General features: G+C 53.0%; 1 protein-coding gene across 1 annotated transcript; it reads left to right on the forward strand.

The window, feature by feature from the left end:
• Positions 1-14,194: 14,194 nt before the first annotated feature.
• Positions 14,195-56,465, forward strand: APOB (apolipoprotein B). The gene is made up of 29 exons (XM_020967429.2): positions 14,195-14,379; positions 14,989-15,027; positions 15,926-16,041; positions 18,359-18,504; positions 18,783-18,936; positions 19,695-19,850; positions 21,725-21,849; positions 22,371-22,456; positions 23,073-23,298; positions 25,438-25,665; positions 25,906-26,023; positions 26,117-26,263; positions 27,185-27,396; positions 28,217-28,454; positions 28,829-29,005; positions 29,679-29,870; positions 31,678-31,845; positions 32,321-32,532; positions 32,835-33,020; positions 33,592-33,713; positions 34,860-35,070; positions 35,481-35,656; positions 35,736-35,923; positions 36,784-36,914; positions 37,228-37,610; positions 43,383-50,864; positions 51,849-51,963; positions 52,279-52,462; positions 54,485-56,465. The coding sequence occupies exons 1-29, from the start codon at positions 14,322-14,324 to the stop codon at positions 56,036-56,038; spliced, it is 13,530 nt and encodes a 4,509-aa protein (XP_020823088.1). The 5' UTR covers positions 14,195-14,321; the 3' UTR covers positions 56,039-56,465.
• The last annotated feature ends 13,580 nt before the right edge of the window (positions 56,466-70,045 follow it).

The following is a 70,045-nucleotide window of genomic DNA, read 5'->3' on the forward strand; positions in this document are numbered from 1 at the left end:
ATTTTAACTTTGCAGTCTCTATATTTTGAGAGACATAAATAGATTATTTGTTATTAGAAACAACATTAATAGGCTCAGTAAAATCCTGTTATATCTGTATTTAACGCATCGGTGAATGCAGTGAGTACTGAAGGAATGGGGTTAAATTTAACAATTTGTTGAAATACCTTTGAGTAATTAGTTAAAAAAAAAGGTTAATATCTTAAGAGATGGTAAGTGATTATCAATATGACTAGAAAAAATAGTGATAGCATTTTGCCAATCCTCTGAAGAGGAAACAAGAGCGTCTATTTGGTTTTTATTATAAGGTTGATGAATAACAAAAAGTAAATTTCCTATAAATTGAAGATTGTAGGGGACACTGGAGTACTAAGAATAGCGCCTGGTACCTCTTCATTTAAAGAAATATGGGTGAGTTGAGTTTTAGGAATTTTTCTGTAGGACTAATTAAAGCTCCTTTTTTGCCTCAGGAGTTAATGTCCTAGGGGAATTTAGATTAGGATCTCCTCTAAGTGTGAAAAAGAGATTAGCCCATTGTTCTATAGTAATTAACTATCAAAGGGTAGGAGGTCATGAAGCGTCATCAATTTTATTGACCTCTTTTTAATAATAAAAACAGGTGAATTTTAAGAAACCCAAACAGGTTTATTCCACTTTATGGATAGGAGAAGCACAAACAGTGGGCGGGAGAAAATAATAGCTCTCATTAAATGTAAAATATTACACCCCACAGATTAAGGGGAATTAATTAAGTTTCAACTATCTTTTATTCTACTAATTTAAATTCATCTTAAAAGAATTGATTAGTGGTGATCTATTAGTCAGGCTAACACTAATTAATGTATTTTAAAAGTCTTTCTAAAATTATTAAAAGTTTTTAAGGAATCTTGACTAATTTGTAATATTTTGGGGGTCTAATTGTAGATTGTAGAACAATATGCCTAAAGTAAGCAAAGTCTCTTTTCAGGGGCAGTTATAAATTTATGAGACTGAAAGGCTTGTTAAAGCTCAGGCATTAATAAGGAGAGTTTCTAGTAGTAGAAAAACTACAAAGTTTATCATCCATATAATAAATTATTTTTGGCTGAGAATATTTCTGCCTAACAGGTTTGACAGTGTTAGGAACAAAATTTTGGCACATAGTGAGAACCATTCCTTCTTAAAGGAACATAATAGGAAAGCTTCAAATACTGATTTCATGGAGACAACTATACCCAAGTTCAAACTCAAAACAAAATTAATTATAGTCCTAAGAGTCTTTTACCTCAAACAGTAAATTTCACTAATTGCGGCTTAAAGCCAGATACAGTCAATTTTTATTCTCATGGAGTTGTAGTAAGTAATAAAGATTTACTAGGACTCACATACATAAGAGATTTCACTTAGCATCAATTTTTTCTCAAATTTAAACTTGTTCTAGTAAAAAAGCCAATTATTAGAAATCATTTCATAAAGTTGCAACTTCTCAACAAGCCAGATTAATTGTATAGGAACCCGATAACACAACCAAGTTCTCTCAGGGCAGATGACCTTGCCCACACAGCTGGTTGCTAGGAGCCTTGGCAAGCTTACAAAGTAAAGGGGATTGCCTTGTGCCCCTCCTTTTCATTCATAAGTAATTATAAATTCTAGGTTTTAACTTTAAAACAGTAACTTCAAATAACTTAGTTAACAGTTTGGTAATTTTCATAAGTGATAGTTAAATTGTTTTAGTTCTAAGCTGGTCTTTAATCAAAGGTAAAGATGGGAATACCTGATTTTCTAATTGACAGTTAGAAAATATTATAAAACCAGACTTGATAAAATAATTTAGATGGTTTTACACATCTTCCCACTATCTTTTAGTCTCTTTTAGTTCGCATTTTAATAACATCCAAATTATTAAAAATTGCTTGACATAACAATACTAGATGTTTAAAACTTGAAACAAACACATTACTAATTTGAATGAACTAAATTATCTTTTGGTTGTGTTCCAATCTATAAAAACTTTTTTCTTTTGATCTGAGGGGGAAAATTCACCCTCCTTTCTTTTTATTTTCTCGTTCTTTCTCCCACACCCCAACTTGGCCAAGGTTGGAATGCGAGAGAAAGGAAGAGAATATTTTCCAACAACTTATCTTTGATAATCTTTGAATTTTACATCCAAAGCTTTGGCCAGAGCTCAGAATGCAAAAAGAAAGAGAATTTCTTCCTAACAATTCTCCAAAAGTTTCCAAATCTCTTACTCTCAAAGCCTCTGTTCATGTTGTTTATACAAACAGATTATGCTTTTCTTACTACTTTTACTTCTGTCCTTCCTGTGTGCTTAAACTTTCTTGCCTTTTACCTAAATAATAAATTTTTTTTTCTCTCCTTCTCTCCCCCATCCACCCGCTCCCAGGAGGTGGCTCATATTAGGGAGGGGGGAAGGGGAGAAAGCTAGCTAGCTGCAAAAGGTTTCAGATTACACACATTAAATACAATCACAGACAATCATTCATACCCACACAGACAAACACAGAACAAAATGACAGGGAGAGTCCAAAAGCTCAGAGAGACTTGTCAGAAATCCCCTGCACAAATCACACAATTTATTTTTTCATGGTTCTCCTGATTTTTATGGAGACCAGGCAAGAATCTTTAAGGTTTTAAAGACTGAGTTTTCTTGAGATAGTTATAGTGTAGGAACATGCAGTAGGGAGATCAAGATCTGTACTACCTTTAGTAATGTGACACAATTCTTTTGTTGTGGCTGGGTTGGCCTTTGAACTGGAGGAATTACGGCTACCACTGCTCCCATTGTTTGTTGGGGCTACAGCAGACTTCGGGAGGCATTTCCCAAATGTGGCTTGCTATTTCTGTCTGTAGTAGAGTGACACTCATTTTCATCCTGTGTGGTGCCAGAAGAAGCTTCTACCTTAATTACTTTTGTGGCTAAAGTCACCTCTTCTGGTTTTTGAAGACATATTTTAAGTATGTTCCAAATTGAGAAAGTGGACAGTGGAAAAGCACCAGGTCCGCATTCTTGATAATATTCACTTAATTGTTTACCTACTGTTTCCCATTTTTCTATATCTATCATCCCTTCTTTGGGAAACCAAGGACAACATTGTTCCACTGTATCTAAAAATTCAACCAGTTGTCCAGAAGTGATCAATAAACCCCTGCCTTTTATTAATGATTTTAATACTTGTAAATAATATTCTCTATTTCTTTGCTCTGCTGATGAGCCTTGCCCCATCTCAACTGCTTATATTGTCTTTTAAATTATATTGTCTGTCTTTTCTGCTGGTTATATTTTCTTATATGCCTATTCAGCCCATATAACTTCACTTTCACTGTAAACCGAATCTAGCAAAGTATTTTGATTCAAAATGAAAATAAAACACACACACTGATCTATATCTACTATCCTGCTAATGAGGTGAAGTAAAACCACATAAGAAGAAATTATCACCCTGACCTCATTTGCTGTCTTTTTTCAAACGGCAGGAATTGTCTGCTTCCCGGAGACCTGTTTACCATCTTATTTCAGGCAGGTGGAGCGCTCCTTGTTAGGGCTGATGGCCAGACAGCCCACCTTGCTCCACGGCTACTCACCGGGGGAAACCACTGTTTCAGGCTCCCATGCCCCAAGTTGGGCGCCACCTGAGTCCGCGACTGTGTTTATTTTCCGGTCAAGTATGAGAGTGAGAAAGACACATGGGCCAGGTGGGTAACAGGTAGAGAAACGGTTCCATTTATTGATCTGAGGGCTAAGGGTTTTATACCTCATTCATGGGAAACAGAACCCAGCATAGCAAAGGCAAAAGTATCAACAATTGTGGGGCAGCTAGGTGGTGCAGTGGATAGAGCACTGACCCTGAAGTCAGGAGTACCTGACTTCAAATCCAGCCTCAGACCAAACACTTGACACTTACTAGCTGTGTGACCCTGGGCAAGTCACTTAACCCCAACTGCCTAAAAAAAAAGTATCAACAATTATTTTTCTTATGGGAACAGTAACTAGGGGGAGTCCCCCCTGAACAGTTTCCTTGCCTCCTGGTTATCTTCAAGGTCCTTCTCTTCTCAAGAGAGAGACATAGCAAGGGGGGAGGGAGGTTGGAGAGCCTATGTATCTGACTTAGGCAGCCCTGGGACAGAGGACAGGCAACAGGTAAAACCCGGCCTGGCCTAAATCCTCAAACTCATCAGACAAGCCCTCTACAGATGATGAGGGTCAAAGGAGAGCAAGGGAGGGAAGAGGGTTTGGGGAGACACAACAAAGGTGGAATTGACAGGCCTTGGCACCATATTGGATATGGGGGGGGCGAGAGAGAGGGAGGAGCCCAGGATGACTCCTACATTGGGAGCCTGGGAGGCTGGGGAGAGGGTGGTGCTCTCCCCAATCATAGGGCAGGTTCCAGGGCATAGGGGGAAAGATCATGAGTTCTGTTTTGCCCATATTGAGTCTAAGATGTCTACTGGACATCCAGTTTGAGATGTCTGAAAGAACATCAGAGATGAGAGATTGGAGGTCAGCAGAGAGATTGGGGCAGGAAAGGCAGAGAATCATCAGCCCAGAGAGGGTCGTTAAATCCATGGGAGCTGATTATATCACCAAGTGAAATGGTATAGAGGGAGAAGAGAAGAGGAGGATAGAAAGAAGAGAAGAGAAGAGAAGAGAAGAGAAGAGAAGAGAAGAGAGAGAGAAAGAGGAGAAGAGAGGAAGAGAGAGAGAGGAGAAGAGAGGAGAAGAGAGGAGAAGAGAGGAGAAGAGAGAAGAGAAGAGGAAAGAAGAGAGAGAGAAGAGAAGAGAAGAGAAGAGAAGAGAAGAGAAGAGAAGAGAAGAGAAGAGAAGAGAAGAGAAGAGAAGAGAAGAGAAGACAAAAGAGGAGGAGAGAAGAGAAAAGAATAGAGGAGAGGAGAGGAGAGGAGAGGAGAGGAGAGGAGAGGAGAGGAGAGGAGAGGAGAGGAGAGGAGAGGAGAGGGGAGGAGAGGTCCTGGGACAGGGTCCTGAGGGACATCTGAGGGTAAAGGGTGTGATCTGGAGGAAGATCCAGCAAAGGAATCAGAGAAGGAGTGGTCAGAGAGGGAGGAGGAGAACTGGGTGGGGGTGCGGGGGAAAAGCCCAGAGAAAAGAGAGCATAGAGGAAGAGAGAGTGACCAACAGTGTCAGAGACTGCAGAAAGGCCAGGGAAAATGAGGATGGAGAAAAGGCCAGTGGATTGGCCACTGAGGGTTCTCAGAGCTAGTAAATTACAGTCAGTATTCAAACTCTGGTGTGCTGACTCCAAATTCAGCACCCTTTCTAGACCAAGTGAAGAATAACCTGCCTAATACTCACGTCCCCAGTGACCCTCATGGAAAAGAGTCATCCTCAGAGTCCTGCCAGGAGAAGTCGGAAGAGAAGAATCGAAGATTTTCAGTTGGAGGGGACCTTAGACCATCTACTCCAAGCCTCTTCATCTGCAGAGAAGGAAAGAAGCCCAGAGGGCTGAAGCGACCCTTCAAAGTCATGCAGATCCTAACAGCAGAGTTAGGGATTGAGCCGTGTCTCCTGGCTCAGAAGCCATCACTTCCACTGAGCCTCCTGGCCTCTTGAAGGCTTCCAGGGAGCTTAGAAGGAGGAGGCACAGAGGGAAGCTCTGGAGAGGCAGCCTCTGACCTCAGAGAAGAGAAGTGGCTGACCAATTGGGTTTGTCCAAAGTGCACTGGACCACCCAGAACGTCCTGAGTTCCCTGTCCTTGGACCCCTCCAACCCCAATAGTCCACTTCTCAGGGAAATTGTGGTAGATTCATGCCCAGGCACAGCTGGGAGCAGGGCAGACACCAATAGGGGAAAGCACACGGGCCTTCAGACCTGGCATAGCAGGGACTTCTGTGCCCGATTAATTATTTGCAGTAGGATAGTTTTCTGCTTTTGTCCTGCTGACCTCAGGTCAGAACAACAAGCGTTGCTATAAAGATGCCCTTATCTTGATTTTAACCTTCCACCAAAATCCTGCTTGGCTGCCTCATCATCAGTTAGTAATCACTTATTAAGCTCCTACTGTGTGCTGGGTACTATGCTGGGCACTGGAGATATAAAACCCAAAGTATATGTGTATGTATGTGTGTGCATGCACAGGTATGTTGTGTGCGTGTGTGTGTGAATGTGAATGTTTCTGTGTGTGTGCATGTCTTATGTGAATGCATATTGTGTGCTATCTATGTATGTGTGTTGTACATGTACACATATGTGCTGTTGGTATGTACACATGTGTGTGAGTGTGTGAGTGCATATATGTGGCCCATCACCTCTCCCTCTGTCCTGTCTGAGCAGGGACTCTCCCTCATGTCTGTGTCCCCATCCTTGGCCACTCCCTGGGGTTTCCCAAATACTCACTGATGGCTCATAATAACAATCACTTTTTATTTCTGAAGAGGACCAGTGACCTTGTGGGTGATGTCTTCACTTGCCATGAATCAGACTGAAGCAAGGCAGAGCTGTGGGAAGTTGCCAGCCACTCTCTCTTCCAGAGTCACTGAAGTGCAGTGGCAGAACGAGAGTCAGAACAACTGGCGGTGATCTGGGATGCGGTGAGTGACCTTGGCGTCTTCAGTGTCTGACAGAGCTCTAAGCACTCCACAGCGCCTGCTTCCGCCTCTTTCTTAGCCAGTGGAACAAATCGTTCTCATCCACCCATTCTGGGGGATGTCTCCACATGCTTGGGGTAGGCACCCCCAAGCCACCAATGCATCTGAGGCCTGGTGATTGCCCTCAACGTGGTTTAGCCCATCTGCTGGGACAGTTTTACCGGGGTGTGGCCGCTGCACGTTACAGCTTCGTGGAGCCACAGGTGAGAGTCAGGCGGACACCACAGGTGGATGAGCAGCCCTCACCCCAGAGGTTCTGGTGCTCCCCAAACAACCCTGGGGGGGTGCAGTCATGTGTGTGGTGCTTTACGGCTTGCCAACCCTCTGCCAATATCATTTCATTTCTTTACTCTGTGGGCCCTAGGCTGCCTGTCCAGGGACAGGCCCTGGTTTGGGCAACACTAGGCTTTCCCTGGGCCAGTGAGAGGGAGGTTACAACATGTCTATGCTGGCCAGTGAGGTCCGCCAGGGCTGCTTTTGTGTGGGCCAGGTCTCCATTTCTTCCCCAGACATTTGTACAGGAAGTGTGGTGGGATGGAAAGAGTTCAGGGCTGACAGTCAGGAGTCCTGGGCTCTTGTCCTTGCTCTACTGTAGACTAGCTGGGTGGTCCTGGGCAATTCACAACATCTCAGGAAGGAGGGAAGGAGGAAGGGAGAGAAGGAAAGAAGAAGGGAAGGAAGGAAGAGAGGAAAGAAGGAAGGAGGGAGGGAAATGAGGGAAGAAAGGAGGAAGGGAGGGAGAGAAGGAAGGGAGGAAAGAAGGAGAGAAGGATGGAAGGAGGAAAGAAAGGAAGGAAGGAAGGAAGGAAGGAAGGAAGGAAGGAAGGAAGGAAGGGAGGGAGGAAGGGAGGGAGGGAGGGAGGAAGAAGGGAGGGAGGGAGGAAGGGAGGAAGAGAGGAAAGAAGGAAGGAGGGAGGGAAATGAGGGAAGAAAGGAGGGAGGGAGGGAGAGAAGGAAGGGAGGAAAGAAGGAGAGAAGGATGGGAGGAGGAAAGGAAGGAAGGAAGGAAGGAAGGAAGGGAGGAAGGAAGGAAGGAAGGAAGGAAGGGGGAGGAAGGAAGGAAGGAAGGGAGGGAGGGAGGGAGAGAGGGAGGAAGGAAGGAAGGAAGGAAGGAAAAGGAAGGAAGGAAGGAAGAAAGAGAGTGAGGAAACAAGGATTTATTAAGGTCCTTCTCTGTGCCAAGGGCTAAGCACTTTACAAACATCATCATCTCTGATTCTCACAACCCTGGAAGGGAGGTGCTGTTATTACCTCCATTTTGCAATTGGAAAAATGAGGAAGGCAGGGAGTCAGTGCCTTGCTAGCATCACCCAGCTAGGATGTACCTGAGGCCAGATTTGAACTGGGGCCTTCCTGACTGCAGACCCTGGCTCTAACCATCCCCAGGGCCCCTGAAGCACCTGTGCACCTCACTGGGCGTGTTCTATGTGCTAACTACTCAGTAATGTGGGAATGCTTCACAAACCTGTGAGGTAGCAGCTGAAGAGGCCAAGGCTCAGAGAGGGAAAATGACTCTCCCAAGGTGACACAGCATGCTAGGGGAGGGGCCAGGCCTGGATCTGAGGTCCTCTGCTTCTGTGCCCCCCAGGTCTGTCAGAGGCAGGGATTTTCCCCAGGAACAGAGGGAGTGGGCTGTTCTTTCTGCAGGATAACTGCCCTGGGGGACGTTCTAAGGTCTCTGGGCTTGTTTACGTGCTCTGTTATCAGACAGCTTTGATTCCCAGCGGCGAAACACTGAGTTGCGTGGAAATGTGGTTGCTGGGGTGACCGGGGTGCACCCCCAGAGGCCTACATCATTCTGGGGTCCTTATCCTTCCCTCCTCTCCTCTGCCAGGCCCCAGCGTCTCTGGCCTCCATCGCCGGCTCCCCACCACCAGCCCTCATGGGCCTGCCTGGACCGCCCCCGTCCCTCCTGTGCTCCCCTCCCCTGCTTCCACTCCCTTCTTTGGAGCCAGCCTGCACTCAGCCACGGGGGGATTTCCCCCATCCCCCAGACGCTCCCTTTGGGAGTTTCTTGGTGGCGATAGGGCCCTCCCTCACAGCCTCTCATTCCCAGTGGATTCCACACTCGTGTCGCCCCTCCCTCCCTCTCTCTTTTCCTTCCCTCCTCCCTCCCTCCCTTCTTCCCTCCCTTCCTCTGCTCTGCCTCTCAGCCACCCCGGCCTCTTTGGGGTCCCCTCCGGGACGGGCCTTGTCAGCTCCTGGGGGGTTGGCATAGGCCACCCCTAGCCCAGAGGACCCTCCCTCCTTACCCTGGCCTCTTCAACCCCCCCTCCATCATGGCTCAAGCCAAGTGTCACTTCCTAGAAGAGGCCATTCCTGATCCCCTCACTTTGAGGCTCTACCCAGCCGGCTAAAGTGATTTTGTATTTACTGCCTGGGCACCTACTGTTTGCCAGGCGTCCTTCCCTCATCCAGCCTGGCCTCTGAGGCCCCTGGCCACGTGTCCTCTCCTCAGTCACACGTCCACCCCTTGTCCAGCCTGGCCTCGGCCCCCACCACCACTCGTCCTCTCCTCCAGCTGCTGTCTCCATGCTATGCTTTTTATTCAGCTCCCCTCCTCCTCCCTGTCTGACACCCTCCACCCCAGTCCCCATGTCACATCCCCTAACTCTGCAGGTGCCCTCTTTCCTCTCTCACTTGTGTGCACTGTCTCCCCTGAAAGAATGCAAGTTCTTGGAGGTGCTTTATCCCCAGGCACTTGCACAGTGCCTGGCACACATTAGGCACTTAATACATGTTTCTGCCTTATGGCTCCATCGTGGGCAGGGACTTTTTTAAGTGTGTAGCTCCCCATCCCTGGCACGAGATAAACAAGCCTGAGGGTGTCTTGGTAATTGAATTGCTTTCTCCATCTCTGTCCTGTCTTTACATTGGGATGGGCTCACCGTTTTTCTCATAGCAGCCACAATGACAACAGCAGTGGCTGAGCCACAGCGTTTGGCACAGGTCTGTCACAAAAGCAGTTTAGTCAGTGGCACCGATGAGACCGTGGCTGGGTCAGGGAGGGGGAGGGAAGAGTCAGCCACAAACAGCGGGACTAAGAAAGGGGACGGTCCATGCCGAAAGCCTGTCTTCCACGGCCCCAAGGAAGAGCTGAATGTCTTCGTGGGCAAGCGCAGCACCCCAGGGAGGTTTTATGTTCCTGGCACCCAGACGAGAAGGGATTCAGCAGTGCTATTGGGGGCGACAACAATGATGGTGACTAGGGCCAGAGAGAGCCGGGAGCCAGAGCCCTCTCCCCCCCATATACTGTAGTGAGGCAGCCAGATCATTAAAGTGGGATCACATAAGTTAGCCTTGGAAGGACCTTTGGGAGCATCCCCAGCCCTCTCATCTGGCAGGTGACTAAGCCGAGGTCCCGAGAGAGAAAGGGACTTGCTCAGAGTCACAGAGCTGGGACCTCAGGCAGGGCTCTGTCCCCCACCCTCACCCTCACACCCCACAAGCTGCTGCTGCTTGGGAGCCAGGGTCACTTCTGCTACGGCCAAGCTGAGGACCAGAGTCCTTGGGATTCAGCAGCGCCATTCCAGAGGGATGCTGCTGAGCCCCAGAGGCTCCAAATGGCTGTGGATCACGTTAGTCTGGCGCATGACAACCTGATAAACCGTGGTACACAGACATCTGTTCTCAGTGCCCCCTCCTCCAGAATGCCCATCCTGACCAGTCAATAAAGCCTGCACCTGTAATTTGCTACTGACACAGACTTTGGGAGGTTTGGTGTTCAGCCCCTGCAGCGAGCTCCTTGAGATGAGGGCTGAGTCTTAGGCGTTTGTTCCTGCCATGGCTGAGCTGGCTCGCAGGACGTGGTCAGGACGTTCTTGTGGCTTGATCAAAGAGGAATATGATCTTTGGGACTGGAATCACCAGGCCAGAAGGGCTCCTGAAGGGGAGCTATTAAGAACTGGCTCTCGATCTGAGTCTCCCCATCTGTAAAATGGGGCTGCACATGAGGTGTTGGAAAGAGAGCTGGAGTTGAGCCAGAAGACTCGGCTTGAGACACCAGGGTGATGCTCATTCCCTCTCTGGGTAGAGGCTCGTGCAGCGTGGGCTGGGGCTGTGGACCTCAGAGAAGGGCTGCAAGAAACGCTGATTGGATTGGACCAAATGCATTTGGACAGAAGCTCCCATTCTCCTGGACCAAGGTTGGCCATGGTGCCTAGTGCCAGTGAAGTCCCAGTGAAGCTGGGTTCCACTCCTGCGCGGCATCGGGCTTAGCACCCATGGTTCCATTTTTTTTCATATTGGACATATTTTCACATTAGTCATGTTGTGAAGAAAAATTAGAACCAATAGCAGTAACCATGAGAAAGAAGAAACAGAGACAGAGAGAGAGAGCAAATAGTGTCCTTCCATCTGCATTCAGCCTCCAGAGTTCTTTCTCTGGATGTGGAGAGCATTTTCCATCATGAGTACTTTGGAGATGTCTTAGATCCTTGTATTGCTGACAAGGGCTAAGTCTATCAAAGTTGGTCATCACATAATGTTGCTGCCACTGTGTATAATGTTCTCCTGGTTCTGCTCACTTCACTCAGCATCAGATCACACAAGTCTTTCCAGGTTTTTTTAAAGTCCACCTGCTTATCATTTCCTATAGCACAATAGTATTCCATTACATTCATATACCACCACTTACTTGTTCAGCCATTCCCCACCACAAAAAAAAAGAGCTGCTATAAATATTTTTGTACACGTGGGTCCTTTTCCCATTTGTATGATCTCTTTGAGATACAGCCCTGGAAGTGCTATTGCTGGTCAAAGGGTATGCACAATTTTATAGCCCTTTGGGCATCATTCCAAATTGTTCTCCAGAATGGTTGCATCAGTTCATAACTCCACCAACAATGCATTAGTGTTCCAATTTTCCCACATCTTCTCCAACATTTATCATTTTCCTGTTGTGTCATGTTGGCTAGTCTGATAGGTGTAATGTGGTACCTCAGAGTCATTTTGATTTGCATTTCTCTAATCAATAGTGATTTAGAGCACTTTTTCATATGACTATAGATCACTTTAATTCTTCATCTGAATACTACCTGTTCATGTCCTTTGAGCATTTATCAATTGGGGAATGACTCATATTCTTATAAATTACACTCAGTTCTCTATATATTTTAGAAATGAGGCCTTTATCAGAGACACTGGTTGTAAAAATTGCTTCCCAGCTTTCTGCTTCTCTCCTAATCTTGTTTGCATTGGCTTTGTTTGTGCAAAAACCCAAGGTTCCATTCTTGTGTGGTGTTGGGCTTAGTGCCTGCATTCTTCCCCTGCTTCTGCTTTCTTTACAAAGGTCTTCCCACACTTCTGAATCCCCTTGTCTGGACATTCCCTGGTCAGGGCACCCACCTTGCTTCCAGTTTGTTGCTACCACAAAAGGTGCTGCTGTCACCGTGTGGACCCTTCTTGGCAACTTTGATCTCCTCCTTGGGGATATGTACCCATGGAAGGGGGCAGCTGGTGCAAAGGGATGTGAAGGACTTTCCAAGCAGAGCTCCAAGCTGTCTTCTGGTGGGTTTGACCAATTCCCTGCTGTGGGTGAGGGCACAAGCATGCTTGTCTGTTTACTGGCTGAAAGCCCTCACCACCCCAACTGTGGGCATCAGCTCCCACTGAGGCAGGATTCACCCCTCTCCCCGCCCCCTGCAGACTGGATCTAAGCTTCCTGTCAGCTCCCAGGGTAATGCCAGAGGCTTTTTCCCACTCACCGCCCACCATCACCTTGGTCACATTGGGCATAGGTCCCTCCCAAGACTGGGGTCCTGAAGCTTCTTAAGCAAGCAGCTTTGCTCATCTTTGCCAAATTGCCTCTGAGAGGTTCTGTTTTAAATTCCTCTTGTTATTAGTGAGTCAGGACATTTCTCCTAGGATCCTTGGTCATTTGAGAGTGCCTCATGTCTGAACCCCTGCCTCTCAAGGAACAGCTTGGGATGCCTGGGTGGGTGTCCTTCAGGGCCTGGCTTTGGAACAAAGCCCAGAGACATTCCCCACTGGGAAGTTCCTCTTGCTATTCTAGCTGCGAGGGAAATTTTTAAAAGAGCATAATGGTGCCCCCTTTCTCTGTCACTTTAGGTTTTCAGAGCACTTTCCCCACACAACTGGGTGAGAAAGACTGGGCAATGAAGGTCATCACCATTCTAAAGTTGGAGATGAAGACTCGATAAGGAAGTGACTTGCCCAGGGTCACACATCTCAGCAGTAAGTGTAGGTGCCAGGGTCCTGGGAGGAGCCATCTTTAATTGCTAGACTAGGCCTGCTTACCTCCCCTCCAGTACTCTTCCAAAATGCTTAGGACCCTGCTTCCTAGGGAACCAGAGAGAAAGCTCTGGAGCCTATTATCCCTTGTGGTCCGGGGCTTGGTTTCCACTTCTCCTTGAAGGGTTTGGGTCATGAGTGTCTAAGACCAGCAGGGATCATTAGCCGTGGCTTTCCATGATCCACCATGTCCTGGAGGGAGCCAACCTGGGCTCCAGGCTCCCTGACCTTGGTCTCCAGCTCCTGACCAGTTCCCTGGCCCTCTGCTTTTTCTTTTCTCCTCCAAAGGTCCAGGTAGTGCTTTTCCCAAGGAGGCTTCTAATGACTGGCCCACACACCTGTCTAGCCTCCCACACCCCACTGCCTCAGCATCCCAGAGCTGGAAGGGACCCCAGAAGCCAGCTGCTCTGACCCCTCCCTGGTCAGTGGTGATCAGGCTGCTGCCCGAAGACCTCCAAGGAGGGGGAGCTCCTTCCTAGGTGGCAGGCTTAGTCTGCTTTGGAGGAGCCCTGAAGGTGAGGGGGCTCTTCATCCCATGAAGCCTAGATCAGCCTCTTAGTGACTCCCACCCCCTGTTTCCTGTTCTACCCTCAACACCAAGCACAGGAAGATGAATGAATGCCTCTTTCCCAAGCCAGATCTTGAAGTCAGCGAGGGGATGCCCCCTCAGGCTTCTCTTGTCCAAGATAAACACCCCCAAGCTCCTCCAACCTGTCCTTGGATGGCAGGGTTTTAAGAGCCCTGAGCCCAGGGAGAGAGGAAGGGAAAGAGAGGGAGGGAGGGAGAGAGAGGTACAGAGAGGCAGAGAGAGACAGAGACAGAGACATGGAAGCTGTAGAGGGAGTATTTGGAGCTGCTTCCAGTAGGCAGTCAGAGTCATTCGAATAGAGATTGAAGGTTAATTTTTTTTTTATTCCAATGAGCTGTTCCTTTTCTCTAGAGGAAGGCAGCCCATTTCCCTGTCTGGACCTCAGTTTCCTTCTCTGCTTGTGACAAAGAGCTGTGGATTGGACCATCTCTAAAAGTCCCTTCCATAGCCCTGAAATCTCTGAGGCTGAGGCTCAGATCAGGGACTCATTCTCCAGGACTGAGTACTTTCAGAAAACCCTTTGAGGAGAGAAGTCACCTCGGAGAAATGCCTCCTAATCTGGCCTCAGGTGGCTCTCCTTTCTCCTCTGCCCTCCCTGCCTTTCCTGCTGGGGCCCTTAGCCCAGGCAAGCCTAATGTGGAAATGCAGGAGGACCCAGGACTCTGCCCTTTGGACCTTTTGCAATCTTCTGTAAACTTCTTATCCCGGTTAGCTCAGCGGCTGAGAGCTATATAAGGGCAGCTCCAAATAAGGGGGCTCACTTTCGCCAGCAAGGAGCCAGCAGGAGGAGAAGGCAGTGAATAGCCCACCAGCCAGCTGAAAGGGACTCGAGAGACGGGTACAGGAGCTCCCAGGAGGCCCCCTCCCCAGCGGGCTGCCATGGGTCCCTGGGGCACCCTTCTTCTCCTGCTGCTGCTCCTGGGCGGCTGCTCTTCTCGTAAGCGCTGGGCTCCTGGGCATGGGCGCTGGGCCATGGACTGAGCAGAAATCTATGGGATCTGATCTGGAGAAAGAAATAGGGCACAGGGAAACCCCTCCAGATGTTTGGCTTGCAGGCCAAAGAGCCCAGTCAAAGGCCTCAGTGTGCTGTTTCTAGGTGGGTGGGTTGGGGATGAACTGTTTTCTCTTCTCTATGGCCCCCCGGCACAACGATGATGCTGAAGGTGGGGAGCCTTTCTGCTAAGGCGTAGGGCCCCAGGAATAGGAGGGAACAATCCTCAGGGTGGCAGTGGGTGAGTGAGAAGGAGCCCCAGGGACTCCCCTGAAAGCTGGCAGGCAGCTTAGCTCCAAGCGCTGGAGGGGTGGGTGTCCAGGCAGGAGCCCTGCCTCAGTGGACATCGATGTCCAGGACCCACAGCAGAGCAGCACGTGCAGTTCAGCCAGAAAACAGACTGCTTCCAGAGGACATGCTGAAGAACCGGCAAGATGAGGGAGGCCAGCCTGGTGCACTTTGGGGGAAGTGCGGGGAGCCTGCAGGGAATGGAATTAGGGTCCTATTGTGGCAGCCACAGATTCCCCATAGCGCATTTCTCTTCTTTCCTTCCAGAAGAGGAGAGGGTAGAAAACCAGAGACCGACCTGTCCAAGTAAGTCACAGCAGAGCCTGGGTGCTGGGGGTGGAGACGTGGGATTTGGGCAGCCCTGGGTGGCAGCGGCTCAGGGCCCTAGTTCTTCCCTTGGGCTCCCGAAGTTGAGCCCCAGGGGCTCCCTCCCCCATCGGTCCTCAAAAGTCAACACTGTGTTGCTGCTGTGGGTGGGCTAATTAATCATTGATCAGCCTCACTCCTGAGGGAAGGCCAGACCACCACCCCCCAACCCCCACCCAGGCTATCCTGGGCTATTTGCTCATCCCATCCTGTCCCTCCTCCCACCCCTGGGGCTCCCAGGGACCTTTGGAGTGTGGCTTTGGACAGCCAGCCTTAGTCAAACAATGAGGGTCACCTTCCTTGGACAGGGCCCTGGCGCCACCTGCTGGCCAGACCGACCCTCTGCCCGCAGTCAGTCCCGCTTGGGCACTGGCAGATGTTGGCCAGGCTGTTTGCTAGGGCCCTGCCTAGGTCAGGCGGCTCCCCATAGCCTGCCACTGGCCCTGAGGCCAGGCCCTCCTGGGCTGCCCGACTCCAGCATGCTCAGCCACCCTGGAACTGAGGTCTGCAGGTTTGTGGGTCGAGGGGCTGCGTACCCACAGAGGAGCTGTGCTCACAAGGATTCCTGGGCCCAGGACTCTGCTGCTGGCCCAGCCAGGACAGGCACGCACCAGTCCTGGATCTCCCCCAAGCTCAGAAAGGCTCGTCGGGATATCATGTTCTGAGCATTCAGTCCTCTCTTCCCTCTTCTGTCAGCAGAAAGATTTAGTTTGGGAGACCAGGGTACCATTAGTGAGTGTGCAGAAGGAAGCCCAGTCTGGGTCCCCCGGCCCTCCCAGCTCCTCAGGGTCACTAGCCACCCTTCGGAGCCCTGCTAATACCTGTCTTCTCCTCTCAGGAGATACTACCCGCTTCAAGCACCTCCGAAAATATGTATACAGCTACGAAGCTGAGAGTGCCAACAGTGTAGCTGGCACTGCAGACTCTCGCAGCGCCACGAGAATCAACTGCAAGGTCCGTAGCCCCCAGGAGTGCCAGGGGAGAGGCCTCTGTGCCCCAGGGCCCTGTGCCCACACAGGAGGGAGGAGCATGCTCAGGGGCAGTGGGCACTCCCAGGCCAGGGTCCAGTGCAGGGCCCTGTGCCCACACAGGAGGGAGGTGCATCCTCAGGGGCAGTGGGCACTTCCAGGCCAGCATGCCCAGGCTGCTTCCCCACCTGGAGGGCCAGGCTTCTGTCAGTCAGTCATCAGCCAGTCTTTGTATCTGCAGCTCTTAGCACAGAGATAGGCACACAGGAGGTGCTGACTATCTGCCCGCCTGGAGGGTTACCTGTTTAGGAAAGCTTCTCCTGAATCCTTTTGTCTCATTGCAGTGGGGGTGAGGCAGGGGCAGACGGGGGAGATGCTCTGAGGCAGCCTATCTGGGGGCCATTTGGGGGGCGGACAGAGGAAGCATTTTGTATACTCTGCTCGAGGCCCCTTGCCAGCTCTGGGGGGTCTCAAGGGTCTGTTGAAGCTGGTGTTGTTGTCCCAGAGATTTTAGGGCAAATCTAGAGTCTGGAAGGCTTGGGTTAGGATTGTGAGGAAGGACACAGGCCAGAGACCTGGTCCTCTCCCCCTTCTTTTAAGCGGAGACTGTCCCTCACCTTTCTGGGGCCCTGGAGCCGGGAGCCTCCTCTGTCTGAGCTGGCTGCTTCCCCCCCTTCCCTCCCTGCTCCCCTGGGAGCTCTGGAAGGGCCAGCCTGGGCTTGGGTTATGTCTGCTTCCCTCCCAGCAAAGCCCGGCAGGAGCCCAGGGCAGGAGCTCCGTCCAGCTCTGCCAGTCACACTGAGGATATGGGTGGAGTCCGGCAGCATTCAGAATGTGCTGAGCTTTTTGTGGCTTTAAAAACCATTCAAACCATTGAAACTATTTGTTCATTAGCTACCATGATGGCTGTCCTACCGGGCTGGAGGAACACTGAGTTCCCTGTCTCTGGAAGTCTTCAAAAGAAAGCTGGGGGGTGGTAGGTTAGGGTAGGATGATTGATACTTTGGGCAGGGGGCAGGGAGGGGTGAAAGGCATGACCTTGAAATTCCCTCCCCCTCTGGGATGCCATTAGCCAACCCTGAGTGAGTGGTCTCCTGGACGATGAGGGAGGCAGAGACAAATATGAGATAGCCCTGCCCTCCCAAAGCTTCCAGTCTGGGAAGGAAGGAAAAGAAGGATAAATGAACAGGTAGCAAAGGCCCCTGGCAGGTGGGAGAATCTGGCTGAGGAAGGGTCACCTCTGGCCAGGGGCAATCAGGGAGGGCCTCCTACCTGAAGGCCTGCAAGGCTGCAGAGGAAGGCAGGGGAAAGAGGACACAGCCAGAGGTGTGCAGGAGGCTGCTGAGAGGCGTGGGCTAGTGGAGACCACGTGTGGGGGCGAGCTGAGCTCTCCAGCGGAGGAGCCGAGTACAGGGCGAGACGTTGTCTGGGGAATGTCAAGTCTTGGGGAGGAGGAGGCAGGTAGGGATGGAGGCGGAGTTTGTGTGAAGCCCACTCAGCAGGCCCCCTCACCTGCCCCGTCCCTGGCCCGGCCCCTGATTCCGGGCTTTGACAATGCTCAGCGGGGAGCAAACTGCAGGGTTTGTTACAGCCGGGGGGGAGGGGGGCAGGGAGCTCCCTCAGGAGATGTTTGGGGTTCTGCCTCCCTTTCCCACAGATGCCCCTGGCATCTTCCCGGGCTGGGCCAAACGGACCAACCGTCTCATGCTCATTCTTGGGGGTAACTGTCAGTCAATCAACAAACGTTTGAGGCTCCACCCACAATCCTTGGGGAGGCTTGGTGTGGCTCTAGCAGGGACCAAAGCTTGTAATTGGCTTGTGAGCCCCAACAAGGCAGGACAGGGAGGCATTTCCCCAGCACTTCGGCCCCTCTGGGAGGCAGGGATCTTCGTGGTGCAGATGAGGAAACCGAGGCCGCCGGGCCGGGGGCGCTCTCTGAGTCCCGAGCGGCCTCCGCCCGCCAGGTGCCCTGGGCGGGGGCGGGGCTCTCCCGAGACGCCACCTATCTGCCCTATCATGTGCCTAACACCATGCTGGGAGGATCCCTACTGCCCCAGCCAAATGGGGAATTTGAAAGAAAACCAGTGTCTGGTGGCTCCCAATCCACAGGCCACAGTGTCCTCTTGTCCTAATCCTGACCTACCCCCTCACTACCCTGACCCTGGAGAGAGAAGGAGCTGGGCGGCCTCCTGGCCTGCAGACAGCCCTGCCTCAAAGATCCTTCTGAGCAGAGGGATGGAGCATCCCCACCCTGCGAAGTCAGAGCAGAGAGGGGTCTGGGACTCAGGAGTCCCTGCTTTCAGGTGGAACTGGAGGTCCCCCAGCTGTGCAGCTTCATCCTGAAGATGAACCGATGCACGCTGAAGGAGGTGTACGGCTTCGACCCGGATGGCAAAGCCCTGCTGAGGAAGACGAAGAACTCGGACGAATTCGCCGCTGCCATGTCCAGGTGAGGGGCTGAGTCTGCGCTCCCTTCGGCCAGGCTGGGCCGGTCCTGGCAGTAGCTGGCAGCTTGGAGGGGTCCCCCCACGGGACTGGGGATGGACCGAGTGTCCAGAGTCTCCGCCTAGGAACCACGGAGGACCTGGAGGCCCAGGAGGCCCAGGGAGGGAAGGGGGGGGGCGCTGCTGGGAAAGACTGAAACTGGCAGGACTGGAACTAGTCTCCGAGTTCCGCTGGAGCGGAGGCAGAGCCCAGGAATGCAATGGCTGTCTCTCCTTGGGACAGGTATGAGCTCCGGCTCAGCATCCCCGATGGGAAGCAGGTGCTCCTGTACCCCGAGAAGGGGGAACCGACACACATTCTCAACATCAAGAGAGGCGTGGTCTCTGCACTGCTGGTGCCCATGGACACAGAGGAGGACCGGCGGCTGCTGGCCCTGGTGAGCATGCCAGCTGACAGAACGGTCACCTTGTGGACAGGGTTTGCCAAGCCCTTTACAGCTTACCTCATGGGAACCTCAAATTGACCCATTTTACAGTTGAGGAAACTGAGGCAGAGATGAAAATGACTTGCCCCAGGTCACACAACTGAACAGGATTTGAACTCGGGTCTTCCCGACTCTAGGCTCTCTGCTTGATGTGCCACCTATCTGCCCTATCATGTGCCTAACACCATGCTGGGAGGATCCCTACTGCCCCAGCCAAATGGGGAATTTGAAAGAAAACCAGTGTCTGGTGGCTCCCAATCCACAGGCCACAGTGTCCTCTTGTCCTAATCCTGACCTACCCCCTCACTACCCTGACCCTGGAGAGAGAAGGAGCTGGGCGGCCTCCTGGCCTGCAGACAGCCCTGCCTCAAAGATCCTTCTGAGCAGAGGGATGGAGCATCCCCACCCTGCGAAGTCAGAGCAGAGAGGGGTCTGGGACTCAGGAGGCAGCCTTCGCCCTTAAAATAGCACTCATTTCCAAAAAACTGAAATCATTTCAAAACCTGAGAATTTTCTGAAAATATTTATTGTGATGCTGACCCAGGTTGTGGCCCCTGGGCGCCTCCCAGCCTGGCCCCTCCCTCTCCCTCTTCCTGGGCAGGGAAAGGCTTCCCACCTCTTTGCTGCTCCCCTGCTGCCTACAGCCAGCCTCCTGCCCCAGGGGCCCCAAGGGCACTGACCCCCACTGTTCTTCCTCCTCTCCTGCCCAGGACACTGTGTACGGGAACTGCTCCAGTGATGTCACAGTCCGGGCAAGGAAAGGAAATGTTGCAACTGAAGTATTGATCAACAGAAACCTGGAAAAATGTGATGGATTCAAGCCCATCAGTAAGGCTGCTAGTCCAATTGCCCTCATCAAAGGCCTGGTGAGTGCCTGTCCTTGTAGGTCCTTGGGGTCCAGAGTCCTGGTCAATAAAGGGAGGGGTCTCACCAGGGCCCCTGAGGCCCAGAGAGGGGAAGACACTGGTCCAGGCACTGTGGGACTAAGGAAGCCCAGCTGCCAGCCCAGGGCTCTGGCATGGGGATCAGGGCCTTTGCAGGCATTGGATAGTGATGGCCACTGGCCCTGAGAGGAGGTGGGCAGCCATGTCTGGGTCTCAAGGAGGAGGCTGACCCCACCCTCCAGCAGAGAGGCTGTAACTGAGCCTCTCCTTCAGTGCCACACACACACACACACACACACACACACACACCCTCTCATGAGCCTGAGCCACTGACCCAGACCCAGCACCAGGGCCATTCTGTCTGCAGCCCAGAGTCCTCGGGACTTCATCAACCTGGTCTTGGGAATCGACTCTCCCCTTCTCGACCCATTTCTGAGCATTGATTCTCTATAAACATCTGTCTGGGCCTCAGGCAGCAGGAGCCTGGGTGTGCCCCCCTAGGGATGTTGTCCCTTGGCTGGGAAAGGGCAGCCAACCTTCACGCTGACCTCTTGGCCACGGGCTTATTCTCCTGCTGTTGAGTCTACCTGGGGTTCTATTGCTCTGTGTCTTTGTAGTTTCCCATAAAGAATGTAAATTCCCAGAGGGCAGAGGCTGCTTCATTCCTAGCTTTGTTTCCTATGGCCTAGCCATATCCAGCACGTAGTCTGAATGAGCAAATAAATGAGGAAGGAAGGAGTGAATGAATGAAGAAATGAATGAGTGAACAAAGGAATGAATGAAGTAGTAAGCATTGACTGCAATGTTTGCAGATAAAAATATAGAAATATTGAGAAGATCCCTTCTTGTAAGGAGGTAACTGGGGTAGACAACACAGAACAGGAAGGCCAAAGTCCTCAGGCTACAGCAGTGGGGCTGAGGCAAGGTGTGGTCCTCAGGCTAAGGCAGTGGCCAAGCTTCTTCTGTGTCCCAAGAAAGTGCAAAGGAGAAGGTCCTTGATCAAAGCATAGCGATTGATTGGCTGCCTGAAACAGGCTCATGAATTCAAGAAGCCTTTGTGGAGCAGTGGTCTGACTGTGCCCAACAGTGCATCCTGGGGCTGCTGAGCTGGCCTGGGCTAGGGGAATCCCAGAGGCTGGCCCTGCCAGTCTGGCTGGAAAGACAAGGTGCCCTGGCTTGAAATAGAAAATAACAATAATGATGATAATGATGATGAAGATAATGATGATGGTGATGATGATGATGGTGGTGATGATGATGGTGGTGATGATGATGATGATGATGGTGATGGTGATGATGATGATGGTGGTGATGATGAAGATGATAGTGATGGTGATGATGGTGATGATGATGAAGATGATGTGGTGATGATGATGAAGATGATGTGGTGATGATGGTGATGATGATGGTGGTGATGATGGTGATGATGATGATGGTGATGATGATGGTGGTGATGATGAAGATGATGATGATGTGGTGATGATGAAGATGATGGTGATGGTGGTGATGATGATGGTGATGGTGATGATGATGGTGATGAAGATGATGTGGTGATGATGGTGATGATGATGGTGGTGATGATGAAGATGATGATAGCAGGTGTGAGGCTGCTCAGGTCAGAAGAGTAGCAAGGATTCTTCAAAGTCAGAGAAGTCAGGAGATAAGGGTGCCAGCATCTGTCGGGGGAAATCTTCATCTACAGCAAGCAGGCATCCTGATCTGGCTGGGCTCAGATCTCTCCCCTTTGTCGGCCCCTGCACACATGGAAGGGAAGGGGCTGGTGCTGGAGCTGAGAAGGGTGGGTCAGGCCATGGCTCGGCCTCAGAGTGGATGTCCTTCCCGATTCTCATTTCCAGGGTGGCCCCTTGTCAAAGCTGCTCAGCAGCCAACAGGAGTGTGCGTACACTCTGGACCCTCGGAAGAAGCACGTGCTGGAAGCCGTCTGCAAGGAGCAGCACCTCTTTCTGCCCTTCTCCTACAAGTATGCTTCCCTGGCCAGCAGGCCAGCAGGTCCTACTGTCTCCTGGCTTTCACTGTGTGCCCAGCCCTGGCTTGGGCAGTGATGGGGCAGGAAGCCCAGGAGAACAAGACTGTCCAGACTATGCTAGGGCCTCACTGAGCCCAATGGGGCCTGAAGCAGAGACAGAGTTTGTCCTAGAGGAGAGGGTCCTGGGAGCTTGTAGAGGAGGAAGGAGGCCCTGCCTGAGCTGTGGGATTGGCTATCAGCAGGCATCCACGGGGAGGCCTGTGTTAGTCCCCTGCCTGGGTGGGTGGTGACCAGGCAAGGCCAAAGTCTGGCTGAGGGTACCAACCAGAGCCCTAAACACCGTAAGGCCCAGTGAAGGGGACAGACAGGCAGTGCTTAGAAACTGGGGTGGGTCAGGAGGTTGGGGCAGGCCTCCTGGAGGAAGCCTGACTGGAGCCGGCCAAGAAGGACAGACGGGCAGCATTTGGAGAGGTGGTGACAGAAGGCATACAGAGCTGCTGTGTTCTGCATTCCAGGAATCAGTATGGCATGATGGCCCATATCACACAGACCCTGAAACTTGAAGACACCCCCAAGATCAATAGCCGCTTCTTTGATGAAGGTGGGCTGTGTTTCCATGGAAGGCTGGCAGCGGCGGAGCAGGGCAGTGGGGAAAGCCCAGGTTCTGGAGTCAGGGCGTTGGGTTCTGGATGCCCCTCTTGCAGGTGCTTGGCATCCTTCTGGTCTGTGTGTCTCTGCTGGATCACGTCCAGTCATTGAAGGCTGTTCCCAGCAGCAAACTTTGTGGATGGGGTAGACTCTGGCAGCACTGAGAGTGGGCACAAGAGACTGAAAGGGGCGCTGGGTGTGAGTGACCCAGTCCTGGTCCCATCAGGGGCCTGCCCTCCCCCTCTGCTAGCCAGCATAAGTGATGATGGGGCCTCAGAGTTCAGAGCTGGGGGGTCTATAGAGATCCTCTTGTTATAGATTAGGAGTGTATGGATTAGGATCCCTAGAGTCAGGGACCTACCCAATGGGGAATGAGTGGCAGGGGGATTGAATTTCAGCCCAATCCACTGACAAAGCAGTGGATGGACCCTGGAGGCAGTGAACCCTCTGTGACCAGAAAGGGCCAACTGGTGACTCCATGCCGAAGCATTGGTGGAGGGAGGTGGGTCCTTAGCCTTGGGGGCTCCTTCCAGTCCTGAGATCCTGGACACGTCTCTTCCCCCTTCCAGGTGCTCTTGAGAAGAGAGGCCTTACCTTGGAGAGTGCAGAGGCTACAGCCCCCACCAAGGAGGGAGGGGAGGTGGTTCTGAAGACCCTTGAGGAGCTGCAGAAGCTGTCAGCCTTGGAGCAGAATGAGCATCGAGCCAAGCTCTTCAGCAGGCTGGTTACTGGCCTGAGGGCCCTCAATGAAGAGGCCTTCACTTCCCTGTGGCCCAAGCTTCTGGAAGTCTCGAGGTAACGTCACCAGGGGCACCAGGCCTGGGAGGCTGGAGCAGGTGAGGGACAGGCCTGGGAGGGGCCAGAGAGAAGGAGGGATGGGTCTGACTGTGAAATCCAGAGGGGACTCTGTACTGGCCAGCAGCAAGCCTTGCGAATGCCTTGGAGCTGGGCGCAGGACACAGATGGACAGCCCAAGGCCCCCATTTCATCTGAAGGGATAAGGGCTAGGTTACAGACAGCCAGATAGACTCAAAACCAGAGAGTGATTCTTCAGATAGCACGTAGTGGATGAGAAAGGCCATGGAGGGGCTGGGGAGCTGGAGGGGAACCAGGCTGGGGCAGGGCCTGGGGTTTACGCCAAGCGGGCACAGATGAAGGGAAGGGGTGGCTGGTATTTAGCCAGCAAAGGTGAAGACTGGGGGCCAGGGCAGGGACTGTTGAAGTATTTGTGCAAGAGGGATTTGCCTTGTGCGTGGCCCCAGGGGATAAGGCAGAGAGGGCTGGAGGACAGGAGGTTTTTTCTAACAATCTGAGCTGTCCTAGCATAGAAGGGGCAAGCTCCCTCTCAGGCTGGAGGACTGCTTGTCAGAGAGGTCAAAGAGGGGGCTCTTCAGCTGGGCATAGTTTATCATAGATGTCCTTTGAGATCCCTTCTGCTGCTGTGAGGACACAGCCTTGCCTTCAGGGAGCTTACAATGCTTAAGGAGACACCTACACATACACTGAGACCTGCCTACGATCTCAGAATTGGTACTCCAGAGGCGGCCATAGGGAGCATCGTCTGTGCCAACCTTGGCTTGGCCCTGCTAGAATGGGAAGCAGGCACAGCCCATGTCCTTGAGGGCATCCCTGGCACCAGACAGCCTAGACCTGAGCATGCAACAATGGCACATGAGCCAACGGGCCCTGGGGACTGAGGGGAGGGTGATCGCTGCACTGGGGTCAGGGAAGGCTTGGGTGTGGGGGGTGATTCCTGGATTGGGGGGTCAGGGAAGGCTTAGGTGTAGAGGTGATCAGTGCACTGGGGGGTCAGGGAAGGCTTAGGTATGGGGGTGATCCCTGGATTGGGGTCAGGGAAGGCTTAGGTGTGGGGGTGATTCCTTGATTGGGGGGTCAGGGAAGGCTTAGGTATGGGGGTAATCACTGGATTGGGGGGCCAAGGAAGGCTTAGGTATGGGGGTAATCACTGCACTGGGGTCAGGGAAGGCTTAGGTATGGGGGTGATCCCTGGATTGGGGTCAGGGAAGGCTTAGGTATGGGGGTGATCGCTATACTGGGGTCAGGGAAGGCTTGGGTATGGGGGTGATCACTGGATTGGGGGGTCAGGGACGGCTTAGGTATGGGGGTGATCAGTGTACTGGGGGGTCAGCAAAGGCTTAGGTATGGGGATGATTACTGCACTGGGGTCAGGGAAGTCTTGGGTATGGGGGTGATCACTGGATTTGGGGGTCAGGGAAGGCTTAGGTATGGGGGTGATCAGTGTACTGGGGGGTCAGCAAAGGCTTAGGTATGGGGGTGATCCTAGATTGGGGGGTCAGGGAAATCTTAGGCATGGGGGCGATCACTGCACTGGGTGGTCAGGGAGAGTTCCATGAAGGAAGCAGGATTTGAGCAGGACCTGTAAGGGGTGGGAAGGATTTGGCTGACAGGCCAGAAAGGACTTCCCAGGGAGGAAGAGCTGGGCAAAGAGGCCAAAATGTCCAGAGGAAGGAATGAGATTTTCAGTGGCCATGGCCCAAGGAGCCAGGTGCATCTGCCCAGCAGGGCCAAGATACAGAACTGTGGGCTAAGCCCTGAGGAACTTCCAGAGTTTAGCTCAGATGAAGCCTCTGACTTCAGGGGGCTTCCAGTCTTCTGGGGGACAAGACCCCAGTTCAGAGAGCTCAGGCATACAGCATTCCATGTTATGTGCATGAGAGAGGGGTCAAGAGGGAAGGGCCTCCCTGGGAGGAGGCACTGGGGAGACAGCCCAGGCCAGCAGGCATCCAGGCTGGGCTGTAGAGGGGTGGACGGAGAGGGAGATGAAGGTTTTCCAGGCCCACCGACGGGCAAAGGCTGGACGTGTCTGGAGGCCCTGTAGGTACATGATCCTGTCGGGCCAGAGGGGTCACAGAGGATGGATGAGTCAGACCCTGTGTCCTCTTGTCTCCCCAGCCCCCTTGCCCTGCAGGCCCTGGTGCAGTGTGGACAGCCCCAGTGCTACTCACACATCCTGCACTGGCTGAAAACTGAGAAAGTCAACCCTTTGGTGATTGAGGCAGCCTCCTACATCATGGCGCTGATTCCCAACCCCTCCGCCCAGAGGCTGCGGGAGATCTTCAGAGTGGCCCAGGAACGGCCAAGCCGCATCACTCTCTATGCCCTGAGCCATGTGGTGAACAAGTGAGTGCCCCCTGTTCCTGGGGGTGGGTCAGGGGCTTGAGAACGGCCCCTGGGCTCACACAGCTCAGCTTTGCAAGGTATTCGGAGACGTGTAAAGCCTCCTCTTCCCAACACCCTGTGAGGTGGGCACCATGGCTGGCATTGAGCCACGTGACAAGGGAGGAAACTGAGTCTCAGAGAAATGCAGCGCTCGTGACCAGGGTCTTCAAGTCCCTGCTAACTCTGCTCTCTGCCCCCCAGATTCCACCGACAGACGGAGACGGTGTCACAGCAGCTGAAGGAGGTCGCTGACTACCTAATCTCCCAGCTTGGGAATGAGTGTTCGGGCAGTGAGGAAGCTACCTACCTCACCCTCAGGGTACTGGAGACCCGCTAAGCAGTGCCCCGTTGGCCGGCCTCATTCTCTCCTGCCTTCCTCTAATGGGAGGCCCTCTCCTTCTTCTCCGGGCAGGTCATCGGCAACATGGGCAGAACCTTGGAGGAGGTGAGTCCACAGCTGAAGGCTTCCCTTCTGAAATGCATCCAGAGTCCCACGCCCTCCCTCTCCGTGCAGAAAGCTGCGATCCAGGCCCTCCGGAAGATGGAGCTGACCGAGGAGGTGAGTCCTCGGCAGATGGCTGGCCTGGGGGTCTGAGGGCCCCAGGGGCTGCTCCTAGGCCTGCCGTCCCCACTCAGTGGGCATTTCTGCAGCGCAGTCCAGCCCGGGGCTTCCTCCATCCCATGATGGGGGAGGCCTGGAGTGGCCCCCTGGCCCAGCCCAGACCCTGGGCAGGCTCCCCAGCATGTGGAGGCCAGGTGCCCGCTGTGCCCAAGAAGCCCCTGACCCTCCCCATCTATTCTCTATTCTCACCGTGTCGTTCATAGCAAAGCAGACTTGAAACAAAGGCTATTTTCTTGATGACCAAAGGGGAAATGCAGTGAGTGACCTTTGGGTCCTCTCAGTTCCACAGCACAAGAATTTCCTGAGTGCCCCCTGTGGGCTTGGGCCTGGGCTGGACTCTGGGCAGAGCATTGGGGGAGGGTGGGGTGCTAGGCCCAGCTGCCTGAACTTGGGCCTAGATACAGGAAACCTGAATTCAAATCCAGCCCTAGACTTCCTAGCTGTGTTTGATCCTGGGCAAGTCACTTAACCTCTGATTGCCTCGGTTTCCTCCCCTATGAAGTAGGGGTGATAACAGCACCTGCCCCCTGGACTGTTGGGAGGCTCAAACGAGATAACACTGTAAAGTGCTTAGCAGAGGGCCCGGCACATAGTAGGGCCTCATAAAGGTTAGCGCTTATCATTCTCCCCCTGGTGTAAGGAGCACAACCCATCTTTGTGGCAGTCTGCTTCAAACAATGCTCTCCTCACACCCACCTGAGGAGGCTAAGGGCTCCTGTCTGATTGGGCTCATTTGACAGAGGGGGAAATTGAGGCCCGGGACTTGGGGTGAGCCCAGGCCATCTGGCTGGCCAGCCTGGGACAAGACAAGCACCCCGCAATGACACCAGCGCTCTGTGCCTTCTCTTTGGCCTGCAGGTGCACAGCGTCCTTCTCCAGACCTTCCTGGACAGCGCCTCCCCCGAAGAGAAGCGGCTGGCCGCCTACCTCCTGCTGATGAGGCAGCCCACCCGCCACGCCGTCCACCACGTGATCCCCACCCTGCAGACTGAGAAGAACGAGCAAGTGAGGAGCTTCGTGGCATCTCACATCGCCAACATCCTGGTCTCTGAGGACCCGAGTGTACAAGAGTAAGGAAGAGGAAACAGCCACCACCCCCGTGGGGACACCCTGGTCACTGCCACACCGGCTCCACCCTCCATCCCCTCTGCGGGCCTTGGGGGGCAGGAAGGGACCAAGGGGCCAGCAGACACAGCCCCTGCCCTAGGGGGACAGCCTGGGAGCACCGGGGACAGACACGGGCTGGGCTGGTCTCAGGGGCTGGGACAGGTGGCAGGGGTGAGGACCCACCAGGAAAAGCATCTTGCCAAGGAGGGCTTTGAGCCAAGTCTGAGAGGAAAGCAGGAGACGGGAGGGAGAGGGCCCTGGTGCGGAACAGCCTGAGGGCTGCTGTCATTGAGGATGTGGAGGGGTCGGGGGAGGGGGCCAGGCTACGAAGGGGCCTTGAAGGACCAATAGAGCATTTGGTGTTTGGTCCTGGAGGTGATGGGGAGCCACAAGATGTTACTGAGTAGAGGGTGACACAGTCAGACCTGCACTTTAGGAAAATCTCTTTAGTGGCTGAGTGGAGAATGCACTGGAGTGGGGGAGATCTGAGGCAGGCAGACGCTCCAGGTGCGAGGTGATGAGGGCCTGCCCCCGGGTTGGGGCAGAGGAGGGGGCCAGGGATTAGGGGCCTGTCCCTGGGGGTGGTGCTATGGGGGGGGAACCAGGCCATTGTCAGAGGAGGGGGCCAGGGAATGGGGATCTGCCCCCAGGGGTGGCGCTATCAGAGGAGGGGTTGTATTGGAGAAGGTGGGGATGACGGTTCAGGTCTGTGTCAGAACACCAAGCCCGCCTGGGAGCTGCAGTGCCTTGGGGCATTCCCGTGAACCCTAATTTTCTTTACAGCCTCAGAAGCCTGGTGAAAGAGGCTCTCCAGAACTCCCAGCTCCCCACAGCCATGGACTTCAGGAGGTTTTCTCAGAACTATCAGTTCTCCAAGGCTTTTTCTATCCCCCTCTTCGGTCCCTTCTCTGCCAAGGTAGAAGGGAACCTTCTGTTTGACCCCCACAATTACCTGCCTAAGGAGACCATGCTGAAAACCACGCTTTCTGTCTTTGGCTTCCATCCCACTGACCTCTTCGAGGTGCGTCATGCACAGCCTGCTGCCCAGCCTCCACAGGCAGAATGTCTTGGTCAGGCACCCCAGGGAAATGAGTGGGGATGGGGAGCCTCCTTCTCCCCCTTGGCTGCCCTCAGGAGCTCATCTCTAGGCAGAGAACTTTGGCACCAGCCAAGCCAGACCCAGGGAAGGGAGGCCCCCTTCCTACGCGGGTTCTTGGGACAGGCAAGGGCAGGAGATGGCGACCTGTCCCAGGGAGCTAGCTCTTGGTGGGGCTGGGAGGCACCCCATCTCGTAGGGGCCTCCTGCCTTTACGGCTCCCCAGAAGCGAGCACTTTTTGGGGTATCTCTCCTAGGGGAGCAAGCGGCTGCATGCTGACTGTTTCTTCTCTCCTTAGGTCGGCCTGGAGGGGAAAGGCTACGAGCCCACCCTGGAGGCACTCTTTGGAAAGCAGGGCTTCTTCCCCGACAGCGCAACCAAAGCCTTGTACTGGGTGGACAGCCGAGTTCCTGACCCAGTCTCGAAGGTCTTAGTGGACCACTTTGGCTACACCAAGGAAGAGAAGAGGGATCAGGTGCTCAGACCCCGGCCCTGCCTCAGTCACACACTAGAACTCTTTCCCAGCTCTCGATGTCATTGACACTTCTCTCTGAAGGGACGCTGGGTCATTTTCTTTACTAATTCCCAGTTGGTGTAAGAAGAAGAAAAATAAAATTCATTTCCCCTCTGCTTTAGGAAGGTCCCTGGGGTACCCAGGAAGCTCCTTCCTGCGGGGGGCCCTGCCCACTGTGGCTGCAGGGTTGTGAGCAGGTCAGCCTGGGGCTCTGCTTTGCTCTCCTGTACTGTGGAATCTGGGAGCCAGAAAGGGCCACATCTGACCATCCCTGGCCAGGAAGGCCCCCTGCAGTTTATCCAACCTGTGGCCATCCAGGTTTTCCTCATACACCTCAGGAAGGGGCAGCTCTGTCAGGAAGGATTTACTTCAGAGACCCCCAGGCTCGATCTTCCTCTTTGCATCTTGCCCCCAGCCCTAGGAAACCTGAGGCCACGCTCCTGTTTCCCCTGAGTTTCTTCCACAGATGCTTAGATCCCTCGACCTCTGGTTCTCTCTGGGCCTCCCCTCTCCCCCACCTCAGCTCTGACCATTGCCTGGTTCTGCAGTCAAAGGGGTGTTGGCATCCCGTCGTCATCGGCTGGACAGGGACCTATGGTCATCGGCCTCTGTCTTCTTTCTCCTAAATCTGCAGGATATGGTGAATGGACTCATGCTCAGTTTTCAGAAGCTTATCAAAGATTTGGGGTCCAGGGAAGCCCCCGAGGCCCAGGCTTACCTGCGCGTTCTGGGCGAGGAGCTGGGCTATGTCAGGCTGGAGGACTTCCAGGTCTTGGGCACGGCGCTGCTCAGGATGGTGAAGTCCTTGCGGGACCTTCCTCAGCTGGTGAGTGCCTGGGCCCTGGCGGCCTGCTGCTCTGACCTGGGGGCTGTCACTGACAGGGGGTGGGTGCACGGAGAGCCCGAGCTGAGGCCTGGGCCGGTGCTCCCTCTGAGGGCCACCACACCTGGGTCTGGGCCCCAGTCTGCAGCCAGCAGGTGTCCATCTTTTTGAGGTGCCTGAAGGTGCTGTTGTCTCTGTCCTCAGGAGTTTACAGTCTTCTGGGACACGAGGGTGGAAAGCAAGCTGTCCCCCCTGAAGAGGACTGCCCCAAGAGGGATGGGCCAGAGGAGAGAGGGAAGGGATCTAGGAAGGTCTGAGGAGGGTTAGGGTTAGGGAGGGCTTTTACAGATCTGGAGGCAATCCCAGAGGCTTCTGGGAGGAGGAGGCTCCTGAGTTGGGCCTTAAGGCAGCCAAGGGCGCTGGCCAGCAGAGATGAGAAAGAGGCCGCTACGTGTGTGTGCGCGCGTGCGCGCACGTGCATCCCTGGTGAGGGCGCAGTCTGAGAACACTCAATAAACCAGCAATCATTTATTAGGCCCCTTTAGCCCATTCTGCTGGAGGTGCTGAGGACCCAGGCACAGAGGGTGGCCTGATCCCTGGACACCTCATCCATAACTGATATTCTTAGGGGGCTGACACTGGTCGGTGTCAGAGGCAAGGCTCGAACCTGGCTCTTCTGGACCCCAAGGCTCCCGCCTTGTCCCACAGTCCTGCACTGCCTTTCATAGTTATTATTATTATTACGGGGTTTAAAAGACAAAAACTCACCCAGAGCATAAAAGCATGTGGCAAAACACCCGTCAGTGGGGCGGTCAATAAGCATTTATTAAGCACCTGCTGTATGTCAGCGTCTGTCCTCGAGGGGCTCCCAGTCTAGTTGGGGAGACAACATGCAAACAACCCTGTGCGGTCCAGCTGGAGGCAGGGAACACTGGAGGTGACCCCCGAGGGAAGGTGCTAGCATGGAGGGCCATGGGAAAGGCTTCATGCCAAAGGTTGGAGGAAGCCAGGGAGGCAGGAGGCAAGGAGGAGGAGGAGGTGAGGGGAGGAAGAGGAGGCGAGGGGAGGAAGAGGTGAGGAAGAGGAGGAGGAGGAGTCAAGGGGAGGTGAGGAGGAGGAAGAGGTATGGAGGAGGAGGAGGTGAAGCAAGGAGAAGGTGAGGAAGAGGAGGAGGTGAGGGGAGAAGGAGGTGAGGAAGAGGAGGAGGAGGTGAGGGGAGAAGGAGGTGAAGAAGAGGAGGAGGAGGGACACGGACTGACATTACTCAGTTTCTGAGAGGGACTTTGGGTCATGAAACATGCTTTGAGTAAACACCATCCAATGACTGATAATGATGATAGCATTTACATAGCACCTACTGTGTGCCAGGCTAAGCACTTCACAATTCCCATTTCATTTGATCCTTATACCCACTCTGGGAGGGAGGTGCTATTATTATCTCCATTTTGCAGTTGAAGAAACTGAGGTAGGCAGCAGTTAAGTGAGTTGACCAAGGTCAGTGTCTGAGACTGGATTTGAACTCAGGTCTTCCTAACTCCAGGCCTGGGGCTCTTGGCACTGAGCTGTCCCAACCCAAAAGACACCACGTGCCAGACACCCCAGGCACCTGAGCAGTCTTCGGGAGCCTCCAGAAAAGATGGGGCATTCAGAATGGCCAGGATGTGTTTGCTGTTCCCCATGAGCTTCCTGGCGGTTGGCAGATGCCTGGAGGGCGCCGTTGTGCCTGGCACTCAGGTCACGAGAGGGAGCTGGGAGCCTCCTGGTCACTTACTGTGCACCCCACTTACTTGGCTTCTTGGTGTACCCCCAGATTGCTGAGGCCCTCACCAAAGGCTCCAAGAATGACCTCTTTGTTCACTATATCTTCATGGAAAACACCATTGAATTCCCCACCGGAGTCGGGCTGCCGCTCCAGCTGTCCACATCTGGCCTGGTCACCCCTGGAGTCATGGCTGGGATGAAGCTACAAGTGGCTAATGTGAGTCCTGGTGTGGGGTGCACGTGCAGGGCCTCGAGAGGGCAGAAGGAAGGAGAAGGTGAGTCCCTGAGAGGCTTGGGCATCCTTGCTAGGAGAGAGAAGGCATGGCTCCTTGTCCACTCGGCTAAGGGTGGACAAGCTGTGAGCTCTCACCCAGGATTCCACAGCCAAGGCAGGCTCACAGGGGCAGGGGAAGCTTTGGGGACCTGGAGGTCGGGCGCCCCTAAGAACAGAGATCCTCTGATTAGCTGAGGTTTGAGGTAGGGGCTGGGATAAGCCTCAGGGTCTTTCTGTAAGGGCATCATAGACTCACAGGGTCCTGGAGGTGGCTGCCTCTCCAAAGGCATCACAGCCAAGCCCCTGCCCTCTGCACCAGTACCAGCAGGGACCAGAGGCCTCCTGGGAGGCCTGAGGAGGCTGCAGAGGGTCCGGACTGAGGTAGAACCTGCTCCCGTCTTCTCTCTCTCCCCGCCAGAGGCAGGCAGAGCTGGTGGCCAAGCCCTCAGTGTCTGTGGAGTTTGTGACCCACCTCGGGGTCATCGTCCCAGACTTTGCCTGGAGTGGGGTCCAGATGAACTCCAACCTCTACCATGAATCTGGCCTGGAGGCTCGCGTGGCTCTGACCAAGGGCCAACTCAAGTTTGCCATCCCCGCTCCCAAGAACCGGGTCAAGCTCTTCAAAGCCAGGTAGGTCACCCAGTCTGGGCTGCAGTGCCCAGTGGCAGGCCCCCAGAGATGTGAGTCCAGATCCGTGGCCCTGCCCTCCTGGCAGATGCAGGGGGGCCCTGAAGTCTGCTCACCTCCCTCTCTACTCTCTGCAGGGAGGGAGGGAGGGAGGAGCTGGGTCTGCCTGAGTCGGGGTTCAAGGCGGCAAACCCTGTGAGGAGACGCCCTAAGACCCCAGGCCAGCTGGGAGGGTGAGGACCCAGTCCTCGGCCTTGGGCTTGTGAGAGGGGTCCACAGCTAACCAGCCACTGTCCCTCTTGCAGTAACACCCTCCACCTAGTCTCCACCACTACATACTCCAAGGTGATCCCGCCCTTGATCGAGAACAGGAAATCCTGGTCCGACTGCAGACCCCTCTTCAGGGGCCTCAACTATTGCTCCACTCTGGCTTACTCCAATGCCAGCTCCATCGAGGAGGCCCCCTACTACCCGCTCACCGGGGACTCCAGGTGCTGCCCCCACCCCCGGCCCCATGTGGCCCCACACAGTCTCCCCTTCCCCTGCCCAGCTGGTTCATGGGGGGATGGGGCACTCCAGCTCCACCTTTCTCCAAGGGTGGCCTTCATCCCTGGCCCTGCTGAGGATGAGTATATGGGGGTGGGGGGCCCCTTCTCTTCTCTGTCCTGGCTCCTCCCCTGGGAAAGGAGGGGGTGGGACCCCTCTGCTGGGCCTCACTTCCTCCCTCCCCCCCATAGCCCGGCCTCTCACGGGGTCCCTGGGAAGCTCTAGAGGGGATGGATGTAAAGGCGAGGGGCCTCAGCTTTGTACCACACAAGGGAAGGTGGCTCCAGGCATGTAAAGGTGTGATGCCTGACCATCACAGTAGGGTCTACAGAGGGCTGTGAGGTGACCCGCGCCTCACCCCCCGCCACTTCTCCCCTGCTGACTCTGGGATCCCAAGGATTTCCTGGGCTCTGCCCCAACCCCATGGCAGGGACTTGGGTGGAGCCAATCCACCCTAGGTCCTGAAGTGATGCTCTCTGAGCAGCAGCTGTAACTGGCTCCTCATCCTTTCCTCAGGTTTGAACTGGAGCTCCAGCCTACAGGGGAAGTAGAGGAGTACACTGCGTGTGTGAATTATGAGCTGCAAGGGGGAGGGAGGGACTTAGTAGATCAACTGAGGTTCGCTGTGCAGGCAGAAGGTGAGTGCCACCCCTCAGGGGGTGTGTGTGTGTGTGCGCGCGCGCGTGCACGCATGGGTAAGAGTGTGTTTGTGTGAGTGTGCCTGGGTGTGTCTGTGTGTGTGCCTGGATGTGTTCATGGGTGTGAGTGTATTTGTGTGAGTGTGCCTGGGTGTGTGTGTCTGTGTGTGTGCCTGGATGTGTTCATGGGTGTGAGTGTATTTGTGTGAGTGTGCCTGGGTGTGAGGGCACCTGTGTGTGAATATGCCTGGGTGTGTGTGCACCTCGGTGAGTGCCTGGGTGTGAGTATGCTTGTGTGTGAGTGTGCCTGGGTGTGTATGGGTGTGAGTGTGTTTGTGTGAGTGTGCCTAGGTGTGAGTGTGCCTGGGTGTGAATATGCCTGGGTGTGTGTGCCTGGGTGTCAGTGTGCCTTTGTGTGCACCTGGGTGTGAATGTGCCTAGGTGTCAGTGTGCCTTTGTGTGCACCTGGGTGTGAATGTGCCTGGGTGTCAGTGTGCCCGGGCATAAGTGCGCCAGTGCCTGTGTGTGAATAGGCGTGAGTGTGCTTGTGCATGGGTGTGTGTGCCTGGGTGTGAGTTTGCCCAGGCATGAGTGTGCCTGGGTGTGAGTGTGCCTGTGATTGTGCCTGGGTGTGAGTATGCCTGTGAGTGTGCATGGGTATGAGTGTGCCTCTGTACACGTGGGTGTGAGTGTGGCTGTGCATGGGTTAGTGTGCATGTGCGTATAAGTACTTTTGCTTGGGTGTGAGTGTGCCAGTGCCTGCATGTGCATGGGTGTGTGTGTGTCTGTGCATGAGTGTACATGCATACATTGCAAGAGTGAGTGCATGTATGTGTGTATGCTCATGCGTGTTCCTGCCTCTAGGCCCTCCCCCCCAACAGAGGAGGGGCCATATTTCATCTAGAGATTGTGGCGCAGGACAGAGGGTGGAGGAAGAGAAGGGCCCAGAGAAAGGCCAGTATTTCCCTGTGTCCACAGAGAGAAGTAAACATGGAGGGGGGCAGACCCAGAGATGGGGGGGGGGCGCAGCTAAAGCCAGCCGCAGTGTTGGGTCAGGAATGCCCTGCAGCTTCCTCAGGCTCGGCAGGTCAGAGCTGGGCCTGACGGGGGATGGGACAGAGCAGTCAGGAGTGGATGCTCTTTCAGGACCAATGCCCAGTGAGGCCACGCTGACGTTCAAATACCACCGAAGCCGCATGGCCTTGACCAGCGACCTCCAGGTGCCGGACTTGGAGGTGGACCTCAGTACCAGCCTGAGAATCCGTGATCAGTCAGATGAGGAGAATGTGTTCTACAGCCTCACCTTGGATGTCCAGGACAGGAAGACCACGGAAGCCACCTTTACCGGACATATCAGGTGACCCTGGGAGCGTCTCTGCCCCTGCCAGCCCAGATGGGAGCCAGCGAGATGGCTCAGGGCAGGAAGACCTGAGTTCAAATCCAGCCTCAGACTCCTACTAGCTGGGTGACCCTAGAAGAATCACTTCACCTCTTTGCCTCAGTTTCTTCAACTGTAAAATGATAATAACAGTTCCTCCCTTCCCACATGATTGTGAGAATTAATGAGATATTTGTGCCTGGTATATAGTAGGCGCCATATAAATGCTAGCTTTATTATTACTGCTGCCTGCACTCTACTCCGAGCTCCTGCTGGATTCCCCAAACCCAACTGAGACAGGTCTGGTTTCCAGCCCCCTGCTCTTTGTCCAGGCACTCACACAGGACTTTGTGCTGACGTGCACTGTGGTCTGGTTCGGCTCTTCACAGGTGTGACCGGAAGGAGCAGGGCACAGTGGGCGTTGTGCTCTCGGTGCCCCTCCTACAGGCCGAGGCCAGGAGCGAGACCCTGGTGCACTGGTCCTCCGAGAAGCTTCTGATTCAGATGGACAGCTCCGCAACTGCCCTGGGCACCACCGTCTCCAAGAAAGTGGCATGGCGTTATGGTAAGGGCACTGCTGGGTGCCCCGGTGCCCACTGGGGACTCCCAGGAAATGCGCCCGCTAACTCTGTCTGCCTTTTCAGATGAGAAGAAGCTTGAATTTGAATGGAATATGGGCACTAACACGGAGACCAAAAAGTTGGCATCCAGAGTCCTCACGGAGGTCTCCAGGTATGGAGGGAGCTTGCCCCAGTACTCACAGGACTGGCTGGACCGCAAGGTCGCCCACACGGACATGACCATTCGCCACGTCGGCTCCAAATTGATAGCGGTGAGTACAAGCCAAACTGGCCGTCAGCCTGCCTGGCAGGGGCGGCGAGGGGACGCCCACATGTCTGGCCGGGGGAGGCTGGATGGGTGGACCTTCCTTCTGTGCCTGGTCTTCCTGGAGCTGTCATCCTGCAGAGCTCAGAGCCTTCAGCGGGGCTCGTGTCCCCGGACATCACAAAGTGAAGGCCTCTGGCCAGCGGAGGAGTGGGTTTGGGGCATTTACTCACCTGCTCCCGCGTGCCTGTGACCTCATTGATTTGGGTGCTTCCTCCCACGCCCTCCCCAAAGCACACCAGTATCCTGGAGGCCTCACTTTCCTCATCCTGACACGTGGCACCAGCAGAGGGCCCTAGATGTCCCCCCGTGGCACTAGGAATCCCACCTATCCCCTTCTCCTGACATACTGTTCCCTGATGAGCTCCTTTCCTCCTGTTCTCCTTTGGAGTGAAGGAGAGGGGATCCCAGCCCAGAGCCTCTCTGTTGCCCTCTCTGGCCAAGACTCATCTTGCGTTCTTCAGAGGCCGTGGTGCCCAGCCCCCATGGGGGGGAGGGGCTTGGCAGTATGGTCATTGGAGATGGGGCTTGGCTTTTCATAGCATTCACCCACTACCACCTGTGTAAACGTCTCCCATTGGGCATCCACACATCCACTTGGCCCTGATGCCCACCTCCTGCATCGGCCATTCCTGGCCCCAGCTCTGCCTGTTGGGCTCCAATCGGGCACAGAGCACACTCCTCCTGAGGGGCCTGAGGGCTCACTCCAGGGCCTCCCCTTCCCCTGCCAAGTCCGCTCCACACCCTCCCCAGATTGTCCAACATGGCCCAGGCCTCCTGCCCTGAAACTTCTCTTCCCTCCCCCAGGCAACCAACACGTGGTTTCAGAAGGCGTCCCAGGGCCTTCCTTATGGGGAGACTCTGCAGAGGAAGCTCCAAAGCCTGCAGGAATGGGAAATGCCAGAGTTCCAGCTCCCTGACAACCTGTTCCTGAAAAGGTAAAGGAGGAAGAGAAAGGGTCTGCAGAGCTGCAGGGGTGGGCACCATGGCTGAGCAAGCCGCTCACAAAGCAGGCGTTGTCGGGTCGAGAGGAAGAAGGAAAGACTGTCTCCTGAACGTGGGAGTGCCTAGACTCTTCTCCCCATTCTACAGATGAGCAAAGTGAGGCTGGAAAAGTTCAGTGATGGACCTACAGCCACATTATTAGTTAGCTGGTTAGTTGGTTAGTGGCAAAGCCAGGACTAGGGCTGCGGCCCTTGGGTCTGCGCCTTCCATCGCAGCCTCGCTGCTTACTTGTTCGGTTGTTTACAGTGACGGCCGGATCAGATACACGCTGAACAAGAATCACATGGAGGTCGAGATTCCTTTGCTTTTTGCTGGGAAGTCACTGGAGCAGCTTCAGCTGAGCCAAGTGATCCAGACGCCGGCTGTGGACCTCCAGGCCATTGGGCTCCAGTGGCCGGTGAGGGAGTTCAGGCTGCCGCCACTGACCATCCCCAAGTCCTACACCCTCCGGGTGCCCCTCCTGGGCGTCCTGGCACTCTCCACCAACGTCTACAGCAACCTCTACAACTGGTCGGCTTCCTACACTGGTGGAAACACCACAGCCAACACGGCCCAGCATGTCAGCTTCCAGTCCCGGTATCACATGAAAGCCGACTCAGCCCTCAGTCTCTTCTCCTACAGTCTGCAAGGTGAGCCAGTGCCCCACCAGGGGTCATCTTACTGGGGCGTTCTGGGCATTGGTGGTGGGGCCACTGGGTGATTAGCGTGGCTTCTGGAGTGAGGAGGGCTGGCTGCTGTGCCTGGTCAGGGAGCCCAAGGAGGGGAACCAGGGCCCTGACAAGGGAGTGTTCCTGGAAGGGACTGGGGGTGCATCTCCTGCAGAGGAGGAGGCTTGGGGTCGGCATGAGAAAGAGACCTTCGCCTGACTCCAGAGGCAGACCACAGGCTAAGTCGGGCTGCGGGGCAGGCGTCCAGAGGCCCCTTCTACCGGCTTTGTTGTGCTAGACACTGGCTGCAGGCCACATTGCTGCAAAAAGGCAAACTCTCCAGGAAATAGGAGGGTGATGGGCCCAGGCCCGGGATTCTGGCTCCTGTTGCAAACCTAAGGCCCTTGGTTAGGCAGGATGTCATGTCAGTCATGTCTGACTCGTCGTGACCCCCTTTGGGGTTTTCTTGGCAGAGATACTGGAGGGGTTTGATATTTCCTTCTCCAGTTCATTTTACAGATGAGGAAACTGAGGCAAGCAGGTGACTTGCTCAGGGTCACACAGCTAATAAGTATCTGAGGCTGGATTTGATACTGGAGTGGTTTGCTGTTTCCTTCTCCAACTTATTGACTGATGAGAAAATTGAGGCAAACAGGGTTAAGTGACTTGTCCAGGGTCACACAGCTAGTAAGTATCTGAGGCTGGATTTCAACTCAGGTAAATGAGTCTTTGTGACTTCAGGCCCTTTAGAGATGTGAAAAAATAGAAACATTTCAGAAGGACAGTTCCTTCCACAGATTTACTAATTTTTCATAGAATAATCAAAGCCAGCTTTAGCTTCTTTGCCAAGTTTTTCCATCTTTTTGATGAGCCTTCACGTCCCCGTGTAGATGTGACCTAAATATCGCAGTGATGTAAGTTTTCATCATAGACCGTAAGTTTCTCAAAGGCAGACGCTGCATCATTCCGCACCTTTGCCTCCCAGGGCCTGCCCTGAATCAGAGGCTGAGTATGTCTGGCAAGCTGGGTTAGATTAACCCTTCCCCCGGGCAGGTCAAACATTTCCTTCCCTCCAAAATGAACATATGTACTCTCTCTATGGACATCTCCCACTCACCTACGGCAACCCACACAGATTGCTTCCTCCTCCAGACAATGCCTTGCTTGGTGCTGAGCAGACACACCTCACCTCATGTAGTCTATCCATCTGTCCATCCATCCACTCATTCATATATCGATCCCTCCTTCCATTCATTCATCCATCTATCCATCAATTCTTTCTTCCATTCATCCAGCCATTCTTCCTTTCATCCATCCATTCTTCCATTCTTCCATCCTTCCATTCACCCATCCACTCATTCATCTATCCATCCTTCCATCTATCCTTTCATCCACCTGTCCATCTACCGATACATTCATCCATCTATTCATTCCTTCCTTCATCCACCCATCATCTATCCAACCATCCATCTATTCATCTATCCATGCGATCCTTCCTTCTTTCATCCATCCATCCATGCACGCATGCATTCATTCATTGTTTCAACAAGCATTTAGTCCATTGAGCCCAGTCTTGAGGTCTCAAAGGCAAACATGAAATGGTGCCTCTGGGTTTGAAGAAGCTTCTCTTGTATTGTATAGACAACAAACAGGCCCAGGGAAATAAGTCCATGCTATATACTGAAGAAATATAAAGATATTTGTGGGGTTGGGAGGGGGCAGAAACAGTCACAACTGAGAGGACGGGATGGCCTCAGGCAGGAGAGAGCCCTTACCTAAGTCTTGAAGGAAGCTCGATATTGGGAGAGGTGGACATGAGGAGGATGGGTATTCCAAGCTTAGAAGACTCACCCTCTGCAAAGGCAGAGAGGTAGGAGGAGGGTCTTGTGTGGATGGAGAAGAGGAAGAGGCCAGAAGGGGAGGACCCTGTACTGAGCACAGAGGGATGTGTACCTGGGGAACCTCGAGGGCTCCTCCTGAAGGTGTGACAGGGGCCACCTCTACCTTAGGCTTCTGGACAGTCCCTTTGGAGGGCGTGTGGATGATGAGCTGGAGAGGCCGGGAGGCCGGGAGGAAGGGAGGCAGGGAGGGCGGCCACTGTGACAGCAGAGGACGGGGCAGCGGACGGGAGGAGGCGTCAATAGGACCTGGTGTCGGTCCCCAGCCTCAGCCTCGCCTTGCCGGGGTGGACTTGAATGGCCTAGAGCACAAGGCCTCCGGCCTGGCCTTCTCTCCTCCTGCCTCCCTCCCTCCCAGGGTATGGCACCAGAGCCACGCACAGGCACAGAAAAGAAGAGACACAGCTGCTGCTCGGGGTCCCCACCCATCAGGGATGTCCCGGGGAAAGGCAGTGTGTATACACACCCATCCACGCCAGGGGCCGTCTGGGGAGTGTCCATAGCGGGGGGCGGTCCCTGGAGGCAGAGCTGGTTAGGAGGTTGGGCTCAAGTTCGGCCCCAAAGCATAGCTAGGTAGAGAGAAGAGAGGAGGCCAGGAGTTGAGGTGACCTAAGCAACAGCTCCCAGGTAGTTGGGAGGAGCGGTCAGTCTGGAGGGGGTCTGAGGATAAGAAACCACATGGTCCTGTAGTGCTCCAAGGTCTGGGGAATGCTGTCTGCCTGGCAGCCTTGTAAAGCACATGGTCATTTTATTAGGTCCATCTTACAGATGAAGAAACCAAGGCCCAGGAGTTAAGTGGCTTTGCTAGGAGGTGGATGGAGTGTATCTGGGGGAGTGACGGCAGATACCGTGACCTCCCCAGGCAGGTTGGGGGTCAGATGACACAGATCTGGAGTTGAATATCCTCTGGCATCCCCCTTTGTGTGGAATGGCCAGCCCTCCTCTCTCTCTGTCCACTCCCCACCTTGGCAGGGTCATTCATAGCCCAGGTCTTTGTTGTTGCCTACGCCAGATTCTCTAATCTCTATCTCTAGCCCTGACCTCTGTCTTGAGCCTCTGACACCTCAGACTCTCCACATTCCACGCCAAGCTCTGCCTTTCTTTCTGAGGCTCCTTAGGACTCCACGTTTTGTCCTGATGCCCTCCCACTACCCCCCGGTCAGGACCTCTGCCTCACCTTGGTTCTTCCCCTCCCTCTCCACCCCAATCCAGCCAGTTCCTAGGCCCCGTCTCCACCGTCACAGCAATGCCTGCAATGTCCATCTCCTCCTCTTGATTCCTGCAGGTACAGCCTCCTTGCTGGCCTCCCTGCCTCCTACCTTCCCCTCTGCAGGCCATCCTCGTCCTGATGCTTTTCTGTGGCTTCTTGACTCAAACCCAATCCAGTGCCTACTGAATAGTGTCCAAATTCCTTGCGCCCTTCACCCCAGTGCCTTCCCTTTCCAGGCCCCCCTCTCCCTAATGACCATGATGGGTGCCCCACGTTAGCCACACCTGACATCTCATCATCTGCTTTCCTTATTCGGGATGCCTGAACCACCTTGTCCCTCCCCTCTGCCTGCTGAACTCTTGGCTGCTGCTCAAGGCCCAGCTCCAAGGGACCCTCCCTCCATGAAGCCTTTGCTGGCCTGCCCTATTGAAAACGAGCCGGCCTTCTTCCACCCTCCTCTCTTCTGGGCTGTGGTCCTGGATGTATTAGATGGTGGTTATAGATTTGGGTGGGGGGCGCCTTGCTCCGACAAGGTCTAGTGCTCCATGAGGGCAGCACAGGGACCCAGCACCCAGCCCAGGCCCACATCCTCAACGTTTGCTGAAGGGATGAAAGAATGAACAGCTGCTCCCCTTGCTCTGCCTGGTTTATCTTCCTCCTCGTCCTCTCCTTGTGTTTGTCCTGGGCTTCTTTCTCCTCAGGGCCACCCCAGGGTCTGACCTAGATACAGTAGGATCGCATCGGCATTCTTCCAGTCAAATCAAGGCAATGAGCGTCATCTGACAGTCCAGAGGATGAGGACAGTCTGTGGAGGATCTCTACAAGAGGGTGGGCTTTGGATTTGTCCCCTGATGCTGCCGACAGCAGCTTAGGGCTTGGTCTTTGAGAGTTTCATGATGGAGCAATGGAACATAAGAGCTTCATGTTTAGAGCCTCCCCTTTCATTAAAAGAAGAGGTTTGACAGAAAAGCCAGGGATAAGAACAGAGCAGGATGAGACCACATGGGCAGGGTGGGATCTGCTCTGGCAGAAGGGTGTGGCCACAGGGATGAGGTGACAGAGCCTGGGTTAGGGTCAGAGTAGGAAGGTGTTCAAACCAAAACCCCCAGGATCAGCCCTAATGAGGAAGTTTGAAAAGCCCAGTTTTGTTGACCCAGGGTGGTGGGGAGCATCACTTTTCTGGCTAATTACAGCTTAACATTTTAAGCAGCCAGACTACATTTCATAAAAAAAATCTATGCTTTCTTTCATGTGGGTCCTGACTTCTTCCTCCAAGGCCCATCTGGGACCTGCCTGGTCTGTGGTCCTTGGAGTGGCCCCAGACTGCTTGATTCCCAGCTGGCCCATGCTCAGAGAAGAACCTGCCAGAGCTTGGGCATTCCCTCCCTCCCTCAACCAATCAGCAGGCATTTGTTGTGGACCTACCCGGTGCGTTCCTGTGCTGGCCTCTGGGCTGCATGTTCAGAGAAGGAAATGGTCCTTGCTCCCAAAGGGCTTCCATTCTGATGGAGGGACAACAAGGCCATGTGTGTGTACAGAAAAAGCACCAACTGGTCATTCCACAAGCTCATTAGGGAGGGAGGGTTCTGGCCAGAGGGGAAGGCTGGTCTGGAACTGGGATCAGGGCCTCGCTTCTGTGCCTCTGGAGAGGACTTCCCCTTCTTGTGAATATGGAGCCTGCCACACGCTTCCCTCTCCTTCATCAGTACCACACAGCCATCATTTCATCTTGCTTTGATGGCATGGAGTCATCTTCCGGACACAAGTCACTGTGGGTGCTGCCCCTTTGTGACACACGCTCTCCAGAGCCGCGAAGGAGGAAGGCATAGCGGCTCCTTCCTCTGTCTCTCCTGCCTGTCATTTTCACGGATCTTAGCAGCATCTCTGCAGCTTTACTCTTTTCACCACTTCTTCCTGTCTGTTATGATCTGAGAAGAATTAAAGGTCATCGGGGAAAGCATCTGACCTCATTTAATTTCATCAGCAGCCATCAGGAGCTATGCAGGGATCATTTGATGGGCTTTGGCATGTGGGCTGCTGGCCTCCCTCCCCGTGGAATGCAGCGCGTGAGCTTTACGATAGCTGTGGGGTGTCAAAGTCCAGAGGCCTTGCTGAATGATATCTTTGCAGGCAGTTGGGCCCTGTATGATTGAGGCTGCTAGCAGACTGATCTGGCACTGCCACCTTACTGGAAAGTTTTAACAAAGGTTTTGGTCAGATTGCTCATTGCCGTTTTTTAGTCATTTCAGTCATGTCCGACTCTTTGTGATTCCATTTGGGGTTTTCTTGGCAAAAGTACTAGAGTGGTTCACCATTTCCTTCTCTAGCTCACTTTACAGATTGAGGAACTGAGGCAAACAAGGTTAAGTGACTTGCCCAAGGTCACACAGATAGTAAGTATCTGAGGCCAGATTTCATACTGGAATGGTTTGCCATTTCCTTCTCCAGCTCATTTTATAGATGAGGAAATCGAGGCAAACAGGGTGAAGTGACTGGCCCAGTGTCACCTAGCTAGTAACTGAGTCTGGATTTGAATTCAGGTCTTCCTGACTCCAGGTCCAGTGCTCTATCCGCTCCATTACCTAACTGCCCTGGGTCAGATTGTACTTACTTTATTTAACCAGTAGCATTTCTCTTTTCTCTTAGGATCCGGAGAAACAACTTATGACTATGGGAACACGTTTACTTTATCCTGTGATGGATCTCTGCACCACAAATTTCTGGATTCAAATTTCAAGCTCAGCCATGTAGAAAAATTTGGGAATAATCCAGCTTCCAAAGGCTTCCTAACATTTGACGCTTCCAGTGGCTTGGGGCCACAAGTGTCCTTTTCAGTCCACTTAGATTCAAAAAGGAAGCTTCATTTGTATGTCAAAGAAATCAAAGCAGATGGTCAGCTCCGGGCTTCTTCCTTCCACACTAAGAGCACATATGCCTTGTCCTACCAGAGAGATGTCAGCACAGGCCAGATCAGTGGAGAATCCAATCTGAGGCTGGACTCCTCCTTCTTCCAGGCCACCAACCAGGTGACAGGCAGGTACGGGGATGGAAGTCTCTCTGTCACCTCTGTCTCCAACCTGCAAGATGGCACTGTAAAAAACACGGCTTCCTTGACATATGAAAACAACCAACTGACTCTGAAATCAGATACCACCGGAAAGTACTCAGACCTTGTGGCTGCCCACAAGCTGGACCTGACCTTGGCGCGGCAGAGTGCTCTGCTCAGATCTGAGTACCAGATTGATTTCCAGACCCTGAAGGTCTTCACCCTGCTCTCAGGGTCCCTCAATTCCCGTGGCCTTGAATTAAATGCTGACCTCCTGGGCACAGATCAAAGTAGCAGCGGAGCTCACAAGGCGACTCTAAGGATTGGACAAGACGGTGTGTCGACCAGCGCCACCACCAACCTCAAGATCCTTCCGCTGATGTTTGAGAATGAGCTGAATGGTGGCCTGGGACCTCTGGGAGCATCCTTGAAGGTGACAACAAATGCACGCTACCAGGAACACAGTGCCAAATACACTCTGGACGGAAAGGTGGCTCTCACAGAGGTGGCCCTGGGAAGCGTGTACCAGGCCACAATTCTTGGCACGGACAGCAAAAACATCTTCAACTTCAGAATTAACAAAGAGGGGCTGACATTGTCAAATGACATGATGGGGGCCTATAAAGAGACCAAGCTGGAGCATGTGAACAGCCTGGTGATTGCTGAGTGGTCCTTGGATTTCACCTCAAAAATGGAGAACGTACTAAGCCAAAACAAACTCTATCAACAGAGCCTCAATCTCCAGCTTCAGCCTTACTCCCTCTCAGCTACCTTGAACAACAACCTCAGGTACGGTGCCCTGGATCTTGCCAACACAGGAAAGTTGAGGCTGGAGCCGCTAAAGCTAAGTGTGGCGGGCAACATGAAAGGCACCTATGGGAACGAGGAGATCAAGCACATCTACACCCTGACGTACGCCGGCTTGTCTGCAAGTTACAAAATGGACACCGAGGGCAAGGTGTGGGGCGCGGAGCTGACCCACCGCCTCAGCGCCAACCTCGCTGGGCTGGCTTCCTCCATTGACATCAACACCGCCTACAACTCAGAGTCCCTGCGTTTCAGCAACGTCTTCCACGCCATGATGGAGCCGTTCATGTTGGCCGTGGATGCTCACGCCACGGGTAATGGACACCTGGTTCTGGGGGGGACGCACACTGGTCAGCTCTACAGCAAACTCCTGCTGAAAGCGGAGCCTCTGGCACTCACATTCTCCCACGACTACAAAGCATCTTCAGGACACCAGCTACGTTCCCAGAGGAGCATCGAGACCACGCTGGAGCACAAAGTCAACGCCCTATTCATTCCAGCTGAGCAGTCCAGCACCTGGAAGCTCAAGGCCCTGGCCAACAAAAATGAGTATAACCATGACCTCCAGGCCTACAACACCAAGGAAAGAGCAGGTGTGGAGCTCAGGGCTGGGGCTGCAGCTGACCTCACTGTGCTCGATTCACCCATCGAGCTGCCATCTTTGTTCAATGATCCCATTAACATCATCGATGCATTTGACTTGAGGACAGCTGCTGACAAGCCTCAGGAATTCAGTTTGACCGGTAGCATCAAGTACGACAAGAACTTGAACGTTCACGTGCTCAACCTTCCATTCCTGGAGAGCCTGCCAGCTTCTTTTGAGAAGGTCCGAGGGGCTGTTGTGGCCACCCTCCAGAGCTTCCAGCAGTACCTGAAAAGCATCAACGTTGACCACTATGTGAAGCAGTATCGAACCGCCTTGGATAAGCTCCCACACCTGGTCAACGACCTTCTCGTTCACTTTGATTTGGAAGGACAAGTTACAAATGCAAAAGAGAAACTAATCGCTTTTATGGAAAATTACAAGATAAGAGTCGACGATCTGCAAATTTCACTGGCTAATGCCAAAGTCAGCCTCAATGAAACCGGATCTCAGTTACAGACTTACTTGATACAATTTGATCAGTATATTAAAGATAATTATGACCTACATAAATTAAAAGAATCTATTATAGAACTAATTAAGAAATTAAAAGTTTTTGAGGAAAATTATAAAATCCGTTATCATGTGATGAGATCAATCCAAGATGTATATGAATTTCTTGAAAAAATCAATGTAAATAAAATCCGCCTCATGGTCTGGCTTCAAGCTCAGATCCTTGAGAAGCTGCAGCAGCTGAACCAGCAGATTCAGAATATTGATTTCCAGTACTGGGCTGATTGGCTGACAGGGCGAGTTGAGGACATCGATGTCAGAGTGTATTTGGAATTCTTGAGAACATCATTGCCGATCCAAGAATTAAACAATATAGTTGAGTATATCAATGAGATTGTCATGAATCTTTTAGAAGATTATGAGGTGACTGAGAAGATCAATGCTTTTCGAGCTAAAATCCATGAGCTCATTCTGAAGTACGAGGTACACAAACAGGTCCAGGTCCTACTGGACAAATTAGTCCAACTGGCCAACCAATACAAGCTGAGAGAAACCACTCAGAAACTGACCAACTCCTTGAAAAACATGGAAATCAAAGCCTACTTTGAGAAACTGCGTACTCTTGTTGATAAGGCCATCAAGAAAGCCCAGACAGCTAAATTTGAGCAACTTATTGATGAGGTGAACAAATTCCTTGACCTCTTGGTAAAGATGCTGCAGTCTTTTGATTACAACCAGTTTGTGGATGAAGCCAACAAGACAATCCATGAGCTGATCCAGAATATCAATGAAGAAATCCAGGCTCTGGAGCTTCCACAGAAAATCGAGGCCACCAAATTGTACATCACAGAGGTCAGAGCCATGCTTGCCGACTACCTGGACAAGATCAAAGACACCCAGCTTACAGTGATTGCCGACTGGTTCTGGGATGTCATGAGCTCTGCTTCTGTAATTGACATTAAAGGGAGATTTCAGGAAATCCTCGAAGACATACGGGACCGATTATACAAACTGGACATTCAGAAGGAAATCCATCATGGCCTACAAACCATCAGCCAGGTTTACAACACCCTTGTCACCTATGTCTGGGACTGGTGGATGCTGATCGCCAAAGAGCTAACTGACTTTGCTGAGCAGTACCACGTCAAAGACTGGGCTGAGAGCATGAAAAGGCTGGTAGAGCATGGCTTTACTGTCCCTGAGATCAAAACGGCCCTAGGCACCCTGCCTGCCTTTGAGGTCAGTCTCCGAGCTCTACAAGAAGCCACCTTCCAGACTCCTGATTTCATGGTTCCCCTGACAGACTTAAGGATACCTTCTACTCAGATCAACATAAAGAAATTGAAAGAAATGAGGGTTGCATCCCAGTTTACCACCCCAGAATTTTCCATCCTCAACACCTTCATGGTTCCTTCCTTTACAATTGACCTCATAGAAATCAAACTCAAGATCATTAGGACCATTGACCAGCTCATGTCCAGTGAATTCCGGTGGCCCTTGCCAGAAATCTCTTTGCAGGATTTGAAGGTGAAAGATACACTTCTCGCCGCACTCACCTTACCAGACTTCCATCTCCCAGAGGTGACCATCCCAGAAATTGTGATTCCAAAGCTCAGCCTAAATGAATTTCAGGTTCCTGATATTCAGATCCCAGAATTTCAACTCCCCCATATCCCCCACACAGTCGTCATCCCAACCTTTGGCAAAGTATCCGCTGCTTTAAAAATCACATCTCCCTTTTTCACCCTGAATGCCAGTGGGTTCATTGAGAACACAACGACCTCAGAAAGGAGCCCAGAGATTTTGGCCTCCATGACCGCTGAAGGACAATCCCCAGTGGACCTCCTGGATTTCACTTTTCAAGCTGATGCACACCTCTCAGCTCCTGAAATGGAAAGGCTGGTTTTGAAGGAATCTCTAGAGTTATCCAGCAAGTACCTCAAGGCGGAGCATGACAGCGAGGTGGTGTTTTTGAGAGCCTCCATCCTTGGCAAAGTGAATACTCTGGCCAGCATTCACACGGACAAGAACACCATGGAGCTGGGTAACAGCCTGTCTCTCAAGCTAGAGAAGCAGGTGACCTTGGACAGCAACACAAAATACTCTCACAAACTGAACCTTCCCCAAGCAGACTTCTCAAGCCAGATGGACCTTGGCCAGGAGCTGAGGATGCTGCTGGTTCTGGGGCGCGTGGCAGTTACTTCCGCCGGGACAGGGTCATGGAAATGGGCCTTCCCCCACTTCTCAGATGAGGGCACGCATGAGTCCCTGCTCAGGTTCACTGTGCAAGGACCAGTAGCTTCATTGGACATGTCCAATACCATCAACAGCAAACACATAAAAGTGAACCAAAAACTGGCCTCTGAATCTGGCCTCCTCAATTTTGCCAAATTTGAAATCCAGTCGGAAGTTCAGTCCCAGGACGTGGGCCAGAGCATTTTGAACATTCAAGGCTCGGCGACACTGGGAGAGATGAAGGCAGAGCTCAGAGGGACCCACGACGCTAACTTAAACGGGAGAGTTACCGGAACCTTGAAAAACTCTCTGTTCCTTGTGGTGCAGCCGTTTGAGGTTGGTGCAGAAGTGAACAATGAAGGAAACGTGAAGGTGAGCTTTCCCCTGAAGCTGACTGGAAAGATCGATTTCCTCAACAATTATGCCCTGGTCCTGAGCTGTGACATGCAACAAGTCAGCTGGCAATCAGGTGCCAGGTTCAATCAGTACAGATACAGCCAGAATTTCTCTGCAGGGAACAACGAGAACAGCCTGGAAGCTCACGTGAGCATTAACGGGGAAGCCAATCTGGATTTCTTAAATGTTCCTCTCACAATTCCTGAAATGACTCTACCTTATACCATGGTCACGACTCCCCCGCTGAGAGACTTCTCCTTGTGGGAGAGGACAGGCTTGAAGGACTTCCTAAAGACCACCAAGCAGTCCTTTGACTTGAGTGTCAATGCTCAGTACAAAAAGAACAGAGACAGCCATTCCATCCCATTCCCCCTCAGAGCGGTCTATGATGCCCTCAGTCCAAATATCGACACTCTCCATCAGCACTTTGAGAAAGGCAGGAACAAGACACTGGATTTCCTAACAAAGTCATACAATGAAGCGAAGGTCAAGTTTGAAAAGTACGAAATGGAAGCCTCCCTCAACAAGCTCCCTAGAACGTTGAGGATTCCGGGCTACTACATCCCCGTGCTCAACATTGAGGTCTCTCCATTCGTGGCAGAGATGCCAGCATTTGGCTACATGGTGCCCAAGGAGATGAGCACCCCTCCTTTCACCATCCCTGGCATTGGCTTCTCCTTGCCATCTTACACCCTCGTCCTGCCATCCCTTGAGTTCCCAGTCCTCCACGTGCCTGCAAGCCTCCAAAAGCTCAGCCTCCCAGCCTTCAGGATTCTTCAGCCATCAGACCACATCCTGATCCCAGCCGTGGGCAACCTCACCTACAATTTTTCCTTCAAGTCAAGCGTTATCACACTGAGCACAAATGTGGGCCTGTACAATCAGTCAGATATCGTGGCTCATTTCAGGTCGTCTTCCTTCTCTGTCATTGACGCTTTACAGTATAAGTTAGATGGGACAACTAGTTTGACCAGGAAAAGGGGCCTGAAACTAGCCACTGCTTTCTCCCTGACTAACAAATTTGTGGAGGGGAATCATGACAGTACCATCAGCCTGACCAAGAGGAACATGGAAGCCTCTGTGACCACCATGGCCAGAATCCAGTGCCCTGTCCTGAGAGCAAATTTCCATCAGGAGCTTACCGGGAACACAAAGTCCAAGCCCACCATCTCTTCCGCCATCAAGCTCAAGTATGACTTCACCTCTGCCCGGTTGCACAGCAGCGCCAAAGGGGCCGTAGACCACCGGCTCACCATGGAAAGCTTTGCCCCTTATTTGTCCATTGAGACAGACACTAAAGGCAGCATGAGCGGCTCAGTCCTTTCCCAAAAGTATTCTGGGGCCATCTCCAGTGAGGCCAGCTCCTACTTGGACACCAAGAGCATGCGCTCTTCAATGAAGCTCGAAGGGGCCTCCAAAGTGGACGGCTTCTGGAACATGGAGTTGAAGGAAAACTTTGCTGGGGAAGCTTCTGTCGGGCACATTTACACAGTCTGGGAACACAACGGGAAAAACCATTTACAGCTGAGGAGGGGGTTTTCAACAAGTGGGGAGCAGAATAGCAAAGTGACATTAGAGTTGGCCCCATGGACAGCATCCACTGTGATTCAGGTGCAAGCCAGCCAGCCCAGCTCTCTCTTCAAGAAGGCCTCCCTTGGCCAGGTGGTGACCCTGACTGCCAGCCTCAAGGATCAGCGGGTCAGCTGGAAAGGCGAGGGCCACATTCAGACAGCATCCCTCAGTCACAACATCCAGCTGTCTAATGACCCATCCGAAATCCGTCTGGACATAGCCAGCTCCTTAGAAGGCTACATGTCCTTCCTGAAAGACACTCTCCTGCCAGTTTATGACAGCAGTCTGTGGGACATGTTGAAGCTGGACGTGACCACCCATGCCGACAGGAAACAGTACCTCCATATTTCCAGCGCCCTTGTTTATACCAAAAACCACACTGGCTACCAGTATTTTATCCCTGTGACAGAAATGGCCGATGAATTCATCATCTCTGGACCAGAACTGAAGTCTCTGGTCACACCATCCTCCAGCCTTGAGAGTAGCTACATAAGATTAGCCAAGAAGACCAGCATGGCACCATTTGCCCTCAGTTTACCATTGCTGCCCCAAGTAAAATTCCCCAGAGTGGAAGTGTCCACAGAGTACTCTACATCAGAAGGGTCTACACTTCCCTTCTTTGGGGTGACTGTGCCTGAGTTCCAGGTAACACTGTCTCCATTCACTCTTCCCAAAAAGCTTTCCCTTGCTGGGGCCATCCTGGATCTAAATGAGGGGGCTAACAAAATTGCAGACTTTGACCTGCCAAGCGTCACCATGTCTGAGCAGAGCATCAGGATTCCGACTCTGACCTTCTGGCTGCCCGCTGGAATCTTCCTGCCTTCCTTTGGAGCACTGGCTGGAAACTTCCAAGCAGCGTCACCAGTCTACAACACGTCCTGGAGTGCCAGCCTGAAGAGGAAAGAAGACCGTGTGGAGACAACAGTCGAGGCCACGTGCAGCAGCACAGTGCAGCTGCTGGAGTATGATCTCAACTGTAAGGACAAGGTTTAACTCTCTCTCCTCTGGGCTAAGGGGTCCCCACAGGGTGAGCCAGGAAGGAAATGTGCACACAGGTGGCAGCATCCCAGAATTAAAGAAAGTCTGTGACACAAACCTGTTGAAAAACTACATAGCCAAAAGAAACCTTTGGGACAGGTTGGTTTTTGTAATAATAAATGTCTCCTAGATGTTTATGTGTGATGGAGATTTGCGCAGTGTCTGTCCCACATGCTCCACCCATGCCTAGTTACAATGCAACGATATAGATAGAGATATATATGCAATGATATATATACACACACACACACACACAAGCCTAGGTTTATTGAACTTGAGGAGGACCACGTGGCTTATTAAACAAAGAGCAGCAGCTCATGCGCCCCTGATGGCAGGAACTGCTGAAGAGAAGCTACCGCTTCTTGAGCAGACACTTCAGACATAGCTCTCATTCAGGGCATGTGGTGCCTCTTCAGAGGCAGAGTGTGGCATGGTAGTGGGCAGCCCCACAAGGGTTTTCCCCAGAGAGAAATGAATCCATACAAACCATTTCCCAAATCAGGCCTGGAAATATTCAAGTCGTGGCTGTTTTTTTTTTCATAAACAATCCTTTATTTTTCCCAAATTGTGGCCATTTCACCAGTTGGAAATTCAGAAGAGTGGTACTAATGATGATATCAATAGCTACCATTTACATAGCGCTTCAAAGTCTGCAAAGCACTTCACAAATCTTTTGTCATTTGGACCTCACAAGCACTCTGGGAAGGAGGTAACGAATCTTATTTTACAGCTGAGGAAGCAGGCAGACAAAAGTGAAGGGGGTCAGAGCCAGCAAGTATGTGAGGCTGGATTTGAACACAGGTCTTGACTCCAGGCCCAGCAGTCTATGCCATGGGGTGCCCCCAGCTGAATTCTTACACCTGCTGCACATTCAGGAGTCTCCCTCGCTAACCTGGCGACCCACACAATCTCTTTCCCACAGATGGGGCCACATATGCCTTTGAAGACAAAGTCTTGGTGGGGAAGATGTCGGGCACATTTTCCCACAGGGAACTGAGCGCTGAGTATGAAGACAGCTTTAGGGTTCGAGGTCTCAAGTAAGTATGGCGTCTTGTGGAGAAGAGGGAGCCGGGATTCCGTTCAGTGAACATGCAGAATGTCAATCCAAAGGAGATACCAGGCACTTCCAGGTTGGGGGTGGGGGCATGGCCCCCATATAGTGGGGTCTTGCAGAGTCATGTCACCTCATTTATCCCAGGAGGTGCTGGGCCAGATGAACTCGAGCGTCAGCCACCTCAGCTGCATATATGTCCTGGAGGGAGGGGGCTGCTGAGCTGAGCCCTGGCAGAACAGAGGGGCGTAGGCTGGCTCTCAACACCATCAATGGCTGAGGGCAGACCACTACTTTTCAGAATCTTGGAGGAAACCAAGACCTTCAAAGTCACCAGCCCCACATTCACCAACGTCCTCATGAACTACCACCAAGACAGAGACAACTTCTCCCTGACCATCTCCTCTCCACCCATTGGCACCCTGGGCCTGGATTTCCAGGGAAGCCCCCAAGTTCTCCAAGGAAAGACGTACTACCAACCCCAGGTGAGGGCCTTTGGCAGAGCAGAGGCAGAGTGAGCCTGCCCAGCCGAGGAGTGGGCAGTGTGCCCCTGAAATGTTCCATGGAGCCAGGAGCTTTTGGGTCTGGGGGCCCAAAAGAACTGCTTTCTGGAAACTGAGGCGGGTTGATTTGTTTTGTCATTATTTTATGGATGAAGCCAAGTACAGCTTGGCTTCATGCCTCCTTGGAGAGCCACCCCAGCTAAGCCTGCTAGGGGCAGGACACCCCCCCAGAGGGCTCCAGTCTCCAAAGCCCCATTCCCAACAGAGGCAAACAGGGAATTGCCAGATTTCTGACCTGAATGGAAAGGAGGAGATGGTGCCAGAGGTCATCAGTCCGGCTCATTCTTTCCCAGTTTCACTTAAGAGAAAACCAAGGCCCAGCAGGAAAGGAGCTAAGGTTTCGTAGCTAGTAAAGGAACACTTTGGGATTGGAACCCAGGGCCTCTGAGTCTCGCCCCTGACTCTTGCCGTGACACCCTCACCCTTGCCAAACAGGGCCAGGAAGAACTGGCTGAAAAGAGGTCCTTGGACCCTTGGTCACCAGTTGCTTTCTGAAGTTTATCAGAACCTAGGCAGGATGGGGCCTTCTCCTTTCTGAGCCACTCCCCTTTCCCCCCTCTGTCTGCTCCCTCCTCCCCCCCTTCCCCCTCCTTTTCCAGCTGTCCTTTGTCCCTCCCTCTATTTAGAAAAGCCCCAAATGGAAGGGGGGAAGGGCCCCTCCCTGGTCTGGGTCTCGGCTCCAGTGACCCAGGGTGGGTGTGCTTGTCCCTCCTCTCTGTCATCCCCTCCTCTGGTGCCTTTGGCTGGTCCCCAATGCTGTCTCTCCCAGCAGAGAAAAAGTGTGCCAGGCCTGTCACGGGAAATGAGGCGGGATGGAGAGTCAGGGGCTGAGCTTCCATCCCATGTTGGTGACTGACTTACTGTGGGGTCCTGGCAGAATCATGCTGCCTCATTCATCCCAGGAGGTGCCAGGCCAGATGAATGAACTCGAGCGTCTGCCGCCTCAGCTGCATCTGTGTCCTTCTTTGCACAGGAGAGTTTGGGGAGGAAATTAACAGCCAAGTTCTCAGAGTGGTCCAGGCTTCAAATCCATCCGGCAACCCATCACCCTGCATTCATTGTGTACCTGTTATGTTCCAGGCATTGGGCAGGGGCCAGAGATAGAAAAACAGAGAAGGAAATAGGGCTTACTTTCCATTTAGGTCCCTAGATAAGTACACACAGTATAAATAAAAAATCATTTTGAGAGGGAGGACGCTGGCAACTGTGGAGGCCAGGAAGGGCTGCCGGCCACGGGCTGTTTGTGGTGACTCCAGAAGGAGTTGGGAATTCTGGGGAGTGGAGGTAAGGAAGGAGAGGGCCAGGGAAGGGAGACGGGGCCTCACATGGGAGGCAGCCCAGGATCGTAGAGATGTTGGGAAGCCAAAGGGAAGAAGCTGGGAAAGAGGGGAAGGGGCAGGTGGTGAAGGGGGTTCAAAGCCAAGCAGAGGTTTTTGTCTGTTCCAGGAGGCCAGAGGGAGCCACTGGGACTCAATGAAGAGTAGGGTGATGTGGTCAGGCTTGTACCTTAGAAAATCCCTTTGATGGTGAATGGAGGATAGACTGGAGGGGGGAGGGACCCAAGGCAGGCAGACCCCCCCAGCAGCTACTGCCATGGTCCAGGTATGAGGTGATGAGGGCCTGCACCAGGGTGGGGGCAGGGTCACAGAAGAGGAGGGAGCTGGGCAGGAGAAGAGGAGGGTCTGCACCAGGGATGGGGTGGGGTCAGAGGAGAGGAGGGGGCAGGGCAGGAGGTGATGAGGGCCCCTCTGCATCAGCAACTTGTGATTTCTAGATGAAGAGTATAAATGATGGCCATAATGAAGAGGAATGAGGGAGACGGAATTGTCTGAAAAACAATTGAGACACATGCAAATGCCAACAGAAGCCACAATGAAATGCCAGAAATACGATTGCCAGTCTGGTTAATAGGAGCCCCTTCCCTTGCCTTTTTGTTCTACTCAGGTCTCTCCTGAAAGGAAGCTGGACCTGGTGGAGATGGTGCTGTCAGAGCCGGACCCTGGGGCCCTTCAGCTCAGCATGAACTGGAATGAGGAGACGGCCTCTGAGTTGGTGCAGACCCTGAGAGCCACCTTGCCCCATGCAGCAGAGACTCTCTACCGCTATGTGGACAAGTGTCACCAGGAGCAGACCGGCCTGGACATTGGCAGCGCCTCCGGCAAGCTGTGGAGACTCCTCCAGAAGAGAGCCGACGAAGCTTACGGCCGGGCCCTGAACCGGATAGACGAGGCAGACTCGGGGCTGCGTGGGGCCGTCCAGCAGTGGGAGGAGAGCGCCCAGCGCCTCTACTGGGAGGAGCAGGCCGACTTCTGGGACCTCAAGAACAAGGCCTTCGACAGGGCCCTGGGGCTCACACAAGAATATCACAAGAAAACCCTGCTGCTGCTGGACTCTGGCGCTGAGCTGCTGAAGGTCAATCGCTTCCAGCTGCCGGGGCAGGCCGATGGGTACACGGGAGATGAGCTCTGCTCCGTGGTCCTGCGCGAGGCTGGGAGGGCCTTGTCCCGGGCTTACTCCACAGTCCATCGAGCCGTAGAGGCACTGATTTCCTACGTCAAGGACCTGGATGAGAAGGCAGCCTTCCTGGACCTCCAAAAGCGGCTTGTGGAGCTTAGAGAGAGTCTGGAGGGTTTTTCCGAGAATGTTCAACGCAGACTCAACCGGCTTCCGTCAGCCAAATTTTCAGACATTCTGATTTCTCTGCAGTCATTCACTGACCACGTTTTCCAACAGGTAGAAGAAAGCATTACAATTGTAAAGGAGAAGACATTTGCTTCTCTCAAAAATGAATTCCTGGACATGGTTGGCCTCCTTTCCAATCTCACCCCAAGGGTACTTATGTACCTGAGAGAAAATCTCAGGAATCTGAATTCATTTCTTCTGACCCAGTTTCAAGAAATTTCTAGAAAACTCAGCCAGTTCCATGACTACGTCAAGACTCTTCGGGAAGAATATTTCGATCCAAACATCATTGGATGGACAGTGAAATACTATGAAATCGAAGACAAGTTAATCAATTTGGCCGGAAAAATCATTGATGCCCTGAAGGATTTCTACTCTAAAACCTTTGAGAGCTTTCTCACCCAGGCTGCCAAACTGACAGATGAAGTGGAAAAGCTCTCCCACACAGATGTCCAGAAGTACCTCGACCTCCTCCGCGATGCTGACGGAAAAGAAAGGCTCCATGAGGCCTCGATGGCGGCCCAGGAAAGGATCAGCCAGTGGGCCGCAGCAGCCAAGAGGAAGGCGGCCGAACATCGCGAGCAGCTCCTGGTCCAGCTGCAAGGCACCTCTGACGGGCTCTCTCAGGCTCTCCAGTGGGCCACTGACAAGGCTGTGAGGCTCATCAGCCTTTCTGTCCGAGGCTGCCACGCGCTCCTCAAGTATGTGGCAGAGCTCCTGCACAGCCTTCAGGGGGTGACAGCCAGCAGGCTGAACACCTACGTTCAAGTCCATCCGGGGCAGCTGACGATCATGGTGCCCTACCATTTTCACTAGCACTAATTCACAAACTAAAGGGCGATGTACTTAAGGAAAACTTCCAAGGATGTACGCGAGACAGCTCCAAAAAGAAGGAAGACCTGGAGAGAGTCACTGATCGGCCCCTTGCCAACAGCTGACTCACTGGGCAGCTGATTGCTGAGTAGATGAAGAAACAAGTCGTGTTCTCATAGTGCATTCAAAGATGGAGCCACTCACCCTGGGAGAGCTTGGAGTCTGTGAGCCTCCCCCTTCCAAACAACTCTCTTCATCCAAGGGCGTAAAATTGAAGGGTACGGAATTGGAATGGTTACAGGTGCTGATAATCAGGGTGTCTGAACTTGGTGGAAATATGGCTTTGTAAGAGGGGGAGGGAGAATGAAAATTATGATCTGAGTTATTTTGCTGGACTTGGAAAATACAAATAAATGAATCGTTTATTACATCTTCTTAAGCTGAGTGCCCAGTCTCTCATAAACTACCGAGATCTCTCTCCTGGAGAGGCATTAGGGAGCACCAACACATTTTGAGCAAGAGAGTAACACGCTCTGACCTCGGCTGCAGAAAGATTCCTGCCTGTGGCCCCTGCCAGGGGTGGCTCTCCAGGGTGTCAAGGACAGCAGCAATGCTAGAAGCTCTCCCTCTAAACCCCCTTCCCCCATGTCAGCCTCCCAACTCCAGAAGCTGCTCTATTCATGGGAGTTTGGCACCAACTTCTAAGTCAGAACTGGAGATGACCACAGAGACCCTCTAGTATTCTCCCTCTTTTTCCCAGATAAAAAAAAATTGGAGCCCCTAGGTAAGAGGAAAACCCTTGTCCAGAGCCGGAACCCAGACTAGAACCCAGGGCGCCCAACTTAATAATGTCAGTATAGTGTCTCATCCCCCCCCCCCGGAAGAGAAAGCATTTTATAAAGTCTCCTTCACCCTTAGGCCTTATTGTTATCTCCACTGAGGCCACAGGGCCTTCAACAATTATCTGTTCCAACCTAGACCTTAACCAGGAACCCAGCGTTTCCCCCTGTATGGCCCTTATCCACGAGTTCCCAAAGTGAGCCAATATTTGTCTACACATCCCTCCCCAAGAAACTTCTGAGTTCAGGGACAGGTGTGCCCTCCTTTAAACACAATTTTTCCCTCTATGAGAGGCTAGAGTTTAAAACCAAAGAGAAAGGAAGAGTGGATGAGGGAGGAAACCTAGGCATTGGCCCCTTTGGGACCTTCTCTGGGCTGTGATCTCTGGTTTTCACTGACCTGTCATGGGAGGTCTAGCTCTCAGTTCTCACCTCCCATGGCCTGGGCAATCAAACACCAACAGTAAAGGATAATCTTGCAGTATCTCAAGGGACAGGGCTCCTCAATTTCTAAGTCCCTTCCTGCTTTGGGAGGCCATTAACCTGAAAGAATCACTGGCATCCCTTGGGGCAGGTTGCGCCCCATTAATTATGGGGCAGCCTGCTGTCATCGATGCCCCTGTAGCCACGCTGACATCTGTCCTTGGGTCATTCCGCAATCTCTGATTGATGGTTCTGTCGGGAAGCAGCCTAAGCCAGCCCTCCAACGGTGCCTGCACTGAGGGGAGTGAGCAGACGGACAGATGTTCTCTCTAAAAGTGTCCAATAACCAAAGACGAATGGGCAGAGCCGGAGCCTACCTCTTAGCTCACCTCCTTCCCTGCTGTTTCCCATTAAAGGGTCAGCACTCCCCTCGGCACACTGGAATCCCTGGTGGGAGGGCCACTCCAACACTCACAAACAAATAAAACTGCCCGGCTCATAAAAGCAAGGAGAAGAGGTGCACTGGCAGAAATTCCGCTGGACTTCTCCTTCACCTGGAGGGTCACTGTTCGGGCAGGGACCAGATCAGCCCATTCTAAACACCAGTTGGTCTCTGGCACAGACCCCAGGAACGCAGGAGAATTCTCACAAACTCATGAGCAAGCCCTTCATGAAACATCCAAGAGGCCACAGGCATGGGCCCTGCTGAAGCCTGCATGTGGGAGAGGAAGCTTCGGCCAGTGGATGAGGAGGCAGGCCTGGCTGGGCATGGGCCGATTACCAGGGTGGCCACTAATTTCTGTACATCATAATCAGGGAACCAAACCCTTGGGCAGACAATGACAGCAACTAAGCAGCTGGGAGTGCTGGGGAGGGGTCCTCTAGGGTGAGACCCCTGCTGTCAAGCAGCCAACGCTCTGGCCATTGATGCCCATTCTGGATAAAACCTTGGAGTCAAGGGCACTCAGAAAGTCACTACTCACCCATCCGGAACCAAGGAAACGGGACTGTTTGGGCCACTAGGAGTTTGAACAGGACAGGAAGCTGCTCTGAACTCATCTTTTTCTCAAAATCATTTGCCACCAAACCTCCCTATTACCATCAAGAGTACCACCATCTTCCCAGTCCCAGGCTCCCAAACTAGGGGTCTTCCTGGACTCCTCACTATTTCACACACACACACCCCCATCCAATATGGTGGCAAGGCCTATCGATTTCACCATCTCCAGCCCATGTCAACATCTCTTGTCAATTTCACCTCTGCAGCATCTCTTGTTGATTTCAGCTCTGCAACAGGTCAAATATCCTAGTTAAAATCCCTCTTACTTCTGCTGCTTTACCTCTGTTCATTATTTTCCAGTTTATCCTACATATCACTTATTCATACATATTTATTTGCATATATATGTACTTGTGTATATATATATATATATATATATATATATATATATAAACACATATATATATGTGTGTGTATGTATTTTTCTACTCCATTAGATTGTGAGTTCCTTGAAGGCAGGGACTATCTTTTGTCTCTCCCGGTGCTTAGCATAGTACCTGGCACAAAGTAGGTGCTCAATAAATGCTTATCTATTGACTGATTGCTCCTAAGGCCCCATGAACACTCCTGGGGAAGCAAGGCCATAGAATCGATTGTCATTCAGCCTGGGTCCTAGGTAAGGCCTCTTCTGCCAAAAAAAAAAAAAAAGGATTTTCTCCCTAAAACTCAGTACTCTCCCACCTTGCCTAAGAGGCTGTCAATGAAAGCACACCTTTGATGGTCACAAATCCTAAGAGGTAGAACAAAACCTAAGCCTTAGAACAGAGAATTCAAGCACTGGGAGAGATGCCCCACCCCAACCTGCTGGGGTGAATCTTGTAATTTTACATATGAGGAAACTGAGCCCCCACCCAGGGGTAGTAAGCATGGCCGCTTAAGGGACACAGCAGTAGTACTGCTCTCCTGGCTGCTGGTTTGTTATCTGCCCTGCCTCTCAAGTGAGGCTGTATCCAAGGCCAGAGAAGGGGCACTAAGGAATCTGGATGGACTCTTGCCAAAGGTGACTGAGAATGGCTACTGGGGCACTGAGCTGCCTTGGCTAATGGGGCTGGGTACATGCTGCCAGGGTGGAGAACTCTTCTCAGTGTTGAGGCACATACTGCCAAGAGACAAGCAATGGGGAGAGGTCCAGAAATGGCTGGAAACCTTCACTAGATCCAGTAGAAGGGAAGAGGATGCTCAGGTAGCCCGCCCTTCATGGGGACAACCCAGTGAGAATACTCAGGCAAGGCCTGAGGGGTCAGTCACATCCTCTGCAGCCCAGTGGAGGCCAGATCTGTTGGCAGAGGCCCGATGTTAATGATCCCCAAGCTCACCTCTTTCCTTCCCTTCCCTACTTGAAGGCACTCCACCACTCCAGGTAGATGAGGGTAAGCTTCAGGCAAGGACCTCTCGGTCTCTTCTCTCCGCACCTGAAACACCCCATTCAGTTGCCAGACCTTTCTCACAAGCAGTGACTGTGCTCATGATCCAAGGGCCTGGAGGCCCCCCTCCCCTCTCACCTAGATGATTGCCATGGCTCCCTGACTTCCCCATCTCTCAGATCAACCCTTCAGTCAGCTGCCAGAGACATCCCATTCATATGCCCAGGGCCTTCCTCTACTCCCAAACCTCGGCTGGCTCCTGACCCTGTCCTTCAAGGCCCTGCACATCAGCCCCCAGACTGCCCGAGGAGCCACAATGGTCTCACCCTCCTGCTGCTCCCCAAGGGAGCCGGGTGAGACGGCCCACACGCATGCGGACAGCAGACTGCTCTAGCCTTTTTGGTCTCTTATCAGGCCTGCTCCTTCCTTTGCTTCCCCATCCCCCTGGCCAGCTCTACCCTGTCTCCATCTCCTTGAGTCTGAGGCACCACCTGCCTGGAGAAGTCTCTTTAGGTCTGCCCGGGGAGCTCCCCTCGCTCCAGGTGTCCAGACCCTCCAGGCCTGGCCTCTCCTCACTCTCCTGGGCCTCAAGTGTGTTTCCTCCTTAGACAGTAAGTACCTTGAGGGCAGGGCACACGAGAGGCCTTACCTAGGTGCTTACCTAGGCTGACTGCCTGCTGACGAATCTGGTGAAGGACAAACCTCCTTCGGTGTCCTCCTTATCTTGGTCTGTCCTGCTGAGATCTCCAAGGCCTCCATCCTCCCCACACGTGGCCATCCCTGCCTCCGGGTCCCTCGTATTCTCTCTCTCCTAGATTGCCATCCCCCAACCTTACCTTTCCCCTGGTGGAATGCCGCCCATCCTTCCAAGGGCGCCTCCAGAAGCACCTCCTCCAAGCAGCCTTCGCCTCCCAGTGCCCTGGCTCGAGTCCACTCCGCCTTTATCAGTGGTCTGTGGCAGTATCTGGTCTCCTATTGGCTGGTGAGCTGGGGGGCGGGGCGATGTCTTCTCCGACTGTGCGCCCCTCCCCCAGCGCACACCCAGAACCGTGCACACGAGTGTCTGAACACCTGCATATTGCGTCTATTGGGTTTAACTGACCCGAGCTTCCTTTCCCAGTGCTGGACTTGGAGCGGGAAAGAACTGGGTTCAAATTCTGCCTCGGACCCGCATCACCTGTGTGTCCATTGGCACGTCCCTTCTCCTCCCCGCGAGGGCATTGGCCTCGGTGACCCTCAGGTCCCGCCAGCGGGAGCTCAGCGGCCCCAGGGGTCCTTGAGCCTCCGAGCACACGACTGGAGCTGAGCCCACAGCCCTCCCTCAGCGCTGCCATGTCTCCCAGCACCCGGGGCCGAGCCGCCACGGGGCTAGGCAGGTCCATCCTTGTCGGTCCTTGGAGCACGTGGGAGGAACGGGATGGATATGAAGGGAGGGCCTTGGGAGGAGCTCCGGAGCTGGAGGAGAGCGAGCCTAAAGCAGGGACCCCAGACAGCATCTGGGGGGCACCACAGTGCTCAGAGCGCTGGACTTGGAATCAGGAAGACCTGAGTTCAAATCCGACCTCAGACATTTACTGACTTGTGACCCCGGGCATGTCACTTAACCTCTGTCTGCCTCAGTTTGCTGATCTGTAAAATGGGTGTTAATAATGACATCTACCAGCCAGGGATGTTTTGAGGATCGAATGAAATAATAATTGTGCCTGGAAGGTAGGAGGTTATGTGTAAATGCCTGGTTCCCTCCTTCCTTCCACGCCTGCGCTAGAGACGGGGCCAGGTGCTGGGGATGAAAGGACAGAAAGGAGACAGTCTCTATCTGCGAGGAATGCACGTTCTTTTGGGGGGCGCCAGATCCTGGCAGGTGAGTGACTGGAAGTGAGTTTGCAAAGGGGGGGGAGAGAGGTGGGAGAGAGAGAGACACAGAGACAGAGAGAGAGAGAGAGAGAGAGAGAGAGAGAGAGAGAGAGAGAGAGAGAGAGAGAGAGAGAGAAGGAGAGACAGAGAGACAGAAAGAGGAGAGAGAGAAGAAGAAGAGAGAGAGGTGAGAAAGAGAGGAGGGGGGAGGGAGGGAGAGAGAAGAGAAGGGGGAGAGAGAGAGAGAGAAGAGGAGAGAGAAGAGAGAGGGGAGAGAGAGGAGAGGGGGAGAGAGAGAGAAGAGGAGAGAGAAGAGAGACAGAAGAGAGAAAGAGAAAAAGAGAGAGGGGAGAAGAGAGAGAGAGAGAGAGAGAGAGAGAGAGAGAGAGAGAGAGAGAGAGGAAGAGAGAAGAGAGAGAGAAGAGAGAGAGAGAGAGAGAGAGAGAGAGAGAGAGATAGGGAGGGAGAGAGAGGAGAGTGAGAGGAGAGAAAGAAGAGGGGAGAGAGAGAGATAAGGAGAGAGAGAGAGAGAGAGAGAGAGAGAGAGAGAGAGAGAGAGAGAGAAGGAGAGAGAGGAAAGAACTTACTAGTGGGGATGACCAGGAAGGTTTCATGTCAGAAGTAGTCCTTGAGCTGAAGGAAGGGAGTGATTTAAGAGGCAGGGCAGGGGAGGCTGTGCATTCCAGCATGGAGATGGGAGATGGGATGTTCTGTGCAAGGAATTGAAATTATTTGGCAAATTTGACTGCAAAGTTGAGTATGTAAAGAGAGGCAGCTGCTACCAGTCTGGAAGGGTGAGATTAGATTGAGGTTGGAAAGGGAAATTCTGAACAGAGAAGTTTGCATTTGATCCTATGGTAAAGACTAGTAGTAGAAATTTTTAAAAATAGTGGAAAAAATAGCAATAGTAAGGGAAGAGGCTTGAAGCCGAGAGGGCGAGGGCGAATACCACACTTATAGGACACCTTGGGGTTTGCCAAGAGCTTTACAAAGAGGATCTCAGCTGTTCCTCACAACTGTCCTGGTATTTTATAGAAGAGGAAACTGAGGCATGCAGAGGTCGAGTGACTTGGCTCTGTCCCACATAAGTGTTTGAGGCCAGATGTGAACTTGGGTCTTCCTGACGCCGAGTCCAGCGCTCTAGCCACTGAACTACCTTTCTGTCTATTGCAGTAGTTCAAGCTGAGGCGCCGAGGACCTGCATCACAGGGTGGGGTCGACAGAAGTGGGAAGGGATTGTTGGCAAGGTGGAATCTGCAGGCCTTGGGGCCATACTGGATGGGGGTGGGGAGGGGAGTGGGGAGGCCAGGATGACTCCTAGGTTGGGAGCCTGGGGGACTTGCGAGGATGCTGCTGCCTTCCACAGGAAAAGGGGAAAAGGGAGGGTTTGGGAGAAAGAACCCATATGCACCCTTTGCCACTTACTGTCTAGCCCTGGGCAAGCTAGTTTATACCACCCTGTCCTCAATTTCCTGACCTATAAAATGAGGAGAATAGCAATTTTGTACCTAGAGGCAGCTAGGTGACCCAATGGATAGAGTTCTGAGCCTGGAGTCCAGAGAACCCGAGTTCAAATCTGGACTTAAACTCTTACTAGCTTGTATGACCCTGGACAACTCACTTAATCTTAGTCTGCCTCAGTTTCCCCAACTTTAAAATGGGGGTAATAATAGCACCTACCTCCTAGGGTTGTTGGGAGGATCAGATGCGATCATATTGGTAAAACACTTGGCACAGTGCTCGATGCATAGTCGGCACTTAATAAATGATCATTTCCTTCCTCCCTCCCTCTTTCCCTTTCTCCCTCCTCAGTCACTTGTGAGGAAAGTGTTTTCAAAATCTTAGAGTCACTTACAGAGGCAGTGACTCAAGCCTTGGCCTCAGGTGGGGCCGCTGTGCCCTTCCCTCCACCAGGGGCTGCCCTGCCGAGAGGCACCCTTTTCTTGGATAACCCAAGTTAGGAGCACAGCACCATGCCAGTGACCTTGCTGGCACCCCAGACCCTGGAAGGGTTGCCTCCTCTGATGCCTGGGAGCAGGAAGGGCGCATGAAGAAAGGTGAAATGGTACATGTCCAGATCAAGGCAGCCATGATGGTAAGTGCCCAGAGGAGGGTCAGTCAAAGGGAGTGTCTTATCTAGAGAACCTCAGGGACGTGAGATCTGATGTAAGTATTTGAGGGCTGTCCCCTGGAGGAGGCATCAGACTTGTTCTGATGAATTCGGACCACTGGGGGAAACTGACAAAGAGAAGCATTCAAGCTGGATGTGAGGGCTGTCCCAAAGTGGAACATGCTGCATGAATAGCTAGTGAGCTGCTCATCACTGAAGGTGTGCAAGGGGGCCTGACTGACCACTTGGCAGCTCTACTGCAGACGGAAACCTCATTGGGGGTGGGCGCTAGGAGGTCCCCTCCACCTCTGAGTCTCTGTGCTGGAGGCCTGCAAGGCAGCAAGACTGGGTTACACAAACCCTGAGTATTTGACATGAAGCAGATCTGGTTGTAAAAACTTAATTAGATGAAATATTTTAACAAGCGATTCAGAGAACAGAATGCCCCGCTCACAAGCAAGCCATCCTTGACATAAAAACTGACAGGAAGTGTGTGTTCTGACCAGGGAGGGCTTTTGTGACAAAGGAGATCACCGGCCCATCCATGCTGGGAGGAGAGCAGAGGCTTCCTGGAGGCCAAACCCTAGGGGGAGAGGGGAACAGCCACTCCTACATGCCCGCCCACCAGGCCGCCCTCTCTCCTCTCCTCAGCCCCAGGAATACTTGGAACCGTGAACTCAGCCTGGAGAAAAACAAGTCTTCCCTCTCAGGAGAGAGTGGAGCAGATGCAGCACATCAGATACCTGTGCCCCTGGCAGCCCAGAGGGGTCCTGAGGAGTCCCAGCCTTCATAAAAAGAAGTCCCATTTCCCCAACAGTCAGCACAGCACCCTGCAAAAGCTGGTGTTCAAGGCTCCTTCCCTCTATGCCCCCTCCACCCCGCTGATGCCAGGCCCAAAACAAACAAGCTGGGTCTGCCCCTTGAGTCCCTCCTCCCTGTCCTACCACAGGCCCTTTCAGGGGGCTGGGGTTCCCCTTATGTTCTTCAAACAGTGGAACTTGGGCCTTCCATCCTCTCCCTTCTTACCACTAGGACATCTTTTTGTTCTGCTGATACATTTTTCTGGAGACATCCTTTATGCCACTTCTCTCATATCCCTCATTACTTGACATGTGTTACAGATAAGCATTCCCACCATGCTGTCCCCTTTGGAGGGTCCTCCACTTCAGTTCTGTACAGGTTCATCAGGACTTGCTGCCCTCCCTGCAAGGGACATTAAATGCATAATGACTATACTTTCTTGTCCACACACTGTTTCTCAAAAATGGAATGTAAGCTCGTTGAAGGCAGGGACTAGTAATTTGTTAGTTGCTTTTTATGCGGGGGTCTTTGTATGTATAGTACCTGAAACAGTGCCTGGCATACAGTGAGTGCTTAATAAATTGCTGAGCAAATGAATATTCAATCAGTTCTGAATCCACTGTTATTATCACCTATTCCACTTCTGTCCATCTTTTCCACCAGGATAATATGTGAGACATTCTCCAGTGTTTGGGGGAAAATACACATTCAATGCATACATGTATTCTCATCTATACTCCGTATACATGCACTCACATATATGCACACCCCACACCCACACATTCATACAAACTATGCCTTCCCCCATCACATACACACATTCACACACACACACCACACCTCCCCCACCACACCCACACCCACAAATGCACACACACTACACCTCCCCCACCACACACAGACACATAAATGCACACATCACACACACACCCCTTTAGACTTGTTTGCCTCAGTTTCCTCGCCTGTAAAATGAGCTGGAGAAGGAAATAGCTAATCTGTCCAGTAGCTTTACCAAGAAAATCATAAGTAGGGTCATGAAGAATCAGGCATCGATTTTGGCTTTCCTGTTTGCTCATTTCTTCCCCAAATCAAAGCATCCTTGCTTCCTGTTTTGTGTCTTGGTGAAACCTAGTGACTCCAGAAGAGAATTCTTTCTCTTTCTCCTCTTGTGAACCTCCCTGTGACAGTAGAGGGCGCCCCACCGGCCCAATCCCCAGGCTCCAGAGCCAGCCTCCACCGCTGCCCTAGGCTCCCCCTCCTCACCCCCATGCCCCCAGCCCCTACTGCCTTTCCTGTTTTCTCATCCCTTCCTTTCTTCTCCCTGAGTGTTTGATGACCCAGGGACGTTTGCTTCCATGGTGGCGCCTGCCCTCAGGCCAGGAGTGGCTCCTGACCAACCCCCTTGCCCAGAGCGCTCTCCTCCTCATCTCCGCCTCCCAGTACCTCCCGATCCAGCTCCAATCCCTCCTTTAGTTGAGGCGCCTCCTAGTCCTCCCTAACCTGAGCGCCCTCACCCCCTGCCATCGTCTCCAATTCACTCTCCCCCTGTCCTGTGTGCTATGTGCTTATTTGCTGGGGTCTCCCCCATTAGACTGTGAGCTCCTTCGAGGCAAGGCCTGTTTTGGCCATCCTCTGCACCCCTAGTCCTTAGCGCTGCGCCTGGCCCATAGCAGGCCCTTACTGCTGCCACTTGGTTGAGTGATTCGTATTTTAATAGCACCTGAAGGTTTGCAAAGAAGTTTGCAAACCTCACTTTATCCCCTGGACAAGCCAGTTCTGAGAGGAAGGAGCTATTATTGTCCTTATTTACAGATGAGAAAACAGAGGCTGAGAAAGAGAAGATCAAAAACCAGTCCAGAGCTGTGATTGTTTATCAGGTCCAACTCTCCCTGACCCTGGCTGGGGTTTTCTTGGAGAGGTTTGCCATCTCTTTCTCCAGCTCATTTGACTGATGAGGAAACTGAGGCAAACAAGGTTAAGTGATTTGCCCAGGGTTACAGCTACTGAGTGTCTGAGGCTGGATTTGAACTCAGGTCCTCCTGGCTCCAGGACAGGCTCGCTATCCACTGTACCACTGCTGCCACAACAGCTATCCTCTAAGGTCCCTTCCCTCCCCCCCACAGTTGCCACCTGGATGGGTTCGGGGTCTCCTCACCTCATTCTTGCCACATTGCAGTAGCCTCCTAACTGGCTTCCCTGCCTCAGGTCTCTCCCCTTTCCCATGAGGAGCTAAGCTTTACTCAGCTGCTAAATTTAGAGATCTAACCATGTCACCGCCTTGACCAGGAAACTCAAGTGGCTTCCGATATGTCCTCTGTTTGGCCTTTAAAAGCCATCTTCACAGCTGGAATTCTGGCTCCCTACCCAGCCCACTTCACATTGCTCCCTCACAAAGTCTTCCATCTGGCCACACTGGCTTCTTTGTCCTTCCTCACACACTACATCCTGTTTCCTCCCTCCATGGCTTTGTCCAGGCCGGTCCTCACCTCTGGTGCACTCTCCCTCCTCATTTCGGCTCTTGGAACTCCCAGCTTCCTGCTCTTAGAGCAGGTCTTTCCTGCTCCAAGCTGCTCCAACATCAGTGAGCTTGCCCCTCTTCCCTTGCCCCGGGTTACTTTGTACATACTTTGTATTTGTCTGTTTCGTGCTAGGTTACTTCATGTATACTTCCTGGTTACTTGTCTGTAGTGTGCTAACTTTGTTCCCACAGAACATAAGCTTCTGGAGGGCAGGGGCTGCTTCCTGTCTATCTGTGTCCTCAGAGCCTATCCCAGTGCCTGCCTGGTGAATTAATCCATGCTTGATGAACAGAACTGAACCCATCCTGTGTATTGTGGGAATGGATTCTTCTTCAGGTGTGGGTTAGCCTACAAGTCTCTGAGCTCCCTACTAGGTCTCAGAGCCCGGGATTCTGAGCTCACAGAAAGGAGCGGGGTGCTCAGAGAAGCTCTCAGGAAAAGAGGAAGCTTAGACTGAAGGAGAGAGTTCATAGATTGGAAGTGGAGAGGAGTAGGATGGTGTTCCAGGAGGGGGAACTCTGGGAGATCAAAGATGTTGAGGTGGTCTATGGAGTTTGGCCCTGCTGCCTTGAGCTCCTGGGCCCACCCCTTTGCTTGCTCCCAAGGCCAGCCTCCAACCAGAGGCACATAACAGTGTGGTGTGCTGACACTCTGACCTTCGGTACTGGCCTCCAGGGAGGCCCTGACCACCTGAGAAGTCCATCCTTCTGGAGCTGGAGCTCCAAGGCCATGGTGGTCTGACTCCATTCACTCTCTGGCTTTCCCTGGCACTTGGGAGGGCATGGGCACTTCCTAGGCTGGCCCCAATCATCGTTGCTAGGAGAAGGGCTGCCACCCCCCAGGAATGTGCAGCAGGGGGAGGGTTTTCCCACACTCATCTTCTCAGAGGTCACAGACAGACCGTGTGTGCATGACAGGCTGAACATTAGGCCCCTGGTCTCACTTACAATAGTAATCCATTTGGATATGGGTCAGGCTGACACAAAGAATTCACCCACTCCAGGGCTGCTGCTGGAGCCGGGGCCTTTGACTCAAGCTAATGAAATTTTCAGCTAGTGAGGCCTTGAGTTAATAAAGTGGGGGCACACACAGCTGCTCCGGGCCTCCCTTTGCACCTCATGGACAACATGTTTGAGTGGCCCCCTGCTGCCACCCAGCGGGCATTAAATTAAGAAAACTCACACAATAAACGTGGGAGAAACAACATTAGTGTCTAAATACTGAGGGCAAGGGGGGAGGCAGGGCTAAGCGAGGCCACAAGCCAGACCCTCAATGCCCAGCTGGTCACCTGCAGGGCCACCACCCTCAGCTCAGGACTAGAAGGAAAAGAAATCTATCCTCCCTGGGGATGTTCAGGCACATTACAGCTGAAGGCAGCACCCACAGAAGGTTGCAAAGAGCACATCCCAAAGGTCTTGCCCAGTCTGTGGCCTTCCCACTGCACAGACAGCTGGCCACAGCCGGGGGCGAGGGGAACCCCTTAGTCAGAATGCCCCAGATTCCCCATTCCTCCAGCAGCCCGAGTCCTAAAGATGCTGGCGTTTGGGGGCAGAGCTGGGCTCATCCTGTGGCTCTGCCCCTGAGTCACCAAGAATGATGGTGGCTGACTCACCTCCTCTGATCCTCATTGCTCTCCTGGGCGATTAACAGAGTGAGTCATGGCAGATGGACACATGGACAGAGAAAGCAGCCGAAAGACCCGCAACAGAAGAGACCGCCCAATGACCTCTGGTGTAGTGGCCAGAGGAAATGGGTGAGGAGGCCAGGCTGGGTTGATATGGGCAAAGAGGGATGGGCAGGGCCAACAGCAGTGAGATCCCAGATCCCAGGAAGGAAGGGCCCAGCCATCAGTACCAAGTGGCTACCCTTGGTGGGAGGCGGCCCAAATCTTACTGCCCCATTTTACAGATGGGGGAACAAACTGAACAGCACATGAGAAAGAGCCCCCACCTCCCAGCATGCCGTTGGACCACAAGGCCTCTGCTCCTTTCTAGAACTTCCCTCAGCACCTGGGGTTCTGCCACCTGGAACAGCCAGTGAGAGGCCATCCTTCACAAGGCCTGCCCTCCCACCTTGCTCCTCCTGCAGCCCCCCAGCCATTCTCCTTCCTTCCTTCCTCCTTCCCTTCCTCCTTCCTTCCCTCTTTCCTTCTTCCCTTCCTCCTGCATTCTTTCTTTCCTCCATTCCTTCCTTCCCTCCTTCCTCTTTCCCTCCCTCCATCCTTTCCTTCCTTCCTTCTTTCTTTCCTCCATTCCTTTCTTCCCTCCTTCCTCCTTCCCTCCTCTCATCATTCCTCCCTCCCTCCCTCCTTCCTTCCTTCCCCAGTTTTTTCCTCTATACAATGAGAGGGTTGGGAAGGTCCTTCCAGCTCTCAGTCCCTGGTCCTGTGGGCTGCCCCCAGACTAGCAGTCAGGACTCATTCTTTTCTGTGAAGCAGGCTCTCCCTGACCCCCTGCAAAGGAACACTGCCTCCATCTTTCTCCAGACTCTAGATTCTCCACTTGCCCTCCACACCTCTCCCCCCATGGAGATCATCATTCTGCAAGCCAGGGACCCTTGAGGGCCGGGAGCCATAACCCCTGTCCCTTCGTATCTTGGCCAAGGTCCAACACTTACAAAAAGTTTGTCAACTCGCATTTCGTTGAACCCTCTTGTTTTACAGATGGGGAGACTAAGGACCAGAGCAGAGATATGGCCTGCCTGCAGTCCCAGGGCTTGTTGGTGGCTGGGCCAGGACTCAGGGTCTTTGCCTTCTCGCTTGGCTGCCATGGAGGCCTCCCTTCTGTCTGCCATCCCTGCTAGGGATGCTTTGGGGGCTAGAAAGTCTGGCCTTCCCAGTGGCCTTGGACTTGGGTGAAGGCCCCGGCTCCCTGAGCCCCTCCCCATTCCCAAGGGTCCAATGTCTCTTCTCCCCCTTCTTTCTTACCCTGACCCCTGGCACCCCCATCCCGGGTCCAATCTCATTTTCCACTCTCTCCTTCCACTGCCTAGTCTTCAACAGGCTTTCAGAAGTAGGGCCCAGGGCCTCATCACCAGCCCC

The sequence above is a fragment of the Phascolarctos cinereus genome, unplaced genomic scaffold (genome assembly GCF_003287225.1).
Source record: "Phascolarctos cinereus isolate Bilbo 61053 unplaced genomic scaffold, phaCin_HiC Scaffold_2;HRSCAF=192, whole genome shotgun sequence".
Lineage (NCBI taxonomy): Eukaryota > Metazoa > Chordata > Mammalia > Diprotodontia > Phascolarctidae > Phascolarctos > Phascolarctos cinereus.

Excerpts from the sequence above, each read along its gene's own strand:
- APOB (XM_020967429.2), top strand. The coding sequence starts at position 14,322 with ATGGGTCCCTGGGGCACCCTTCTTCTCCTGCTGCTGCTCCTGGGCGGC. Across the intron at positions 21,850-22,370 it reads TTTCTGCCCTTCTCCTACAA|GAATCAGTATGGCATGATGG; the intron begins GTATGCTTCCCT and ends TCTGCATTCCAG. Across the intron at positions 36,915-37,227 it reads GACAACCTGTTCCTGAAAAG|TGACGGCCGGATCAGATACA; the intron begins GTAAAGGAGGAA and ends GGTTGTTTACAG.